Here is a 72089-nt window from a genome sequence, read left to right as displayed (position 1 = left end):
TCTGGCAAAGTAGATTGAGGAATCATACTTCTTGCCATGTCCTTAAATGTGCGGTTTCGTCTTTCAGGTACACCATTCATGCTAGGTGACCCAAGCATTATATACTAAGAGATAATTCCACACTCCTCTAGGTATAAAGCAAATGGTCCTGGACGTTGTTCACCTGAGCCGTCATTTCTATCGTAATATTCCCCTCCACTGTCAGATCTGATGCTTTTTATCCTTTTATTGAGTTGATTTTTAACTTCAGCTTTAAATACTTTGAATACATCCAAAGACTTAGATTTTTCATGCATTAGATATAAGTATCAATATCTAGAGTAATTGTCTATGAATGATATGAAGAATTGTTGACTATTCCATATAGATGTAGGAAATGACCCACAAATATCTGTATGTATCAATTCTAAGACGTTCGTAGCTCTATATGCACCTGATCTCTTATGTTTGGTTTGTTTACCTTTAATGCATTCAACACAAACATCTAAACCTAATAAGTCAATAGGATCAAGAATCCCTTTGGTCATAAGTCTTTCAACTCTATTTCTAGATATGTGACCCAAACGTTTATGCCATAATACACCAGAATTTTTAATTTTATGTTTAGTACCTTGCAATTCTGTATTCAGGGATTCATGATAGGATGCTATAGTATCAAGTAAATATAGATTATCATAAGTCATAAGTGAACCAGTTCTAATTATATTTGAATTTAAAGACAAAGTAAACTAATTATTTCCAAATGAACAAGAATACTCATATTTGTCCGAATAAGAAACAAAAATTAAGTTATGTCTAAATAACAGTATAACAAAAGTGTCTTTTAAATTCAAATAATATCCGGTACACAATAACAATCTAAATGTGCCTATAGCTTCCAGATCTATCGATTTTTCATCCCCCACATAAATGCTTCTCTCAGCATTATTGGGCCTTCGATAGCTCAAGCAACCCTACTTTGAAACACTGATGTTAGTAGTTGCACCGGAGTCTAACCACTAAGTGTTTCTAGGTACTGAAGTTAAATTGACTTCAGAACAAACCAAAGTAAGAAACGTACCTTTTTTAGCACGCCAAGCATGATATTTGGCATAGTCATTCTTCAAATGCCCAGATTTTTTACAGAAGAAACAAGTATTATTCTTATTTTGTTTCTTTTGTACTAGACCCTTATCAGCCTTATTCTGTCCATATTTATATTTTTTTTTCTTGCCCTTGTCCTTAGAGGTGTTGGCCAAGTTGGCACTTTCAATATTTTCTTGCTTTAACCTTTCTTCTTCTTGAACACAATATGAAATGAGCTCATTAAGAGACCATTTATTCCTTTGGTAGTTATAACTGACCCTAAACTGACTGAATTATGTAGGGAGAGATATCAGAACCAAATGGACAAATAAGTCCTCTGATAGGCTAAGCTTTAATGCTTTAAGCTTAGAAGCAAGATTAGATATTTTCATGATATATTCCCTTATATTTCCTTTGCCGTTGCATCTTATGGTAAACAAGTTTTGAAGTAGAGTGCTTGTTTTCGCCTTATCGTTTTTAGGAAATTGCTTTTCTATTTCGGTAAGAAAATCTTTGGCCTTGGTAATCCCTTCGGATACCGCACCCCTAAAGGCTTCTGTAATGTCACGCTTAATGATCATAAGACTCATGCGATTAAACCTATCCCACTTCTCATATAGTCTCCTATCATCATGAGTACTATTTTCTACAAGAGAAGCGGGTTGGTCTTCTCTTAGTGCAAGGTCCAGATCCATGCAGCCTAAAACGATCAGAATGTTTTCTTTCCAATCCTTAAAGTTGGTTCCGTTTAGAACTAGTGCAAAACTGAGGTTAGCAGATATTGTTGCAAGAGAACCTAAATAAGATAACAATAGACAACCGTAAATTATACTCATATTTATTATCATAAACTTAATTAAAATCAAATAATGATATTACCCATCTCAAGATACTAAGTGCAACATTAATATCTTGTCTTTGGACTTCAATATTAATTGCTAATGATAGTCTTGTTGTAATGATCAAACACTGATAATAAGGCATGTCAAATGAGAAACCCATCTTTGGATTGATTTATTATTTACATGTATAACTTTATAATTGTCATATGTTTATCATTACATGTATGTATAAAATCCTGCCAGTGATTAATCTTCCTTTGGGTCGGGTAATTACTGCATGGATGTAAATACATAATACATTTAATAATTTCATGACTAAAATATTTATTAGTCATAAAATTATTTATTTGTTGACTGAAATATTTAAAGCATGTAAATCATTCAATTTATGTTAACAAACAACTTTATAGAACCAATATTATGTTTAAACCAACATAATATTGTAACAATATAATTAAATCAACATAATATTTCAAAAATATCTAATTAATTAAATTCATATTAATTAGATAAAATCTAAAAAATAATTTAAAAAATTTATGCCTTGTAGTACAAAAAAAAATGAATTTGTATACTAGACGATAGTATAATTACATAAAACCATTATCTTTTCCAATAATGATAGAACCAAATCACTTCAAAATAGCATGATTACATAAAATCATCATCTTTCCATGATAGAATCAAATCACTTTAAAATACGGATGAAAACATCATTAAAATACATGAAAAACAAGCCTATATGTTCATCAATTGTTGTAGGATGGCTCTGATACCAATTGTTGGGTTCTTTAATATATCAAATATGGATCAAACAATTATTTTATAGAATCAAAACTAAATTTTGGTCCAAAAACAAACTTAATAGATCCAAAGCAATGGATTAAGAATGTTTCCATAAAACTTATTAAATCCATTATAATATGCATAAAATCCTACATCAATTAAGAAACATATTAACACGGAAGCGTACTCGATGAATCCATTAGAATATTTTCTAAATTAATTGGTGATTTGTTCTTCCAATTGCAAGTATCCTTAAAAACTTTAGATTTCTCCTTGACGGGTGAAAAAAAGCTTCATTCGATACTACAACCGACAACCATAACCTTATTTATAGTCATAATTGATGAATCTACAATTATAATTATATTCATAATTGATGAATCTGTAATTATGCTTCAAGAGTTTCATATTCCTAACTTATCTCGTCATTAAGTTAGAAATATGATTGATGGTATCCACACAATTAATTTTCATAATAATAATTATGTCCCTTAGCCAAATAACTTTATTTTAATTGGATCATTTTAATTTTTGGCTAATAAAAATAAGGACTTAACATATTTAATTATACATATGTGACCCTTAAAATTCTAACATCAAAAACTAACTAGCTTTATTTTCTCATTTTATAAACCAAGAATAATTAAATAGAAAGTTAGAAAATAAGATTTCATATATAATACGAGAAAGCGAAGCAAAGGAGGAGTGGCCGACAATGAAGGAAGAGTTGCGCAGATGAGAGAACGAGCGGCGAACTCATCGACGCCAAGTTTATGTAACGTGGCACCGACGCATAAGAGAGAGAGAGCCACATTTTGAACCTATTTGATTTTAGGAATTTTAGAATTTTTGGGACCTTTGAGCCTGTTTGATTAATCAATTTTAATCGATTATAGGCATAAATGAACTCGAACAAATTAATTGTAGTGCCCAAGTTTCTTACACATACAAGACACCTAACTTATTAATGAAAGTACAAATAACATACATATATTATCATCACTTAAAGATATGTTTTGTGACATACATGCTTTAAATTAGATGCATATTTGAAGTATGTTTTGCAGCAAGGTACGATCCTTTGACCCAATAAGTCTAAATACACTAGCGAATTGAAGTATGAGATTAAGTCATACCAATAAACATGCATAAAGTGAAGGTTAAGAGACCTTCATGACCATAATACTTCTCTAGATTTAAATAAATTTGATTATATTTAAGGTAAGTGAGTTTGAGATTTAAACATCATATGAGTGGAGGATAATAAATTGATTTACTTATATTTAAATGTTATAATGGATAATTAAGTCGAGATGAGAAGAAAAAAAGAATGCTACATAAAAATATTAAAATACATAGGTAAAATTGAAGGATAAATTTAGACCAAAATCATTATTATCAATCCAAATTAAGCTCAATTTAGGTTATAATAATCCTAAAATTATATTTAAAAAACCTAAAATAAGACTTAATGGGATTAAACCCAAGACCTTATGGCAACCTCTTAAGTACCTTATCTCTATGTTAATTTTATCCTCCTCATCAACCTAAAGGCATGGCCTCTTTCTCTTCACCATCCATTCTCCCAATTATTTATCTTATCTTCTTAGGACAAGAACCCTACTCTCAAGAAGAACAAGGCAACCCTTCCCTACATATAAGCTAGGTTTTGATTTACTATATTATACATAAAAAAAATTTTAATGCCTTTGAATAATTTAGAATTCAATTTGATCTATATTTTTTTTATATGTTTTGTATGAATTATTATAATTCTAAGGTTTTTAATATTGCTTTAATATGATATGATTAATGTGAATAGAGTTATGGGTTCTCTAAGCTAAAGTACTTAAAAATCCCCTATATACTATAAAAGTATTTTATTAAAGCTGATTTATCATCCTTAGTTATATATTAGCTCTAATTTTTTTAAATATCTTTAAAGGATTCCTTAAGAGTTATGTAGACTTTAGAATTATGTAAATACAATCTTTATGCACTAAAATATAAGCCTTCAAAATTCAAGCGACTTCAACCTAATCTTAACATAACATAATAGATGATGATAGCTAAATTGAGTGGGTAGTCGGGCTTCTAAATAATTCTATTTCATTTTATGTATATTTAGCTAATATGTCTCTTAAGTTCCTATAAAATTTTATGATATTAGTGAAGTATGATTAGTTTGTAGAATCATTCAATTATTTGATTATAGGTTGAATTATTGATAAATTGGTATGAGACTTTAGGTGAATTTATAAGTTGGTTATAGTATAATTCAAAGAAGATTCCACCAAAACTTTTTGCTATAAATTAATGATTACATTGAGAGTTATAAATGATTTAAGATATAAGGTTTTTAATTTACATATAACATAACCTTATGTTTTAAATTTGATATATTTATAATTCTTTTGCATATTTAAACTCATGGCCCTTCATTGATACTTTCATTTTAAGACAAATTAGGTATGCATAAGCTTAAATTACTATAAAGTAGTGGTCATACAATATACACATTTAAAATATATGTTTGAAAGTATATTTTAAATTAGATGATCATCGTGAACTAGCTATAAGCATGATATTAATGTATACATTGCATAAGAAGAAAGATATATAAATTATAATAAAAATATATTATATGAATGTATATGTGATGATGTGTGATACACGTATTTATTATGACATATAGTATGAGAGTGTACATATATGTTATGATATATAATTTATGTTTATATTATAATATGCAGCGTGAGAGTATATGTATATATTATGATGTGCGATGTGAAAGAACGTACATATGTTATAATACGCGATGTAAAAGTATACATATATATTACGACGTGCGGTGTGAGAGTATATGTATATGTTATGACGTACGGTATGAAAGTGCATGCATATATCATAACATATGGTGTGAGAGTAGATGCACATATTTTGATGTATAATATAAGAGTGCATGTATATGTTATGAAATATGTTGTGAAAGTTCATGAAAGTATTATGATTTTCTATTGCATGTATGATGAATTATTCTTGCACATGTGTTTTCTGATTTATTTTAAATCAAAATTTTATTTCCTTATTAGATATTTGTTATGCTATGATATATTTGTTATGAAATATTTTATACATTTATATATATGACGTATGGTGTGAGAGTGCACGTATATATTATGATATATGATGTGGGACTTCATAGTTGTATTGTAATTATCTATTGCATATACAATGACTTACTCTTGCACATGGATATTTTATTTTACTTTGAATCAGAAATTTACCTCCTTATTATACATTTGTTATATGTTACCAATAAGATCATAAGAAGTTATAATTATCATGAAATATATTATATATTTATATATACAATGTGCGGTATAGATATGCACACATATGTGATGATATATGGTATGAGAGCTTAGAGATAATTTATGATTTTTAGTTATATGTACTATAACTTACTCATGCACAAATATATTATGATTTCCTTTGAATCAAAGTTTTACCTATTTATTATGTATTTATCATATTATAAGATTATACGTTGTTAAAACGATCATAAGAACATTGATGTATCATAAAATATTTTATGCATATGATTTGAAATATTATATATGACACGACGATATCTGTTTACCTAAATGAAATTATAAATATTTATAGTCACTGAGTTATCACTCATTATAGATTCTAAGGTAATAACACTATTAATCTATTCATAGGAATATGCTCATACCAAAGAAGATATAGGTGATGACCTGTGAACACATTTTTTATGTACATAAGTTTGGGATAGTATATGAATGTGTGATTTAAGATTATGCGTTTATAACATATGCATAACTATCAAATACCATTGTATATAGGAGATTTTTCTATGATATTATTATTGATAGCATAAGTGAATTGATATCTCATAATCGAATCAAAGAGTATTCCCTAATCAAAAGTGTCTATAGTCTTTAAAACAAAAATATTATTGTGCTGAATTGGTTCGGATCATTTTGAACACCTCTGGTAGAAATATATTGAAGGTTATATAATAAGTATAGAGCTAAGCAAATATATTACATCTTTTAAAATATTTGATTGGACAAAGTCGGAGGGCCTAATTGTGGCCTCACAGAGACCTCGTAGATTTTTTTTTTTTTTTTTTTTTAGGATTAAGTTCGGAAGATTGGATTGGAGCCCAAAATTTTTAGCAGATAAATTAAGTCAGTACCCTTTATATCGTTGAATTCGAACTGCAAAATAAATAGCTGCATTGACTTGTGAATGGGAGTCTTGCAGACGACAGAAGAAGCAGAAGAAGAAGAAGAAGCTGCTGCACTACGCCATGTAAAGGTGTACAGTATTGAGCTTTAAATGCAGCCATTAATTACCAGAGAATATAAATAGCCATACAGACCAGCAGTAAAGAATATAAATAGTTAAACCAGCATAGGAAACACACATATTTGGACCCAACACGGCAACATGAACACAGCAAACAAAGACAATTGGACCCCCAAAAAATCAACAAAGGCACGCCAACAGAAGCAGCAGACGAGAAAGTTTAGACCCAGCCAGCCACGCATATCAATCAAGATCACGCAACATCTTCTCGCTCGTGTTCCTTGGCCATCTCCTCCAGCGACACGCCCTTCGACTCCGGCACCAACAGCGAGAACAGCAGCCCCAGGAAGTTTGTGACGACGAGCACGAAAAGCGCGTTGCGGACGCCGATGCCGGCCGGGTAGCCCTTTTCCCTCTTCGCTGGGTCCCTGCTCTGCGCCGCGTACAGGAACCCGAAGGCGCCCACGATAGCCCCGGCCTTGCCTGCGGCAGCCGAGATGCCGTGGCACGTGGACCGCAGCCGCGCGGGGTAGATCTCCGCCGGCACGATGAAGGTAGTGCTGTTGGGCCCGAAGTTGGCGAAGAAGAAGGTGAATCCGTACATGATGACGAAGCCGATGTGATGAGTGGTCCAGTGGTGGTAGGGGATGGCGAGGCCGAGCATGAAGACGGTCATCATGAAGAATCCCATGACCTGGATCCGGAACCGCCCCATGATTTCGATGAAGGCCACGGTGAACCAGTAGCCTGGCACGGTGCCGCAGAGCGCGATGAGGGTCTGAGCCCGGGCGATCCGGAACACCTCCTCGATTGCGTTCATGGTGGCCGCCTTCGGAATCCACCCGATGGCGGTAAAGATGTCCTTCTGGAACAGGTTCTGGCTGTAGAAGGCGATGTCCAGGAAGAACCAGGTGGTGGTGGTGGCTACGAGGTGGAGACCGTGGCGGCGAGCGAACTCCCGGGAGAAGAGGCCGAAGCTGTTGGCCCGGTCTGCGACCAGCCTCTGTGCATTTTCCGCGTCCTCCTCGAGTTCCATGTTGAGCACCTTCGACATGTCGGCCGCCGCCTGCTTCGTGTTCTTGGCCACAAGCGCGGTGTAGCGGGCCGTCTCCGGCATCTTCATCCGCCAGTAGTAGGTGAGCGCCGCGGGGACGGCGCCGAACATGAGGATGATGCGCCACACGTAGTCGGCCTGCCGCACGGTGGAGCCAATCGGGTCGACGCTGAACGGCGGGACGTCATACCTGTTCTTGAACCCCGCAGACACGGCGATGGCGACGATCCCGCCTGCGAGGATGCCGAAGCCCTGCATGGCGAAGACGGCCGCGATGAAAGCCCCGCGGGTCTTTTTGTTGGCGTACTCCGACATGATGGTGGCGGAGAGCGGGTAGTCGCCGCCGATGCCGAAGCCGAGCCAGAAACGGAAGAAACAGAGGGTGGTCACGACGGCCTTGGGGGAGGAGCTGAAGGAGAGGCCGGAGGCCACGGAACATATGACCATGAGGACGAGGGTGAACCCGTAGACCGTCTTGCGGCCGAGCTTGTCGCCAAGCCACCCGAAGAAGAGCTGGCCTGAGAGGGTGCCGCAGAAGGCGACGCCGTTGACGGCAGCGGACACATTGGGCGGGAGCGTCCCGGGGGACGTCGAGTTGGGGTCGTAGTAGTAGATGCGGCCGAGGAGCTTGGTGATGAGTGAGATGCAGAAGAGGTCGTAGGCGTCAGTGAAGAAGCCCATCCCGGCGATGACGATCGCCGTGAAGTGGTACAATTGTGTCCGAGCGACGTCGAGCGCGCCCAACACCTTAAGCTGTTCTCCCGCCATCCCTGCACTCCTCCTCCTTGGACGTACAATTCTTTACCCTGCAACATACACACATGCGAGAGAGAAGGTTCATATCTCAAAAGAATTTTACATATGAAGTGCAAAGCAATACATGTACATATGTATATAGCAAACTGTATACAGTGCGTCTCTAAGTATATGTAATGAGTAGGACAAAGAAAAGAAGAAGAGCAAACATAAGCCCAATGCAAAGATGTGAGGTTTCATCCGACCTCTGTGAGAGGAGAGAAAGGGAACGCTGGGCCAACAGGAGAGGCGAGCAAGTGATGGTGGTTGTTCTCGACATGTTAGGGCTTATATATTACGTGAGATAACGTCGAGAAGATAAGCTAAATCACTTAATTAAAAGCCAGGAAATAGAATATTTAGGTCAACTATCTCCTAACCAAGTCATGCACTCAACCCAATGTATTTCTATTGGTGTAGTCAAAAGGGTTGCTGTAGGGTAACTGAGAGAATATTCTCTACTTAGTAGTCGGAGAATGAATAAAGTAGAGAGAAAATTTGATTGTCGAATTATTTTACGTATTTTAGGAGAGATATGTGCATGCATGTCTACTTTGCCAGTAGCTGTCGGATTCGATAGCTGACCACTATCAATTATTCTCGTTTAATTCCGGATATCGGTTACCATAGAATTAAAGATGAGTCATTCAATTAAATAAAAATTCCCCTTTCTGATATGAATTTAAGCAAGCTAAGATCACTCTCAATTCCTCGTTGCAGACTGCACATAAATGGATTGACTAAGCAAACATGTTCTACTTGATTAATCAGTGAATAAAGTTTTATACGTGTATGTATGACATGTTCTCCTTTCGAGGAATTGACTTTTGTTTCTTTCTTTTAAAGCGGATAGATTGCTACTTGGATTTTTGCTGATCGTGTTCATGTTGGGTATGACTAATTTGATAATGACTGGTATTATTTCTTTTAGATAAATTATTGTTTGACCTTTTTTGTTATTATTATTTATAATATTTTATAATTATGTTCGATTTGACTTATCTCGATGCTTAAATGTCAAATCTTCTCCGAGCTTTTATGTACCGGAAAATTATGGGAATAGTGATAAGGGACCATTTGGTCGGGGATGCACTTCGAATACTCAACTTTCTCTCGTTTCATCAAAAGCTAACTTAAGTTTTATAGGGATCGAGTTGGGAAATCCTCCTCCCGACCTTGATCTGTGTGTAGGAGCTCAGCGACGGAGAAGCATACCACTCATCAAGAGAGAAGATCGTGCTCGGGAGACAAGGCTCGAACCCGACCCGACTCGACTCGATGCTCACTCTCACCACCCGAGCATCTGCATTGGTGACCTTACGCATACGAAATCGAACCAAACCGTGCTAACACCTCAATCACGACGTAAAGGTTCACTGACAAAAGGGACTCGCTAAGTTTATATAATCAATGAGAGATAATTATGAAATGGAGGTCATTCATTGCATATCAAAAATATATGTTTCTTTTTCGTCCTCCGCTTTCATTCCGTAACGCATAATATATTCTCCCTTTCTTTGTCTTTATTTATTACTTCTTTTTGCTGCTTTATCTTTCTTTCGTATAGGAGGTGATCGAAGATGGATGGCTGACCCTAAAAGCTCGAAACAAAAGCAACATGCAGCGGACGTCAACGGAGCACGAAGAGAGGATAAGTACGGAAACTACTCCTTCGTTGAATGATTGATGAAGATAATAATTAAGACAAAATCATCGGCCCATTTACAAACAACTATTTGTCTTTTTCTGAAATTAGAAAGAATGGTCAACGAGTTCTCTTTTGGTGATCTCTGAGGTTGTGTTTAGATTCCAGAATTATGCTTGTGGTACGTACGATCCAGTTGGATGGGTTTAGGTTGAAGGATTCATCCGAGGACTATAATAATTCCTCATAAATTGATTTTGAAAACTCTATCGCTATAAAATATTTACGTATTAAAAAAAAAAAATTTAAAGAGAGTTGGATATGTTTTTGAGTTAATTATGCACGCAAACAGTTTGATTCAGACTCGGATACTGAAGAAAACAACAATATATAGCTTTCGTCTGGCTGGATTCACTTTTCTTGACAATTGCGGCCATTAGAGTAATGCTTCGTCGGAACATTATTCTCCTTAATGGTGATTTAAAGAAATGATAAAGCAGCTGTTGCGGTTTAGGCTCCGGTAATCGTAGCAAATAAGGACCCCTCGATTCAAGTAGGGTGGCCAAGCGCGTGGGCTTGCAAGCGATGGGCCTGGCCTCGCCTGCATGGGGGCAATTACGTAAACAATCAATTTTTATTTTTGTTTTTGTTTTTTTGTCTCAATTAACTACTTTATTTATAATACGTCCAGGAAAACGAAATAGCAAAATATGATAAGAGGAAACGAAATCTCCTCCGTAGGTCATTAAATATCGGATTTTGATGATTAAACTAATTGATTATGTTTAGATGTTTAACTGTATTTTGAGTGATGCAGGTCTACTTGATTAGGATTAGACAGTTGACGTAGGAGGAATTGACGTTGCGTCGGAGGAGATCACGTCAGGATATTGGACGGCAGAAGGCTTCGAACATCGGGCATTGGGCCAAGGAGAGAGGAATTACGCCAAAGATAGCGAGGTTGCGGAGGTCAACCGCCGATTGGGCAACAAGCCGCAAGAGAGGACGATGCGCTAAAGAATCGGACGAAGCGCCAACCAATGACGTGCCGGGCAACAGAATGTCAATTCGCGTTGTAATAACTGTCTAGATCGGAGTAGAGTTTTGGTTTGCATGTGTAGGATTAACTACGATAACGATGAAGACATAAAGCGAAACAAAGTATGGAGTCAAGCACGAAGGATTCGTTGGGAGTTCAAGAGTTCGACGGAAGTCCGAAGGTTCGTCGGGAACGCTGTCGGAACTAGCCGAGAATGAGTAGGGAGCTTGCCAAAGGGTTTTTCGGAAGCCCGCCGGAAGGTTCATTGGAAGTTCGTGGAGTTTGCCGAGAAAGATCGTAGCTTGCCGAAGAAGCTCGTTGGAACTCGCCAAGATCAAATCGTGAAGTCTAGGAGCTTGCCGAAGGGTTTTTCGGAAGCCCGCCGGAAGGTTCATTGGAAGTTCGCGGAGTTTGCCGAGAAAGATCGTAGCTTGCCAAAGAAGCTCGTTGGAACTCGCCAAGATCAAATCGTGAAGTCTAGGAGCTTGCCGGGAGTCCGCAGAATGGTTTCCGAGAGTTTATCGGAAGACCGTCAGAAGTTCGCCGGAAGAAGTCTTGACTTACGGACTTTGTAATAGCTTAGGAAATGTCTTTAAATTTGTAGTTAGCATGTTAATTAGGGTTAGGATTAGGTGTTAATCCTATAACCCAAGTAGGGGCCAATTGGGCCCGAGTTCGGGCTAGTTTGGAGCCCAACTAGTGAGCTGTAATAGTGTAGGCGGTGGCACCGCCCAGAACCCGAGAGCTGAGCGGTGGCACCGCCCAGCACCCGAGAGGTCCGGCGGTGGCACCGCCAGCCTCGGAAACCCAAGAGAATTCAAATTTTTGGAGCCCAAATTTGAATCCTTTTGGGGCCTATAAATACCCCTCTATTCTCAGCTGAGAATACAACCTTTGAGAAGCAAGAGATTGAGAAAAGAGCCTTAAAAAAGTCTTAGCAAGTATAGTTTTTCAAATTATTTTAGTGTTCACCTCCTCCTATCTTGTTGAAAAGAATTGTAAGAGTGTGAACCACTTGTAAAGGTTGTAAGAGGGGTATTAGTCCTTCCCCTACAAAGAGATTTGCTAGTGGAAGTTGGGAGCCTCTTCGAAGAAGGCTTCGCAAGTGGATGTAGGTCATTTTGACCGAACCACTTTAAAACTGCTGTGTTATCTGATTTGCGTCTGACTCTTGTCATTTACATACTGCAAACTTCTTTACTTAGCCACTACGCTTCCATACACTTCTAAGTTATCAAGCTTCAAAATAGGTTTTAATCGATATTGGTTTTTATCGTACGGAGGATTTTTCTAAAACCGAAGTTTTAATCCGCTACACTAATTCACCCCCCCCCCTCTTAGTGCCGCTCTGATCCTAACAATTGGTATCAGAGCCACGGTTTTCTACTTTGGTTTAACACCCAAATAGAAATGACTCTTTACGGCTTTCAAGAGAGTTACTCTCTCATTTGTCCTCCATTTTTCAATGGGACGGACTATACTTATTGGAAAACTCGAATGAGAGTTTTCTTACTTTCTTTGGATTTGAATTTATGTCACATAGTCGAAAATGATTTTGAAATATCTTCTCTTCCAATGAACCATTGGAATGATTTGGAGAAGAAGATGTTTTCTTTAAACGCAAAGGCTATGAATGCCTTATTTTGCGCTTTGGACAAAAATGAGTTTAATCGGATTTCTACGTACGAAACGACTTTTGATATTTGGCAAACACTTGAAATCATACACGAGGGAACTAGTAGAGTCAAAGACTCGAAAGTTAACATTTTATTGCATAATTTTGAGTTTTTTCGAATGCAACCAAACGAGACTATAGGCGACATGTACACCCGTTTCACGGATGTCGTCAATAATCTAAGAGTTCTTGGTAAATCTTTTTCGAACTTTGATCTCGTAAGCAAGATCTTAAGATCCCTTCCAAAAAGTTGGGATCCTAAAATAATCGCAATACAAGAAACAAAAGATTTAAATATTTTTCCACTTGAAGAACTAATTGGTTCGTTGATAACATATGAAATGGTGCACAATGCACATGATGAACATGATGAACATGATGAACAAAATCACCTTCCAAAGAACAGGAAGGATTTGGAACTCCGGACAAATGAATACCACTTGAGCGATGACTCAAGTGATGAGGACAATGATGAACTTGAACTTCAAACACTAAATCTTAATAAGTTTATTAAATAAAAATATAAAATAAATAATGAACTTGAATGAAGGAAGAGGCCAAAGAAGAAGAAGGCAACCAAGGATGAATAAAAAACTTTCAAAAACTTCCAAAGATGAAACGATGAATTGGGCTTTGATGGGCTTCGACTACAAGGTAAGTAACTCAACTCTCTTGAATTATTTTGAAATTACTTGAAGTTTTTCATGAGTGCTTAATTTAGATAATAGGAATAGAAAATAAAAAAATATTTTTCAAAAACTATATCATGTTTTTCTTTTTAGCATCTTTTGAAAAATTAAAAAATTTGATCATGAAAAGTATATTGTAAGGTTTAATGCATGTTATGAAATATTGAATGATGTATGCAACATTAGGGATGATAATTATATGATATGTGATAATACTTAGGATTAATCCATGCATGTGTATCTTGATGATTTTATGTCATGCATAATGATCATGCTTAATAAATTTTGAAATTATGCATGATGAATCTTGTGATTTATGGATTATTTATTTTTACCATAATGAAAGTGCCTTATTAATCTTTGTTATAACAAATCTTACACTTGGTTTTAAACATGATATATGTTTTTATTTGACATAAATAAAACAAAATCATATGTTTTGAAACAATCGAAAAGAGGAAAACATTCTTGAAAATTATTTTGCTCAATCTTATTGATTTTGATGAATCCATTTGTATCATCTTTGTGAATCTCTTGGATTTTGATAATGATTTTGATGATTTAAATTTGAATAAATTTTTATCGAAATCATAATCTTGATTTCTTGAAACTTATAACATGAAATCCTTTATGAATCAAGATTTCTCACTCTTTATTCTCTTATATTTTGAGAAAATTTTCAATATGAATCATAAGTGTTCTTATGCATAAATTGAAATCTTTTTCTCCTACATTTCCTTTTATGATTTATTAAAGAGAATATCCTTTTTGAAAATTCTTGACTTAAAATTTTATTTAAAAATCTCTTATTATTTGATCTCCTAAGATTTTCCTTTGATTATTTATGAAGAGGCTTTTCAGAAAGAAATCATGTCTTTTGGCATTCACATATTCTAATATTTTATGGTATGATTTTTATGTAATTCCTTGTATTTATGAAATATTCATTAATTTATTTTGATGAAAAGTTATGATCATGAATGGTAGGATAAAATTTGACAAGTTAATACCATCATGATTTGAAACATTTATGATTTGAAATTATGCATGCGATTGTTTTTTATTATGATGATATATGCATATAATGTGTATCATGAATACTTTATTATCATACATGAAAATAGTGATAAATATTTTAAAAATAAATATTTGTATCATGTTAGATGATTTTACATTTTGTGCATGATGAGTTATAGTAATGATTGTACATCAATTTGCTTTATTATGAATTATATGAATCTTGATCGTGAACTTGTTAAGAAGAATTTTAATGAACCATGAATCATATCTTTGGTATTCATGAATTGATCCTTATTGATATATTTCATGAATTCTTTGCATATTTAGCTTGTTGAATGATTGAAATTTTTAGCCATTGAGTCCTCCCTTTTTGACTTTGATAAAGGGGGAGAAGGTTTCGCTAGCTTGTGTATTGAAAATGAAAGTAAACTTCCTAGCATGCTAGGGAAGTAAAACATGCAAGCTTGCACTTCTCAAAAGGAGAAGAAAGATATTGCCTATCGAAAGAAGCAAAGAGTGCAAAACTTAGAAAACTTGCAACAAAATTGCTCTTGCCATGCTTTGAAAATAGATTGATATCCTTAAAAGCATCGCATTAAATTTTTTAGTGTATCGCAATGTATCACATGTATCACAAATTAAAATTTTTGAGACTATTATCATATCATGTTTAACAATTGATATCTTTCATTTATATGATAAATTATCATCTCATGATGTATCACATAATGATATCATGATTTGCGATTGTATCATGTGATCCTTGGTGAATTTTTATATTAATATCTTTCATGAAATGATTTCTTTGCATTAGTATCTTGTATGCATCCTATGATGATTGAAATATTGATTGATGCAAAGTTGATGTAAATGTCTAAATCATTAGTTCCTCTCCTTCTTTTTTGACATTGGCAAAGGGGCAGAAAGTTATTGCTAGCTTGCACACTTGAATGAAGAATTTGCTAACTCGATCATTGTAATAAAGAAATTTGCTATATCAAACATCATAAATATTGTTACTTGCGAAGAAAAGCAAAGTGCAATCTTGCATAAAAATTCAAGTGTTGAATTGTCATGATTGAACTTAAGAATCTTGCTATGCTTTTGTGTTTATATGTTGTGATGAAAATCTAGCTTCATATGCAAAAACTTGCATATCTTTTAAAATAGCTAGAGCTACTTCCTCTTTTTGTTGATGACATAGGGGGAGAAGTATATTGATGACTTTATGCATTGAATTGAATATTTTATATATTTGCATGATGGTTTAAATGTTTTTCATAAGATGTGATGAATGTTACTTGGATTTGGGATAATCCAAGTGCTCTATCAATGACATATTGATTGTGGGAGTTTGGTTAAACTCTGGGGAGTTAAGGTTAACTCCGTTAGTCATCAATTATTTGTCATCATAAAAAAGGGGGAGATTGTTGAATCTCGGATTTTGATGATGAAACTAATTGATTGTGTTTAGATGTTTAACTGCATTTTGAGTGATGCAGGTCTACTCGATCAGGATTAGACAGTTGACGCAGGAGGAATTGACGTTGCGCCGGAGGAGATCACGTCAGGATATTGGATGACAGAAGGCTTCGGATATCGGGCATCGGGCCAAGGAGAGCGGAATTGCGCTAAGGATATCAGGGTTGCGGAGGTCAACCGCCGATTGGGCAACAAGCCGCAAGAGAGGACGATGCGCTAAAGAATCGGACGAAGCGCCAACCAATGACGTGCCGGGCAACAGAATGTCAATTCGCGTTGTAATAACTGTCTAGATCGGAGTAGAGTTTTGGTTTGCATGTGTAGGATTAACTACGATAACGATGAAGACATAAAGCGAAACAAAGTGCGGAGTCAAGCACGAAGGATTCGTTGGGAGTTCAAGAGTTCGATGGAAGTCCGAAGGTTCGTCGGGAACGCTATCGGAACTAGCCGAGAATGAGTAGGGAGCTTGCCGAAGGGTTTTTCGGAAGCTCGCCGGAAAGTTCATTGGAAGTTCGTAGAGCTTGCCGAAGAAGCTCGTTGGAACTCGCTAAGATCAAATCGTGAAGTCTAGGAGCTTGCCGGGAGTCCGTAGAATGGTTTCCGAGAGTTTATCGGAAGACCGCCGGAAGTTCGCCGGAATCTCGTCGGAAGAAGTCTTGACTTACGGACTTTGTAATAGCTTAGAAGATGTCTTTAAATTCATAGTTAGTATGTTAATTAGGGTTAGAATTAGGTGTTAATCTTATAACCCAAGTAGGGGCCAATTGGGCCCGAGTTCGGACTAGTTTGGGCCAAGTTTGGAGCCCAACTAGTGAGTTGTAATAGTGTATGCGATGGCACCGCCCAGAACCCGAGAGCTGAGCGATGGCACCGCTGGACTGAGCGGTGGCACCGCCCAGCACCTGAGAGGTCCGACGGTGGCACCGCCAGCCTCAAAAACCCAAGAGAATTCAAATTTTTGAAGCCCAAATTTGAATCCTCTTGGGGCCTATAAATACCTCTCTATTCTCAGCTGAGAATACAACCTTTGAGAAGCAAGAGATTGAGAAAAGAGCCTTAGCAAAATCTTAGCAAGTCTAGTTTTTCAAATTGCTCGAGTCTTCACCTCCTCCCATCTTATTGAAAAGAATTGTAAGAGTATGAACCACTTGTAAAGGTTGTAAGAGGGGTATTAGTCCTTCCCCTACAAAGAGATTTACTAGTGGAAGTTGAGAGCCTCTTCGAAGAAAGCTTCGCAAGTGGATGTAGGTCATTTTGACCGAACCACTTTAAAACTGTTGTGTTATCTAATATGATTAAAAAAATAATTTTATAGAATTAAAAATTAAGAAAGAGCTATATTTCATTAAAGTAATCGGTTAAACATAAAGATCTCATTCTAATTATACCATTGTAATATATAATTAACCCTCTCAAAACACCATTGTAATCAACATTATAAAATATAACAGAATAAATTTTAAATTAAAAATAAATAATTTTAAATTTTACTAAAATCATAATTTTATCTTTTTAAAATTAATTTAAAATACTTTTCAATTTTAACTCTACCTCATATCATTATACCATTTAGCCTAACTCTCGAATTAGGAATCTAACTTAAACTCAAATTAATTCATTTTTATGCAAATCAAGAATTAGTATTCTAATCAAGAATCTGTATGTAACAAACAGTCTTGTGTTTTCAATCAATCCAAATTTTATTGGGTGAAAATTGGGTTACATAGAACTGAGAAATATAATATAGAACTTGTTATTTAGAGCCCATTTTTTACTTTTTGACAACCTCTTTACTATTCAAAATCTATTAAGAAATTAATAAAATAATATTTTATTATTTATAACCCCCTCTAATTTTGATTTTTTTTTTTCTTTCTTACATCCGATCATTGCCTATATGATGCTCTCCAATGCTCATTATCGTTGCTCTCTAATCCATATTCTTGTTGATTATCCTCGGTTCCAATTCGTGTTCTTTCACCTAGATTGTGCATCTTTAGTCGATACTAAGATACTAAGATGAAGAGAAAAAAAAAGAGAGAAGAAAAGAAAAGAAGATGAGGAAATTCATTTAGAAAAGAATAATTTTAAAATATTAAAAATTTTAAAATAAGATTTTAAATAGTAAATAAAAGGTTATAAATAGTGATATCTATATAATATTTGTATTTTACACGACGACCTAAATCGATCCTTTTATAGATCCTCGAGGTTTTAATAAATTATTTTTTATAAAAAAAATATAATTTTAAGATTATTGACTCGTATGGACTCGATGGTTTGTACTAAAAAAATTTATCTTTATTAATAATCAGAAAAAAAAATTAAAATTGAGAGAAAAATCTAGTCTATTGAACAATCAAGTTCCAACCACTTAAATTCCAAATAAGAAGAAGCCAAGTTAAACATCCAAAGGAGACCTGAGAAAAGCACAAAGAAAAGAAAATATGCAATTCTTCAAATATCGTGCAATCAAACTTTGAAAAGTAGTAGCTCTACCTACCTACCTTGTTTGTAATTTTCAATCGCTGAAAACAATTATTTTGTTATTTCCTACAATATATATTTTCTTAGAACCATATGAAAATTCAAACTAGCATTATTAGTTTTGTCTTCTTTTCTAGGTGAACCCTCACCAACAACAAGTCATAGTCGATGTCTTCTTCTCTCATTGCCGGAGAAGTCGTCGTCACGACACAATATAGCAGGGCTACTTTTGGCCAGACGGTGCAGCAGAAGCTTCTGGGACAATTGATCAGGTCTTCTTCACATGGTATGCGCATCCATCGATGCTCTCCTTTCTGTTCTGTTCTGTTCTGTGCGTGAAGAAAGCAATGATGTCAACAACAGTTGTGCTAGCCTTCAACTCTTGCGTCCATCATTTGAGCAGTCCAAAGAGAAACGGATGACCCGTACGACGAACACCTGACTCCGTTTGCCGCATTGAAACGTTTCCCCCGTTCTTCACCTTCTCCCCGCGTGACGACGCTGTGTTGACTTGCGGACCTCGGGTTTTAGATCTTTAAAAGGTTCCGCGGACTCTGTTTCCCTTCACCCCAAGAAAGCTAGGAATTGGCTCTGCAAAATGACGATGAAGATCGAGGGGTTGTTCTCTGCCATCGGCCTCCTCGTCCTCCTCCTCCTGTCTCGGAGCCATTTAGCTACATCCCAAGAAGTTGGTACGACTTGATGCTCCGTCGACCAAGTGTTCGATGTTGGAACAGGTTTGCATCTGCTATATGTAACGAGCTCTGATGGGTTTGGTTTCTGGTTCCTGAGTGCAGAGGACGAGAGCGAGTTCAGCTACGAGGAAGGGAGTCCTAATGGCCCCCAACGCTGGGGAGAGATTCGCGAGGAATGGGCGATCTGCAACAACGGCGACATGCAGTCTCCTATCGATCTGCTGCATGAGAGGGTCAAGGTTTTGCCCGGGTTAGGGAGACTAAGAAGGAGCTACAGGGCTGCCAATGCGACGCTCAAGAACCGCGGCCATGACATAATGGTAGCTCCTGAACATTCTTTGAGCAAACAGCTTCTTGCATCCTCTTTACTTCATCATCCCTCATTTTGCTGTGCTACACTGATGCAGTTGGAATGGACGGAAGAAGCAGGAAGGATTCACATCGATGGAACGGACTATGAGCTCAAACAATCCCACTGGCACTCTCCCTCCGAGCACAGTATCAATGGCAAGAGGTCCTCTCCTACTCAAACAACATCACTGTTCTTCTCTTCCCTTCTTTTTTCTGCATGATACACGACGAGAAAACCCAATTCGGACCTTAGCATAGAGTTTTGAGTCTATTTCCTGGTATCTTTCCGCAGGTTTGCTCTTGAGCTCCACATGGTACACCAATCGGCCGACGAACGCGTAGCTGTAGTTGGCATCATGTACAAGATTGGCCGACCGGATTCATTTCTAACAGAGGTGATCTTTCTTTCTCTGCACGATTACTGATGTACTCAGGAAGTCAATCACAAACACTGCTATGTTTCCTTTGCAGCTGATGGAATACATCGAAGAGATAGCTGGGAACAAAGAAGAAGAGAGAGTTGTGGGGTTTGTGGACCCAAGACACATAAAGATAGGAAGTAGGAAGTACTACAGATACATGGGCTCTCTTACTACACCACCTTGTACCCAAGGAGTGGTGTGGACCATCAGTGAAAAGGTAAAGTCTGCACCTTAAGCCACTAGTGCAGTTGCAAGAATCTCCTCTCTCCAGTCTCATAATTGTCTTTGCTGAAACATATATTTGAATCCACTGTTGATCACAGATCAGAACCGTGTCAAAAGATCAAGTCAGTTTGCTGAGAGAGGCTGTGCATGATGTAAGTTTTTACTCCTCTGCAAGAAAGCAATTCTTCTGTATGTTTCGATAGAAGAGAGGACAATATCCTGACATCATCACATTACATCGTCGTTTCCAGGATGCAGAGAAAAATGCCAGGCCGCTTCAACCACTTAACGGACGCGAGATCCAATTCTACACACCTCGGCTTCGTAAAAACGATGAGATCTTCCACCCATAAATTTGCAGCTGATGATAATTCCCGATAGAATCGCAGCTATAGTACAGAGTTATATTGCTTCACGTCTGTCTTATTTGGAGGCACTGTATTATGGGTTGGGTGGGTTTTCAGCGTATTATGTATGTATTTATGAGGTAGGTTATCACTATGAGATTTCCCGGTGAGCCATGAATATTATATTTTGAGTGTGGGGTTATGGTTGGAGACTTTATGCTTATTTCCTTTTACTCATTATATGGAACACACTTATTACAAGGTTAATGGTTGTAAAGAGCTGATGCAATTGTGTGCTTTGCCTCATTTTCTACATTGATTCACGCTGATTCAAGAACAGTATACAATCAGCTTGAAATCACTGAATTGGAGTCAGAACCAGTAGATCACTCACTATATACAGTCCACTTGATGCTCATCGATTCCAATCTAAGTTAACCCAACCCAGAAACGTGAGATCGGAGGGGCTGAGTTGGGCTCGGACTATCCAATTTGTCCACCCTGGCTCGCAGCATGGGGGACCTGCTTGGGTTCGTTTGGCCCTCCTCGTTGATACGTAGTCAGTGGATACGGGGCACGGTCTATTATGTTGTGATACCCCACCAAGCATGGCTTTGCCGTTTTAGACCCCGAAACAACGTTCCGTTTTCTTCAAGCACGACGCTTATCGGATCGGATCCGGCCATTTCTTTGTTCGCCTTATTCCGTCCTTTGCACCGTTCATGCCCTAATCGAAGGGGGAGAAAGGGAAGAAGAACAAGGGAGGAACAGGTGGTCTACCGAGGAAATCGCCGGACACCGGAGCCCTTACCACCGGCAGAGACAGAGGATCTGACGTCATCGCCCACCGACTGAGACGCAGCGCTGGTACTTCTTCTTCTTCTTCTTCTTCCGATCGACCGTTTCCCTTGTTACCTCTGCCCTCCTTTCCTTTTTGAAGTCGCTTTCCTCTTCGATGCTACACCGTCGTCTCTCCAGATCGTGGGCAGATTTCCATGGCGAATGGAGAGTGGAGCTGTTGCGTCCTGGCGTTGAGATTGTTCATGTGGCTTTCAAATTGTTTTCGCTCATACTATTCTTGTTCGATTGCTTTCTTTTCAGTTGTTTCTTTTTTATGTGGGAGTTTCTGCTTTCTGATTTGTGATAGAAAATTTTGACGTTGCATGCGTAGTTATTCAAGCAGAGATTTCGCTTTCCATGGTTCCTTTTTTATTTTCTATCTATATTGTACGTAGTTTAGAAAAGGCACTACCAAAACAAATAGTTTATAGACATGTAGTTACTGCTATCTATATCCTTTTTTTTTAATAGTTGCTTAGTTCATAAACGACAACTGAATTGTTCCTGTTGGAGACAGCCTTCTCTATTTTGTTATTGAACTTGCTTTACTTGTGTAGCTATCTCTTAATCTTCTTTTAGTTTGTGTAACACAGTGCAGCAATATCCTCTTTTAGTTTGTTTAACATTATGCAGCAATTTCCCTTTGTTTTATATTTAACTGTTGAAATCCCATATGGTTGTCATTGATGTAAAATCTTTCTTAGTGCTTGTTTAAATTGGACAATCTTCACTGGCCTGTGAAAGATTCAGTGTACCTAGGAGATCTCAGACTATTCTCGTGTAGATGTTTTTGTTATTGTCGTTTTGATTGTTCAAATGGTTTTTATGGTGTTTATTTCATGGTAACTGTTGTGCAGTTGGTTAATTGGTACTTTACTGTGAATGTTGAGCCATGACATTTTGCTTTCATCTTAATATCTCAAATTTCAAACTAGCCATATTTATTAACCACACTTTTTCACTAATTATTTTTATTGAATCATGTTCTTCTTGTCTTGTGTACATTTTCCTTTATCCTTTTAGACCTATGAGATGAAATATGAATTTTCTTTTTCAACCATTTGCTATAATGGAAAACCTCACAATTGTTCAAGTAGGCAGTGTTTAGGGAGTGAGAGTATTGACCTCAGCTTGGGCACTAAATACACACCTGTATCATGATGGCATAATGTTGTAAATATGGTCAGCACGAGGCATTGGCTTGCGTTTCATGGTAGCACCTTGTTATTACTGTAAGTGGTGCAAGTGGTGGTTGTCATGTATGGTATGAAGTGAGGTGTGCTTTGGAGTTTGCACCTTGAACAATCCTTGATATGTTGGATGCATGCAAATACAGTAAGAAGTTGACCGTGAAAGAATGTTCTTGTGCTCAACAATTTATACAAAAACATAAAAAAAGAATTATTGTCATAGTGTAAATGTATGGAACATGATAAGAACATACATAAAATCATGCATGTAGATTCTTATGTATGGTTTGGAGAACAAGGGCATGGATTAAAAAATGCTTAATTACATGGGAGTCATTATTAGTGGAGTGAAATGAATGTTATATAAACCAAGGTTCACTGTACTATGGTGTACCGCTCGATACGAGCAGTATGTATTGGTCCAATAGAAGATCGGTATGGGCGGTACATACCAATCTATCAGTACACCCCATCATACCGTGTGTCGGTGCATTGGTACATACTGTACCATTGGTTGGTCGGTACAGTGGTACGAACTGATAAGGCGAACTATGATATAAGGATAGGGAAAGTTAACTGGAACTACCTACAAGGAAGTCAGAATTAGGTTATCAAAATAAAAATGTTGAAAATGTAAAATGGAGTATGAGGAGCAAATTCTCTCCTATGATAACCTTGGAAAATATTTTGGAGCAGAATATGTGTAACAAGGATGCTCTCTGTAGCTTTCTATATCTGTACCAGGTATATGCAAGTTATGATGTTTCTGGGATCCTTCTTGAATACGTATCTACTGCTTCTTCAAAATTATTTTTTTGTAAGTATTTATCACAATCTTTTAAGATATCTAGAAGATACTTTGTAATCATTTCTTGCATGATGACTTATAAAAAGATCTTTCAATCTTTTCTGCTCTCTTGGATTGCTATGTTGTCTTCTCTTTTTTCTTTTTTTTTTCTAAATTTATTTTCGGACAGTTAATATGTAAGAATTCCTAGGGGTAATGTAATTCCCACTGCACTGGATCTAACAGTATTTTGATTCATGTTGTGGGATTGTATATCCTGTCCTCTCTCTTGCATGCATCGTATGTGGGTGGTGGGCAAGTGGAGGCAGGCCAGACATGCACCTCTTTTTCTTTGATTATTGAGCGTCAATGACAGACAGCAGTGTTCACTTACTGCCATTGCTCTTTTCTTTTCCCCTTTTCCAGCAAAGCAAATAGGTTGGAATCGACGACAGGCTCCTGGTCTGGTTTTGGATGAATTCAATTAATATACCACTTACTAACGTAGCATCCTGTTGTTTTGATACTAAGTGCAGCAGGTTCAAGCATCATAGTTCAATGTTAATAATTTATGAAAAGGGTTCAGCCTAGTTGCTATGTTTGACTCTTCCCAAACCCACCATTGGCTATGGTCTCTTGCCTCTTGCACTCTGTTACCCTTTTGACTGTAGTATGATAGACAATGATAAGTTCTTTAGCTACCAAGGATTAGAAGGCAACATACATGATTTTTTTTATTTAGATAAATCTTTTTCTTTTCTGATTGCACTTTATAATAAGTGGTTTCTTTCTTTCTTTTTTTTGTTTATATTCAACATTAAATTGTTCTGTTGAGGCTTATGCATACAAACAGTCCTTATAGGCAGTTCAATAGAATAGTCTCTCTGTTACTGGTTCTCACACCTTGGAACCTGTAGGAGCCATTGTCTATGACTACTATGGATATGATTATTTCACAAATGAACATACAAGTTTCTTAAGACTAGGCTGAATTTTCCAAATTGCTCTCATGGTCATACAATCATGTCTATATGCATGTAGCTTGTTACGATGACAAATTGGTTGATGAATTGAGGCTGCGACTTTATGGATCATGCCTGATGCATGAATTTTTAGGCATCCTCTAGTACAAAAGGAAAATGGTCATTACTGGAAATTCCTTATTATTACAGTGGATTATGGAAATGATATGTAGTTCTTTTATCTGGTATATAAGAGATATAATCTCCCCATTTATATACATAAAATGCTTTGAAATATTTAGTTATTTCTTTGAGACAGTTTAGAAAATCAACTATTTCTTCATGAGGGAAGTAATCCACAAGAGCTTCAAGGATAAGAGCCATGAAGTATCCACCTGATTTAGAAATACAAAAGCAAATTTGTTAACCAAAGCAGCAGAAAAGCATGAGCTATTTTTGTGGACTCTGTTAGTAACTTCATTTACGGTGGTAAGGTTGCAAAGATTGACCATCCCAAGAGCATTTGTGGGAGCCTTGTGCATTTAGTACATATTTTTTAGTAACTTCATTTTGTAGGAACATTTAGTAATGACTAGTTGTGGAAGATTATTTACCTAACTAACTTCAGTAGCATTTTATTTTGTGAAAACAACTCATGAGACAATTTAAATAAGTGTAGAACCCAATCTTTCCTGATCAGAAGCAAACAAGTCACACTTTGTATGTGAAACAAAATTTTTTATTTGTTTCTTTAGAGCAGCCTTCTTGGACTATACAGCTTATACAATAGCTTTACTTTGGTGGTTCTGATGTCAAAAAGACGTGTTGGTTTCTCTTCTTGTTTTTGCCTGGTTCTTGTGTCAATCTCTCTCGATCTTGGATTTCTATAGAAAATGTTTATATCATTTAAAAGCTGAACATCTTGATTTGATCTAGTAACGCTTTGCATCAGACTGGTATCAAATTACACTTATTTGGTCACAACCAGATGAAAGCTTATCTTATCAGATATTGTCATTAAATTTGTGGTGTAAATTGGATGCTTGTTTTCATTTTTCCACCTTATAGTTTATCAGTACTTATTATTTACCTCAATAAGCATATTGTTTTGGTTTCGTTACAGGCATATCACTGTTGCTGTCACTCGGCTTTCCCGAATCATGGATCGCACCGATGGAGATGATCATGTAAGTGCTATCTCTTAGCTCAGTCAATCTTCGACCAGCTTAATTTGCCTTGTAAAAAAGAACACTCATAGTGCAGGAAGGAGGCAGTGTCGTAGGCTTCGAAGTACCAAGGTCGCCCGATTCAAGCTACAACAACCCGATACCGGGAAATGAAGATGAAGCTCGAGAGCCTCCACTTGTTCCTCCTCATCTGCACCATACCTTGCTGAACTACCCCCACGGCCAAGACGATCCAAGCAGTCTTTCCATGCCTCAAAATGTGATCCTGAATCACCTCTACATAGGGAACCAAGATGGCCCGAGATCTGTTGTAGCTCTAGGGATCACCCACCGTGTCCGGTCAAAGTACGTTACAGTTGTGCTCTACAAGCCAGTCCAGAGAAGGTGAACTCCATTTTCTTTTGTCGATTGGGTTAATATTCATGAGAGCCTGACTGCTGTGGCTGTGACCAAACTGACAAAGTGGAAACCCATTCTACAATTACTCATCTGCATAAATGGATCTGATTCTCCTTATCATTTCGCCAGGTTTTTGATGGTCACTCTGCATTCTTCTTACTCAAGTCAGTATTTTGGTTTATGGGAGTTTAGTTGTGTGATTTATTATGTAATCTAAAATTTCCCATCTATGATATTTATAGGAGGCCGGTAAAACTCCACAGGGAGGACAGAGAGATCATATATGATTTTGGTTCATATTATTTCCATATAGTCTGATAAAAATACTCTTCTCAAACAACATTACTTGTACTAATTGAAATTAGATTAGGTGTGTAGTTGTTGTTTCTCGATCGCCCAAAATGACTGTGTCCATAGCCCTTCTTCTGAGGTTATTCTGGTCCCAACCCAAATCAAAACCTGCGGTCTGTACTCTTTATCGGTTTTGTGGACATCGAGACCGGAATCCAAGTGAGACAAATTTTCAACCTTAACATGCTATGAACTGAATCATTCCACAGTCTTCCACTATTATGTTGACCTTCTGCACCACATCTGATAGTAACCCGTCCTGCTCTCTCATGTCCTCCCAATTTGAGCTTCTCTCCTTGTGTGTCAGACCCCAGCAAGACGTAGGAATTTAATTGCTGTTATCAGTCAAGACTCTTTTTTTTTTTTATGTATATATATATATATATATATATATATATATATATATATATATATATATATATATATATATATACGGTAAAATTATGATAAAAAAGACTCAAAGTGCATTCATTACATTCTCCTTTTTCGTCTTCCAAGATGTTGGCCTTATCATTAATCATTTCTTCTATTCAGTTTAACGATTAGTCTCATTTGAATCGAAAGAAAATCCAAATATGTCTTTTGACTATCGGAAGTCCATAAGATTTGCTCAATAAGAAAGATTGTGGTCGACTACTTTTGTTATCGGTCTGAGTTCATTTTCTGTCCAAAAACAAAAGAAGCAAGTCCATATCTTGTCTTAGATCAACAGCAACGTGATGCGTGATGGCAGCCACAACAGCCAATTTAATCATCTAGACCCACACCCGTGTGTCTGGGACCCCACGCATTGTCAGCTACTATCACCGCGCGTGGAAGACTGCCACCATCGCTGACATGGTGGAAACACAGCTCTCAAGTCATTTGCTGTGTGATGAGAGACCTCTCATGTTCCAAAAGCAGCAGCCACAAGCACAAGTTATAAAGAAGCACCACCGTCTCTTTTCCTTTTCAGCTCCTTTCCTCTTCCCTACTAGTTTCATCGCACCATCTCAGAAGCGAAGGAGATGGCGACGGCAAAGAGATCAGAGGAGGGCTTGCCGTGCCCCTCGTTTAGCCGCCGGTGCCGGCTGCTGGTGAGGGAGCAGAAGGCTCGGTTCTACATACTCCGGCGGTGCATCATGATGCTGGTTTGCTGGAGTGATCGCGGCGATCTCTGATAGTTGTTTATGAGGAGGACATGGAAGAGATGTACACGTTGTAGTACTTACTACATTCCGCGTGATATGTGGAGGAGCTTTAGTTCTGGGAAATGTAGCTCACGAGGCCATACAACTCATGTATATCTCGTTGAACATAAATCATGGAACTTAATTCTAATGGCTATGCGGTGCACATCGATATCGCAAGTTGCTTTTGTTCTTTATGTTGTTATTTACTTGTGCAGAGGTGTGCTTGACTGACTCTGGCAATTTGGATCCACATCTGGTACATCTGGACACCAAGTAAGAGAAGTTACATGTGATGTGAAGCAGGTACTCCAAAGACGAGCTTCTTCCAACTTAGTTTACTTTCTTTCTTATCATTTGTTTTTCCTGCCTACCCTTTGGAATTCTTTGCTCTCTCTCTCTCTCTCTCTCTCTCTCCTGCTTTCTCTTCGTAGAAACAATGGATCCTATCGTCCAGAGAAGATATCTTGTACTATCATTGTTTTAAGAATATTTAACTAGTAGGGAGCGTTAGGTACCGAGCAATCATACCGAATATGATGTTAAAACCCGAACTAACTCGTTCTTCTTGAGATGATCGAAGAAAGAAAGGCACCACATCAAAGTTACAGTTTGATGTTAGAACGAGTCTTAACGATATCCGATCGCAGAAGCGGTTTCATGTCATCTTCTTCATCAGGAAAATGAATGCCGAGTTTGTCTTGGCGCCTACTGTTCATGTCTCCATTCTGGTTTCAGATTTGCAGCCACCGCTCCAACAGTTCACCATCGAAAAATAACCTGGATTTGGTACTCACTAAGCTTGGTGTGCATGAGAGCTTCTAAGCTGCCATCTCTCCATGCCCAATTCCATGCATCCATGCGACCGAGCTTAGCTTGGATGAGATAGCAAGAACGAAAGAGGCATACATACCGCTATGAGTGATCTGACGCGTTTCTTTACCCTCTGACGGTGAGAGGATGAGGAGAACTCAAACGACCACGATGCAGGTGCTGTCATATCAGTATGCCTTGGCTTTCATCCCGCAGCCGTGTGAAGCTCATGCTCAAGCTGGACGTCTGATTCCAGTACAATCGGCTCATCCATCACTTGATACCGTCGCACGAACAGAAACTGCGAGATCGAACATCCTGGTAATTAAGTCGATAATTTCTGACAGCCAAATGATCATTACAGAGCTGGCGATGGCAACATGACAGAGAGAAGTACGTGATGGTCGTTTACATGCATCTAATATGGACTTGTGGAGTCCAAGAGAAGATTACTGATCGGTCAAATGTGTATATCCTTTTTGTCGTCGGCAGTAGGCTTTTCTTCTTTACCTTTTCCTTTACTTTCTTGGTCATGGTGACTGGGTGGGTGGGTTGGGTTGCTGTGGCTCTTTTGCCACTGTGGGTGATTCCTACTGGAAATGTAGATCTTGTACTTCCTGTTGCTCTGCAAATTCAAGTTCTACTCATCTGATGGATGTGGATCATAGTGCAGGACTTTGGCGGAAAGTGAAAGCTAAAGAAAGATTAATTCGGTATGATAATGCTGTACTTAATCACACTGATAAACAAATGCTTTCATCATGTGACAATCATTTTCAGATTCCTTAATTACATGTTGTCATCATAAATTATTGGTTACATAATCTCATCAAAAACTTCATCGCGAGTACAATTTAGTACAGAAGTAACAGCTACACTTGTCAGGACAACTGGACCGGAATGAATATTGACCGATAGTCGGTAAAATGGCAATGATGGACTTGAGGATGTGTTTCTGGCTGTTTTCTGAAGCAATTAATTCTAAGTGTTTATGATTAGCCAGATGTTGTCAGTAATCCAGTGTTGTCAATGTACCGAGTTAGGGTTCCACCAACCAAGCCAATATTGGATTTGCATGTTACTACTGTAAATGATCGTTCACAAAAGTGGAGTAGATATGAGGATAAACCGTGGAGTTGCTCTTCTTGGTTGAAGTACTCCATTAACCATTGGAATATGAATCTCTCAAGAAGTTGAAGTACTCCACCATTAAACATTGTTTGTTTTCTTGTCTGGACCGGACCTTTCATTATTTTCCAATCCACTTCGATTAAAAAACATGAAATCAACAAGTAGATCCTAATAATTAATGACAGAAGTGAGCATACGACAATACTTTAAGAGGTATTTCTCCCGACAAATGATCTGTTCACATGTGCAGAAGCAATTTTACAAGTGAACAGACTATGATTGAACTAAATAAACTGTTGTTACTATGGAATTGTTTTTTTTTGGGGGGGGGGTTCCAATTCAAAACTAGTATTTTTGGGAATTCTGAATGCTTTAACCTTGTTGAAGAAGCATTGCAAAACACCAAGTCATGACCATGCAACGACACTAGCTATAGGAAGGGTGCTGTCAGATGCAGTGCAAAGGAAGAAAAGCCCATGTACGTGAAACGATTGTAGGGCCACATACATGCATGGTAAAAGGAAAAAATGTGGTAACTCTTTCTAGTTGAAGCTATCAATTCCTTCCACAGGATGAGTGTTGTCCGAAATGAAGAAATGGTCGATGCGTGACATCTCCATTATGGTCCGAAATCTTTTTTGTAAGCACCATCTCATTTCACCCTTTCATACATATATATATATATATATATATATATATATATATATATATATATATATATATAAAAGGTGAGTGGTATCATAAATGGTAAGAGAGAGGGAGGTAAGTTCGAGCCATGGCATCTGCATTTATGATGAGAACACAAGTTGGGAGTATCAGAAGATTGAAGAAGAAAAGGGAAGGGATGCAGGAGGAGTTGTGCAGTAGGGTTTTGTCTGATAGCAGTGGGAGGAGGGGACACCGACAGCGGGAATCCATGGAAGGGAGCGCCCAAACTACTACGGCCTCTCACAGCTCACCGAGTGTTTCGGCCACCCGTGCGTGTGGTCCATCCATCCATCCTCCTCTTCTTTCTCTTTCCTTCCATTCCATTCCTCCTTTGGCTCGTCAAATAAATGATGAGAGTTAAGAGAGAAGATGGAGTGTTTCTTAGCTGCCAACCTTATCTTTAGATTTTGTTCTATTCTCGCTCTATGATTGGGATCACATTTTCTTATGTGTTGAGGTATGATGTGAATCAAATTTGTTGGAAGAACTACAAATATTCAAACATGAAAAGAATACTCGATCGATTAAGATCTAGTTTTTCTATAAACATCATATGTATCTTAAGATGTCGGTAAAATTAAGGCATGAGAAAATATACGCAAGGGGATTGTGAAAACAATTTCTCAGCGGTTAAATATGGAAATGAGTTTAGATTTAGGTTTAACTTAATTCAAGTGAATATTTCATTTCTTTTATGTGTTTATTCTCGTGTCGTAAAAAAAAAATAGTTTTCTCTCTCTACTCTACTCTACTCTACTACATAAGCAAGAAGTAGAAAGCCACATAAATCTTGCATCAGCCTTTGTGGGTTATGGCTTGTTGTTGATATTTGGATTTCGAGGTTTTCTCCCCCGACATGTTGTTGTTGTCTTTCATTTTTTTTTTACTTTCAAGAAAAATAATTCATCAAAAAAAAAACTTAATTCAAATTGTAAAATTTAGGAAGAAAAACTATATGACAGATTTGTAGTACTTGAAGATATTTTCTGGAAGACCGCATAAATAGTGGGACACTTAATAATTTGGATGCGTAAGTAATGATTTCAGAAATCAAAGAAAAAAAAAGATAGATAGATAGATTAACACGAAAGGATCACCAGCTTGGTTGACACTGTTGATATTATTTGATGGAGTAAACACATCATGTGGAAGCAATTAAGCGAAGAATATTTTGCTCATTGAGGTGTCGCTAAACCTCGTACTGGGGGGGGAGGGACATCTTTACCCTTCCTATGAAACGCCATCACAACATGAGAGAGACAACCGGAATCATCTATAGTGAAACAGCGGTCTCATGTCCGTGATCCGCATCAAGCTTGGAGCAAAGTGGATACTGGATACCAGCTGTGAGCTAGCTTGAGAAGAAGAGGCAACAACAAGCAACTCCTATTTGTCCCATGTAATTTAATTTACTAGATCAGGCAGGATATATAACAAAACCACACTTGACGTGCATTGTGTATATCGATGATGAATCAATAACTCGAAGGAACACCGAGGATCAGTATTAACTCTGATTTAATGTATAAGTAGCAAAATTATGGTAAGAAGCTTGGATCATGTACACAGTGGATCGGGCGTAACTAAAACGTGAGCTATTAAAAAGTACCCTTTGATGCATTAAATGGCGGCTAAGAGTCCCAAGCAGCAGGGACAAGGGAGAGTGATGATAGCTGCAGTAGTGCGACCACTGTTTTTCTCATAGCTTGTCAATGGATGCTGAGACACATCACATGTACTAGGCGTACCCATAGCTTGGAAAAGGTCGAATAGGCAGCCATGTAATGTCATCGCTAAGGCAGCGTGAAGCCATAAGCGGGGGAGGCCATGGGGGGTGGGAGGCAGCGCTGTAAAAAGTGGACGGCAAGCTTTTGCTCCCAAGTCAAAGATGGAGGTGGGACGTGGGACCCTCTCTTCAATTCAATGGGAGGGCACATCATATAAATAGGCAGCAGTGCACGTGTGGGTGTGGGACCTGCATGGCTCCCAAATAATGGTGTTGAGCCCTCTCTCTCTCTCTCTCTCTCTCTCTCTCTCTCAGGTTCAAAGTTAGCGAGGCGACGACTGGGCGTCTCAGCGGGACCCATGCGGATCCGCAACGCTCACATCACTTGTGGATTCGCTGCCCCCTTTGGAATCAAAGTTCGACGCTTGCACGAATAAGGTAGCCATCATTAATTTAGAGAAACAAGTGTAAGTGGGCAACGATCCAATCCACTGCGTTAGAAAATATATTTATATTTTTAATATGTAGTCGATGGAAAAGATTTGATCCAATGCGTAGTTAGTTATGAAATGCTTCGATAAATAATAATTCTAAATTATTTTTTAAAAATATATTGAGATAAATATTGTTTGATAAAATTATATTTCAAAGTTCATTCAATATTTTTAATATTTTATGATCATATATATATATATATATATATATATATATATATATATATATATATATATATATATAATCTTATATAAACCTTTCATATGGATCAAATATATAATAAATAAAATATAATCATATAAATAAATATAAAATAATTTTTTAAAAAAAAAAATAAATAAAATTGTATCTTATAAAAATATAAATCATATTAATTTTTCACTAAATCATTTTTACAATCTTATAGTACTTCATAAAATTATAGGATAATTTCGAACTTAAAAAAATTATATTAATATCCTGTAAATATTAAAATATTAATACTATATTAACTATCAGTATTTTCAATAAAACATCAAAATGAGATACAATTAAAAAAAAAAAAAAAAAAACCAAACGCATGCAACCTCATGCCAGAAGACCGGGGGATATGCACCAACAACGTTGCTGCAACTCAGAAGGTTGCTATCTGTTCATATCGGAAAGACGAGTACAGCCCATCGAAGCCCAGGACACAGAATGGATAACTCAGAAGAGATCATAGAGGAGCACGCCCCCCTGTAGATAACAGAATGGCGCACACAACTTTCACAAGTTATAAACCCTAAAGCAATATAATAATACTTTCAAAAAGTTTTACTTGGATATTAAGAAAATCAATTGCAACCATGGCTGGGGGATGTGGCCCACGACCAACCATGCCCTGGTCCTGGTATTCTTCAGGATGATGATAAATATCCTAAGGCCATTTTGATGAGTCCCACGTGGGATCGAATAAACTAAAACAGGATGATCGCCCTACTTGTACCAGAGTCCATGTTTTACAAAGAGCGACAAAAGATTTGTCATAAATTAACTGTATAAATCATCATCGTCGGCAGCACCAGCTGATGTTGCAAAAGGATCTGCTCCTGCACCTCCAGCAGCGGACTCAGATCGCTCTGAAAAGCGGAACTCGCTGCCGAACCCCCTTGACTGCTGCAAAGTCTGTGCAAAAGCTTGGTACTTCCGAATATCTGCATCACTGACACTCCTACGAGCAAACTTCATCGATTCTTCAAAGTGAGCAGCTTTGATCTCTGCTACTTCATCAGTCTCATCTTCTTCCATTGCTTCAGGATTCTCACTCTTCCTCTTCTCTCTTTCAATATCCTGCATGATGTGAACCAAGATTAACTTAAGTTTGCTTGTTTGACCAAATTCTAGTAGAAAAATTGTACCATTGGCAATTACTTATATTATCTGCAAAATGATTGTAAGACAAGTCACCAAAAGTGCTCGAAATGCAATCAATTCTAAGTCTTTTTAAGATGGGGTAAAAGCAATATACTGACAACCATTACAGAATTACGCGAACAAGCAACGAACAAGTTATAACAAGTACTGAATCTCCAAAATACTGATACTAACAAGAGGGCATGCAAGATCTATTGTAATTCTTAATCTCCTTGTGTAAGGACATACCGAATTTGCATTTTGACTACGAGAATCATGTATATATTTCTCAGCACAAAAGAAGAAATAAGATGGAAATGTTACTATTTCTCACATATGTGACTTAGTGAACTCGATTTCTAAAATGGATGACTTGGTGAACTGAATACTACAAAGTAGAAGCCCACTATTTTGTCAAAGATGCCAATACATTCAGGCTGCATATTCATATTTTCCAAGATCATACTGAAACAAACAAACTATTGTTGCAGCTAACCTCATTAGTACACAATATCAGAAATTAACTATAATGACAAAAAAAAGCATCCTACTGTATTAACAGAAAAGAAGAGAAATAATGAAACAAAGACATACCTTTTCAATGTTCTCTCTAATGGCATACTTGCATGCACGCTGGCAAATTTCTGTAATATCAGCCCCACTAAATCCTTGAGTGTACTTGGCAAGAGCCCTCAGGTCAACATCTTTTGATACTGGAGATTTTCTCAGGCAAGCTTTAAAAATTTGAAAACGAGAGGCCTCATCTGGTAAAGGAATATAAATCAATTGGTCCAGACGGCCTGGCCTAAGTAAAGCAGGATCAATAATGTCAGGCCTATTGGTTGCCCCAATAATAAACACAGTTTTCTTGGCATTCATGCCATCCATCTCTGTAAGTAACTGATTGAGAACCCTGTCAGCAGCACCTCCTGCATCACCAACACTGCTACCTCTCTGCATTGGGAGTGGAAAACCATGATCAGCATAGGACATACAGTAAAGAAATGGCATGCATTTGACAGAAATTGTAACTAACCTGGGTTGCAATGGAGTCAAGCTCATCAAAAAAGAGAACACATGGTGCAGATTGACGAGCCTTATCAAAGATCTCCCGTACGTTTGCTTCACTCTCACCGAACCACATAGTTAGTAGTTCAGGGCCCTTAACACTAATGAAGTTTGCTTGACATTCATTAGCAATGGCCTTAGCTAATAAGGTCTTTCCACAACCAGGTGGCCCATAAAACAATACTCCCTTTGAGGGGGACATCCCAAACTTCTCAAACTTCTCAGGATGCTCAACTGGATATTGCACAGTCTAAGAGAAAGAGAAAAAAAATTAGCCAACCACATCAAACATTTTGTGGAAGTAACATACTACATCTATCACCAAACTACCTCTTGCAGTTCTCTCTTGACGTTGTCCAATCCACCAATATCTTCCCAGGAGACATTTGGCACTTCAACGACCTGACAAAAAACCATCATTTTACAAGTTAAATATATCTCAAGAACAAATACAAAACCCATCACTAAGTATGAAACACTTGGAAGATGAAATGAAACATTTCAGGTTTTAGATGCACAGCCAATTCACATTTTTTTAATGGCAAATTATGAGTTATAAGTTCAGATGTTTTGGTGTATAGAAGTTCTTGAGTTAAAAATTCCTACCCTTGATTAATATTTTCCAACTTTAAGATATCTTATTCTAAACATTTCTAACAACCAAATGCTTAAAAAAATTAACAAACAAGGCTGACATATTTGTAAAGCGAAGGAAAGAGAACCATAACGGTTTTGAGACTTGAGAAGATCATTGCACAGCCTTACAGTTTCACGGAGTGCAGATGGATTGCTTGATCCAAGAGCAGTCTTAAAATGTTCATTTGTGACAGCCATAGAGTTGAGAATCTCCGCATCAATTGATTCATCCTCTAAATCAATTATGTCCATCTTTTCACGTATACACTGGAGGGCCGCTTCAGTGCATAGAGCAGCAAGGTCAGCGCCTACATATCCATGAGTGTCCTTAGCAATCCTTTCTAAATCAACCTGCATGACATGAATCAGTGTCATTTATTACCAATCAATATAAAACATTTAGAACAATGGCTAAAGAAATGATGGGCAACAGTCATTTACATCTTCAGCCAGCTTCATGTTCTTTGTATGGATCCGAAGAACTTCCAAACGCCCAACTTCATCTGGGACACCAATGTCAATTTCCCTGTCAAACCTACCAAATCTTCTAAGAGCTGGATCAATACTGTTTGGCCTGTTTGTAGCCCCAATAACAATTACATGAGAACGAGATTTCAGCCCATCCATCAGCGTCAGAAGTTGAGACACTATACGCCTCTCAACTTCCCCATGAGTTTTTTCTCTCTTAGGAGCAATAGAATCAATCTCATCAATAAATATAATTGATGGTGCATTCTTCTCTGCCTCTTCAAAAGCCTTCCTCAGATTGCTCTCGCTTTCACCAGCTAGTTTTGACATAATTTCTGGGCCATTAATGCAGAAGAAAAAGGCTCCTGTCTCATTTGCGACTGCTCTAGCTATCAGTGTCTTCCCAGAACCAGGTGGCCCATACAACAAAATACCTTTTGGTGGCTTGACACCAATTGACTTAAACAATTGAGGGTGTCTAAGAGGTAGTTCCACTAGCTCTCTTATCTGAGCCATCTGTTTTCTAACTCCTCCAACATCATCATAGCCCACCTCATCAAGTCTATCCTCATCCTCCCTTTTTATAGGCTCCCCCTCACAGAAAATCTCTGTGTCAGGAGCAACAACACAATACTCTGCAGGATCAGTTTCTATAACCTTAAATTCAACACTCCTCATACCTCCCCTGACAAGGAAAAGATCCCCTTTTCTCACAGGACGATATGCCTCCAGAAAATATGCTGCAAAGAAGTCAACACTTTAGTTACAGAAACCACAAATCAGAAAATAAGTTATAAACCACATGGGGACCTAGCAAACTTCACAGCAAAACACTTGTTTTGACAGGTCAGCACAAAATGAACATTGACATGGTTGGATTAATTATATCCAAACAGAACCGACAAATCATATAAAACTTAACATGTACCAGCAAACGCATAATATCACAAACATCTATTACATACAGAACCAATAGTCATCCAATTAAATATACAAGATATTTACCGTGCAAAATACAAAGGCCATGAATTACATAAAACACTTAAATATGGAAATCATGCAAGAACGAAAGTCAACTGATAACCATCCAGAAATTGCTTTGAGAAATGCATCAACAATGATATTGTACAGAAGACTCCTATTTGCATACAATTGGCAAGCTTGAAATATCATCCCATTTTGAAAACAACAATAGATACAAAAGTAACTTAATCCAGAAGAACATCAAATCAGATTATTACACATGATCCAATTGTTTCAATAGAACATTCAACCATCGATGGAATTATTTATACATGACAGAGTAAAATAATCCTGTAAATTTATGCAAGATATAACTGACTGGCCACAAAGACCCCAGTCAGTTATATAAGTACTGACTGGAAATTAAAAAATGAATATAAGGACACACTTCCTGATAATGGAAATGAATATTCCAATAAAAAGAGCCAAAGGGTAGATTCAAAAAGGTCAATAAGACTCGATCACAAAAAAATATTTGATTTATTCTCCTTATCCCCCCAGACTAGGCTTACCACAGGACATATTCAGTACATGTTGGATATTATCATATACATGTATTTGATGTACCTCAAACACTTATCCAATTGTCCAATTTTCTCAAGTACTAACCAAAAGCATCAAATGTATATACTTCTTGCGTGTGTGTTTCTATTTTCATTAAGATGTATAACTGATGCAACCTTTTAGATATATTGTTCGATGCCAACTGTATCAAGCATCAGTCTAACCTGAAATCATCACTCATAAATAAGCTCTAAACCTTTTCTAAATTTTTTATAATATTTGTGAAATTACTTCTTTCCTAAGGAATAAATTCAAAATGCTCATTAACTACTTACTGTCAATTATTGTGATCTAATCTGAAAAAGAAAACATTTCACAACCAAGATAAGGAGAAAACTTAGCTGTAAGTCACTTTGTTGACTAAGTCAATGGAAGAAGGGATGTGCTTTAAGCAACCACACCAAAGCAAATGAAGGGAAGCATGGGCAATATGTTATGTTATGGGCAACCAAGCAACCTATTGCTGCACTGACCACGTCTTTCCTAGGAAACTCTTGGCCCAATTCCATTTCCATATTAACAAAATTAAAACATGTTTTAATCAGCTCCCAGATAGCAGAACCACCCAGCTTCGGATAATATAAAGCAGACATGAGGGAAGGAACAGGGACGCATACATGAAGACACAAGAGGCACACCAAGAAATCCAATGAAATTCTATGAGCATAAACCAGATTAATACCAAACAAAATCCTTGAATCAAATAAAACACAAAACAGTTCTGATTTACACTGATTAGGACATGTTCGTGGTAGTAATACCAATCAAAATTACCACCAAGTATCTGAACATTGAGAATTAGAAGCAACGATGAGTTATCAAGTGCAGCTGAAAGTGTACTATCTTTGTGTCTAGAAGATAATGAATGCTCTGTATAGAAAGGAATAAGATTTTCAACTGATAAATATTTTTTGTCAAGGAAGTCACATGTGGAATTCCTCAGGTCTGGAAGCATTTCAGAAATCCCAAGGTAGTTTGTTTAGTTAGCTTATTTTAAAATGTTTAAAAAATAAGAAAATGACTGGAAATCAAAGGGTAAACTATACAAATACAAAAGATCAACATAATTTATCAAGTTATCAAAAAATTGAACTAGTGAAACCAAAATGAGAAAGAGGGTTAATGATTTATTATTAAGTCTAGAGTGTTCTTGGAAATCTTGCTTCTATACTACAAAATCAGCAATAAAAGCTATTTCTCAAGTAAATTTAGTTGAGTTGGAAAAATAAGGTTCGAAAACATATACTGCAGTGATTTTAGAAAAACATGATCAATTTAAATTGACATGATCAGTGACATGTATGATGGAGTTGTTCTCAATTTTAGATAACAATAGTGTCTTAACATGATTCTTATCACACCACATGATTGCATAAAAAATATCTTTTGAACTCTATCTCCTTTTTTTATCATAATAAATGAACTTAATGGGAACATTGGGATGAACTTCCAATAAGTCTGTTAGCTTGTATGTTATTCGCCATTGGCATTTTAGTTGACAAGTCAAAACCGGATAGGTTAAAGTTTTATAAGGATAAGATTTAGAAGCCAAAGGTTTTAGACTAAGCATCATGGCTTAGAATATATCTGGTACTGGGCAATATGCAACAGTCCATTATAAAACATGTGGTATGCTACATATTTTATTGGTATACTAAGATCTTGCCTTTTACACTTGTACAACACTAAGGAACCATACCAATACAACAAGGTCGATAAGTACATGAGCTGCAACAATTGACTACATGAATACATGAGCTGCAACTTTACCAATAAAAGGAAAAAAAACACAAGATACAATCAAAATGACATACAAGAAAAATATAGACTCATCTAACAGATAGAAAACTAGTTTTTTCATAAAAAGCTCATTGGAGTTTGCACAAGATAAAACATTTTTCCTTCAGCAGAAGATTAATACGAGTCAGATAAAAAACCTAATAGTTGACTATGAAATCATTCCTGCAATGCCATATTATTTCAAACCATGCTGTCTCACTAAGCCAAATTGACAAACAAAACGTAGCCCAGTAAACAAACAGCAACAGTGTAAGAAAAACTACATTAAAGATAAAGGAAATGAGACATGGCTTTCAAGAAAAAACATCATCAAAATATGATTAATATCTTGATCTTTTAAGTCATACACTACAACAGGGAGGCATTGAATTACAGGTTTAAAAACGGAAGATGGTACTGAGCTTTGTTTACATGACAATAAAGACCATGCCATGAATAATCATACGAGCAATCTAATTATGAAAAGCAGTCAGCAAAAGTTATCAAATGATTAAAACAGAAAACTCACGCTTCAAATAAGCATCAAACAGATTCCCCGTGACTCCTTCGATTGTGTCATCGATAGGCAAGATGTGAACCCTCTTCCCATACTTGACGTCTTGGCATTGATGGACTGAAACAACATCCCCAAGCCTCACTCTGAGGTTAGATCTAACAACCTTGTTCATCCTGATCTTTGGTTCATCACAAGTATCATCGGCTAGAGCAATACAAATAGTGTCCCTCCTTTTCTTTCCCTATAGATGAAAGATGTTAAACATTTAGGATAGCAATCACAAATCACACAATTTAGAGACAGAAACTTCAGTTTAACGCACCAATTGTCAAAACCAGATGTAAAATAGACCAAATGAAACCGTATATTAAGCCAGATTGAGCTATAACGAGACGATTAAATAACTAATTGATTAGATAGAGAGACGACCCTTGACAGAAGCCCTAAGTTCAGAATTGGCCACAAACCTTTAAGTTGAATAGCTTATGTAGAAACTATATATCGATCAAAGAGAGCAAATAAGAAATCGGTACCTTCAAGAGTATAGTATCGCCTCGAAAGAGCTGTAGTTTCTCCATCGTCTCGGGATTCATCGAGACCACCGAATTATCATCATTAACCGCCTCATCCACGATCAAACGGTTAGGGGCCTTCTTCTTCTCGAGGATCGCCGTGCTATAATCTTTCTTACCCTTACTGCAAAAATTTCCAGACCCACATGATCCAAATCAAAACCCTAAGAATCGAGACCAAGAACATTCGAGAAGGAAGGCAAGAAGCACACAGAAACCAGCGGAAACAAAAAGAAGTCTCACGGATCGGAAGAGGAGGCATCGCCCTTGTTCGCCATCAGATCGAGATCCACAAACGACCGAGCGCGGAAAGCAAAGGGCAGACGCAATATCCAAAGAAACGGGGCAAAGACGAAGGCAGAGAGGGATTATTTATAGCGCCCGAAGATAGTCGAGCACCGAATCCGTGCTCGCTAAGGAATGAGCTAGTCCTTTCCGACGCTCACGATACTTATTATGCGGTCGTGTAAATCGACCGTCCGTGGTACGCATCTGCGGTGGATCTGTCATCTCACTGGAAATTAGTATGCGGACTATTTCAGATGGGCCGCGTTCCGAGAAAGTGGGCCGATAGATGTTGACATCGACGATGACCGCTGTGTCATCGTTGGAACGAGCAAATCAGGGCCGTTGATTGGGCCGGTGGGAGAGGTGGCCCAGGCGGGTCGGGATACGGAGGAGAGGTAGGTAGGTCAGCGAAGGCCTGTAGGTAGGTGAGTGCAGTTATATCTATCTACGTATGCTTGACATATTGAAAGCCCAAGTTAAATTCATACGTGTGTCATAAACCAATTCGATAAGCTTTCACAATCATCACAAATGAAAGAGACATCATTGGTTAAACTAATAAATATGCAGTAAAAAATATATATTAAGGAGTCCCTAATCATCTTTTGTTGACATGTTGTCACGAACGGTCATCGCGCACCCATAACAACTCCATTCAATAAACCGTTCGTCGCTCTCATATACATGTACAGCTACTTGGCAACCTGTTTTACCTTGGTTTTGAGTCATTTTGCTTGTAATAATGTAAGTTCGAACAAACTGCAGCGTTACAAAGCGATCGCTCATCGAACCGAGCAAAATAGTCCCAAAACAACCCAAAACAGCTCCGTTTTCGTGTGCCACGGGCTGATTTCTGGAATCTGCCTCCACTCACCAAAACGTCAGCCATCTCAGCCCCTTGGAACCCCCCGGGTGGCACAGGGTTGGATGGGGCTTCGGTATAGTATCGGGCGTTGAACACTCATTCGCAAGTTCGCACGTTGCCTTGACGGGAACTTGTTGTCGCGCCCGGGACTCGATGAGCAGCTATTTATGAGCTTGCAATTATTCGTTCAACCTTCTGAAGCCCTTGTTTTCCCTCTCTCCCTCTTTTCTCTTGTGCACGCAAGGTGCTCGCTGAATTGCTTGTAAAGCTTCCCCTCTTTTCGCGAGACGTCGGGATTTGTCCGTCGCTCGTTCTTTCAAACTAATCAACTTTCTTTTTTACAGGTCCTTCGGGACTTGCGAGAGGTTACAAGTGGGCTAATCTTTATGGAGCAATATCGCAAGGGTGAAGCGCGACTTAGGCAACGTAAGCTGAGTTCGTATCTTAGCCGCAAGGGTGCCTCACGCCTTAGGCAATTCCAACTAAGGCCGTGACATTGTGGTATCAGAGTGGGCAAGCACTTCGAGCGAGCAGTGAAGGAACTTCGCAACTTCGCCATAGCAAAGCATCATGGCGAATCAAGCAAGATGGGGCAAGCTAGACCCTTGCCCCAAGCAGTCGCAAGTGGGCTGCATGTGCACACTCGCTCTCAGGTTGTTGGAGCCGCTCAAGAGGAGCACGGCAGTGAACATGATGAGCGAGAAGTTGGCTACTCTCTGCAAGCAGAGGAGGCGCAATCTGGAGCACCAATTGGGAAAAAGAGTCACAAGGAGAAACTCACAACAGCGGAAACCCATTTGGATGTTCTTGAAGCGAGCATGGAGGAACTCTACCATGGCCAACAAAGGCTTGTTGGGGTAGAGAGCTCGCAAGAGGAAGCAGAGTCAAGGATCGATAAGGTCGATGCCCTAGTCGACCGACTATCTAATGACACCAAAGACTCCGTGCAACACTTACAGGATGTTGTGGCGGAACTCACTTCAAAGGTGGCTATGCTCACAAGAGCACTAAATGCGAGAGGAAGCAACACCTACGTTGCACCATCACAAAACTTGAGAGCACTCGAGCCTCATGGTTATGGAGGGGCCAGAGATGCCAAAGAGCTCGAGGATTTTTTGTTCGACATGGAACAATACTTTCGAGCTACGAGGCCCGATTCTGAAGATACCAAAGTTTCTATAGCAATAATGTATCTGAACGGAGATGCGAAACTTTGGTGGTGAACCCGTTGGGAGGAGATCCAACAAGGTCGATGTTGGGTTGACACATGGGAGGACTTGAAGCGAGAGTTGAGAACTCAGTTCCTACCGGAGAACACAGAGTTCGTCGCAAGAAGGAAGTTGAGACAGCTCCGCCAGAGTACCACCATTCGAGACTATGTGAAACAATTTTCTGCATTAATGCTAGACATATAGAACATGTCCGAGAAGGACAAGTTGTTCAGCTTCCTTGATGGTTTAAAGCCATGGGCTCAACAGGAACTAAATCGAAGGAATGTCACCGATGTGGTCGGGGCAATTGCTGTTGCAGAAAGGCTCACTGACTTTGTTTCCTCCGAAGACCCAGGGAGAAGGAAACAATCTTCAGGCAATCGACCTTTAAAACATTCTCGAGGGAAAGAACTCGGAGGCGAATAAAAGAAGAAGAGTTCCCACAAAGGGCCAAGCCCAAAAGGCAAGGCCCCGAGACCTGGCGGATGCTTCTTGTGTGGAGGGCCACACATAGTGAGGGAGTACCCACAAAAACAGGCACTCAATGCATTAACAACATCCATCCACCCTCCCAAATCAGACAAGGGCAAGACTGTCGCTCTTAGTACGAGTAGTTCTGAAGCCAGCAGCGACGATGAGGAGTCGCAAGGACCCCGGATGGGAGCCATGCGTTTGTTGAACGCCATACGGGGTCAAGTGGGGGAGAACCCGAAGACAAGGCAACAAAAAGAAGGAAGTGGCGAGCTAATGTATGTTAACATCAAGCTCAATGGCCAAACAACTCGTGCAATGGTGGACTCGGGCGCTACCCACAACTTTATAGCCGATCGAGAAGCAAAGCGACTTGGGTTGATCTTGGAGAAGAGCCCAAGTCGAATGAAGGCGGTGAACTCAGAGGACAGGTGAATCTCCGGATTAGCAAAGGGAGTTCCCATCAAGATCGGAACATGGAGCGAGAACACCAACATGATGGCGGTGCCACTGGACGACTTCCAAGTAATTATTGGAATGAAGTTTATGCACGCGGCGAAGTTGGTGCCTATGTCGTTCCTAAACTCCTTGTGTATGATGGAAGGCGACGACCCCTGCGTGGTTCCTATCTCTCGGAGAGGAACCAAGGAACCGCAACATGTATCGGCATTGCAACTAAAGAAAGGGGTGCGAAAAGGTGAATTAACCTTCGTGGCTGTGATGAAGCTAGAGCCACTTGACGAGAAGGCCATTTAAGAACCTGTTGTGGTGGCGAACGTCCTGAAAGAGTTCAATGACGTTATGCCACCCGAGTTGCCGAAGACTCTTCCACCACGCAGGGGCGTGGATCACAACATCGAGCTGGAGCCAGGAGTGAAGCCTCCAGCGAGATCACCCTACCGCATGCCCCCGCTAGAGTTGGTAGAACTCCGAAAGCAGTTAGGCGAACTGCTAAGTGGTGGTCTCATCTGCAGCTCTAAAGCACCTTTCGGGGTTCCAGTTCTCTTCCAAAAGAAACAAGATGGGAGCCTCCGACTATGCGTCGATTACCGAGCCCTTAACAAAGTGACAATGAAGAACAAGTATCACATCCTGCTCATTGCGGACTTGTTCGACCAATTGGGCAAAGCCAAGTATTTCTCAAAACTCGACCTTCGGTCGAGGTATTGGCTGGTGCGCATTGCTGAATGCGACTAAGCGAAGACTACTTGTGTGACCAGGTATGGAGTGTTTGAGTTCTTGGTGATGCCCTTCGGCTTAACCAACGCTCCAGCCATGTTCTGCACTCTCATGAACCAGCTATTCAAGGAGTATTTGGATAAGTTCGTAGTCGTCTACTTGGACGATATCGTCGTCTACAGTCAAACGCTCGAGGAGCACGTCAAACACCTTCGGACAATTTTCAAGGTTCTCAGGGAGAACACTTTGTTCGTGAAAAGGGAGAAATGCTACTTTGCTCAAACCGAGATCTTATTCTTGGGACATCGAATCGGTGATGGCTCTATTCGGATGGATAAGTCGAAGGTGCAAGCGGTTGCGGAATGGCGAACTCCAAAGAAGGTGCTAGAGTTGAGATCCTTCCTTGGTTTCGTCAACTACTATCGACGCTTCATAGCGTGATATTCGAAGCGTGCAACTCCACTGACGGAGTTGCTGAAGAAGGAGCAGCCTTGGAAGTGGTTTGACAAATGTGAAATAACATTCCAAGATCTGAAGGCTGCTGTTTTGGAAGAACCGGTGCTCAAATTGCCAGACTATGGAGAGTCCTTTGAAGTCCATACAAACGCTTCAAACTTCACTATTGGGGGAGTACTCATGTAGGAGGGTCATCCAGTGGCTTATGAGAGCCGCAAACTCAACGAGACCGAGCGGCGGTATCCAGTACATGAGAAAGAGATGACAGCAGTGATCCACTGTCTATGAGTTTGGCGACACTACCTCCTCGAGTCGTGATTTGTGCTGAGGATGAACAACATCGCCCTGAGCTATTTCCAAACTCAAAAGAAGCTCTCCCCAAAATAGGCGCAATGACAGGACTTTCTGGCTGAATTTGATATGGCAATGGAGTATAAGCCTGGGAAGGAAAATGTCATGGCCAATGCATTGAGTCGGAAAGTGGAGCGTGTGAATGCCACACAATTGGAGGGTAGAGGCCAAGCAAGTCAATTGCACTCCAACTTCCTTTCCAGGATCAGGGATGGACTGTATAGTGACCCCCATGCAGTTATCTTGATGCAGCTCATCAAAGAAGATAAGGCACGACGATTTTGGGTCCAGGAGGGACTCATTTACACAAAAGGGAATAGGGTTTATGTTCCCCGAGTGGATAATTTGAGGCGTGAACTCTTAAAAGAGTATCACGATTCCCTTTGGGTCGGACACCCAAGTATTCATAGAACGTTGGCTCTCATGGAGAGGGCCTTCTACTAGCCGAAGATGGGGACTGATGTGGAGGAATATGTTCGAACATGCCTTACTTGCCAACAAGACAAGGTGGAGCAGCGGAAGCCGATGGGACTTTTGGAGCCGTTGCCCGTACTAGAAAGGCCGTGGGAGAGCATTTCCTTGGACTTCATATCGAGCTTACCACTTGTAGGGAGACTCGGATCGATACTCGTGGTGGTCAATCGGTTTTCAAAGTATGCAACTTTCATTACTGCTCCCCTACACTGTTCAGCAGAAGAGGCGGCCAAGCTGATGATGAAGGATGTGGTGAAGTATTAGGGAGTCCCGCACAATATCATTAGTGATCGAGATGCTCGGTTCCTGGGACGATTCTGGACCGAGCTATTCAAATTGTTGGGGTCAAAGTTATACGTCTCTACAAGCCTCCACCCCCAGACGGATGGCTAGACTGAAAGGATAAACTCGCTCTTGGAGCAATATCTTCAGCACTATGTGAGTGTCAACCAAAGAGATTGGGTGAAGCTATTGGACATTGCCCAATTCTCCTACAACTTGCAGTGGAGCTCTGCATCCAACAAGAGCCCCTTCGAGATCATCACAGGACAACAACCGTTGACTCCGCACACCATGACAATTGGATATACTGGGAGTAGTCCGTCAGCCTACCATTTCGCAAAGGAGTGGCATCGAAATGCAGATATTGCGTGGGCTTACTTGGAGAAGGCGGCAAAAAGGATGAAGAAGTGGGCAGACTTGGGAAGGCGACAACAAGAGTTTAAAGTTGGCGATTTGGTGTTGGTAAAGCTCCAACCAACATCACTCTAATTCTTTAGGAACAAAGTCCACAAAGGATTGATGCGTAAGTATGAGAGGCCCTTCCCAATTATCAGCAGGGTAGGCAACGTCTCTTTCAAGTTGCAACTGCCGGCGTGGTTCAAAATTCACAACGTTCTTCACGCCAACAACCTAAAAGCCTACCACTCGGATCCGCAAGATGCTTCCCGAAGTGTTCCAACTCGGTTACCTCCTATCACAGCCTCCTACGAGAAGCGAGTTGAAACCATTCTGGCGGACCGCAAGATAAAGCTACCCAACGGGGCTGAGCAAACAGAGTACTTGGTGAAGTGGCGAAAGCTTCCCCGAACTGAAGCTAGTTGGGAGCCTGAAGACGCCCTACGACATGAAGAAGAAATCATCAACAACTACCAACAAGCGTCGACAGTTTAAGTGGGGGAGAATGTCACGAACGGTCATCGCGCACCCACAACAACTCCGTTCAACGAACCGTTCGTCGCTCTCATCTACATGTACAACTACTTGGCAGCCTGTTTTGCCTTGGTTTTGAGTCATTTTGCTTGTAAAAGTGTAAGTTCGAACAAGCTGCAACGTTATAAAGCGACCGCTCACCGAACCGAGCAAAACAGCCCCAAAACAGTTTCGTTTTCGTGTGCCGCGGGCTGATTTACGGAATCTGCCTCCACTCACCAAAACATCAGCCATCTCAGCCCCTTGGAACCCCCCGGGTGGCACAGGGCTGGATGGGGCTTCGGTATAGTACCGGGCGTTGAACACTTATTCGCAAGTTCACACGTTGCCTTGACGAGAACTTGTTGTCATGCTCGGGACTCGGTGAACAGTTGTTTGTGGGCTTGCAGCTTTTCGTTCAACCTTCTAAAGCCCTTGTTTTCCCCCTCTCCCTCTTTTCTCTTGTGCACGCAAGGTGCTCGCTGAATTGCTTGTAAAGCTTCCCCTCTTTTCGCGAGACGTCGGGACTTGTCCGTTGCTCGTTCTTTCGAACTAATCAACTTTCTCTTTTACAGGTCCTTCGAGACCTGCGAGAGATTACAAGTGGGCTGATCTTTGCGGAGCAATATCGCAAGGGCAAAGCGCAACTTAGGCAACGCAAGTTGAGTTCGCGCCTTGGCCGCAAGGGTGCCTCATGTCTTAGACAATTCCAGCTAAATCCGTGACAATATGTCGTTACAGCCTGTGAAAGCCAAGAATTTGAAGACAAAAAACTATAAATAAAAAAATAATCGATATTTTATTGTTAATCAAGCTAGGATTACAACATCATGTTCCTTCCTGATGCAACATTCAACAACATATGAATACAAGCAAGCATTCGCATTCAAAGAAGAAAGTGATCAATGATGTGTCGTATGACGTCTTCGCCATCCGAGTGCATGAAGGAAAACTTGGCCTGTCAGACAACAATTGTTGGTACATTGTAAGTAGGGTTGGTGGATATATGATACGCATGGCTTGGAAGGCAGTGCTGACCTGAATGACACTGTGAGCAGCATACCGAAGTCTGCTGCCGTGGAAGCTGACATCCACTCTTTCCCATGACACGCGTGTGAGGCCTCTCACTAGCTTCTCTGCAAATATGAGAATCCATCCATCCATCGTTAACCACATGCAGTTTCTTAAAATGTCAACCAGATATTAGTGGTTATTATGGCCCTGATGTTATAGACAAAAACTTATTTTAAGCATGCATGAATATGACACGTATCTGATAGGTTAAGCAGTTGTCAGCCAACAAGATTATAAAGAAATTTGTAGATTGTTGTCCAACTTAATAAATCAGAAAGTGACAGCCACGTATTGACCGATTTTGTTACTAACAAGATTCCATTCCATGCTGCTATTTGAATTCGACAAGTACATGTGGTGGGCAGAGAAGTGGCCTGCCCCAACCACACAAGAATTTTGAGGCCAGATCGAAATTTTTTGTCAGAATTCATTCATTCATACAACATTAAAGAGAAATATCAGTAAGACTATCTATATAAAAAAAAGTTCATGGGTTTCATCTTAAGAAAGCTCTGATAGAAAAAAATGTGTTTATCGTGACATACATGGCATGCAAATATAGTGTCTGATCCATAAATCATTTAGTGCACTTTGTTTTTTGATAAGTTATTCTTAAACTTTAAAGAAACAGAGATTGCTATTGAAAACCATATATCTTACACACGGATGACCTGTTACAGCAAGGATGTAATTGTTCTTTCATAAGAGCAGGCATGAAAAAATAGGTACACAGAAAATACAAATCCTACCAACACTTTCTGGAACAACATGGAATGAGAATGTTGCTCATAATAAATATCAAACACCTTGAATACGAAGTAACAATGATGTTGCTTACCTTCCAACATGTCAGAGTCACCATCCATAAGTGAGAGATCAGCACACTCGTCAGTGATGCTTCCTTTGGATTGTTCTTCATATACAATATGTGGATAGTTCTCACTCAAGGAACCCTCCCACTACAAAAGAAAAGGTCACGATTAAGTTAATACAAAACAAAACACAGTAGGACCATAGTCATTAGGGAAGAATATGCAAAACTGGAACAATATGAATCTCACAAAATAAATATAAGACATATCTTACTTTAGGCAACTCTGAGTTCCGTCTGATAGATGACGTCCTCCATCCAACTATATCTTGAATTCATCTTGTAAAGGAAACAATTACTTTGTTGCTAATGTAAGTCGTGAACAGTGAACAAAAAACATAGAGAATATGCACCAAAATGTTTCACACAAAGGATACGGTCATAGCCAACATTGGCATACGCCACTCGACGTTTAAATGCTTGCAGACCAGACCTATATTAATGATTTTAACACACACATCACGCAACGCAGAGGATCAAATGTACACCTCGCAACTTTGAATTTAGCTAAAGCAACAAAGACAAGCAAAGATGGAAAGTACATGAAGCAAAGGTCATCATAATCATCCACCATCTGCTGCAACAATGGAGGCTTTCCTTCATCATCATCAGTCAGAAAAAGATGTCTGCCTGTTCTTCCAAATATCCAATGAATAACATGTGAAGCAACTTTCTCAATAGCAGTAACACCAAAAAGAAAAGGAACCTGCCAAACAACAACAACAATCTGTAATGTCCCAGTTAACTTGGTTCCCTGCATGGATCTTCTTCTTCCATTGGTCCAATTTATGGCAACATTACTAGTCAATCTAAGAATCAGTAAATCTTGCGAACCTACAACAAAGTGTTTCACAATTATCATAAGCAAAGCTTACAGAATTGTCATGCGAATGCAACAGTTCAGAGGAAATTTTTTTACTGAAGAAAAACAAAAAATCAGTAAGCATAACGATTCATGCTTTGGAAGTTGCAGCACAATAAATATTACCAGCTGTCAATGAGCAAATATTTAGCAGTATGAGACATGTAAATAGTCAGTTCAAAGAACATTTCAAGGAGGAAAGATAATAGTTGTGCAATATGTACATGAAGCAACCTGGAATTGTTAAACGGTGCATGCCTATTCCGTGTGAATGCTACACAATGTTGGATGCTACATGTTCATAGAATAACAGAAGCAGATTTTGGAGCCTAGTACAAAGTTCAATTCATTGAAAATGAGAGATCCATTGTGCAGGTAAACTTACAAAGTCAAAAACCATGAATTAAACCCAATAATACCTCATGGAAAGATAATCTTGCAGCACAAAAAAAGATTCAACCATACAAACTCCTACTGATGCCATGACAATCTGCATGGCACAGGTACAGGGATGTTCTAATCAAATGCATGCCATCACATTAACGGAACAGCTGCATGGTACTGGCCAGCATGTTGACACAGGCTCCCACCACCCAAATATCATAGAACATGAATCATTATTGTTATCCACCATCACAAATATAATATGTTGATTTTGTACATGAAGAAAACACAGACAAATGCAAACAGTGAACATGTTATTCTTTGATCCAAGACAGTTTATTTGGTGATTTGAGTAGCATGTTTTTACATTAATCAGTAGATAAGATAGTTAAAAGTCAAATTAGAACTTGATGCTCAAACTAATTTCTTTTAATCCCAAGCATATAAAGTGAAGACCCATATAGGCCACATGATGAGGAATACCTGCTTATTTCCCCTGGAACCAAGATGAGGTGTAGCAACAGTTATGAAATTGATTGCTTCCAGGCCACATATGGTTCCACTAGGAGAATCATTATGGATATCAAGTAGAGGGTCCTCAATAGTTTTCCTCCTAGTGGGACTGTATAGTCTCCCAATTGCATATCTTGCAACCAATCCTCCGACCGAGTGTGCAACAAAAGAAATCTTTTGAAGTTCTGGCCTGCTTTTGACTACTTCAGCAACCTGCTCAAGAAGGTTTTCTTAAGACCAAAAATAAAGGCATGAAAAATTTTGTGTTTATTGCTAAGAATTATGGAACAATTTAGGAAATTCAGAAATTATTAAATTGAAATGGTTGCCACAGTTATGGTGATGTTGTCTGAGTGGCAAACTTACCTCTTCTGCTAATCGCTCACCCATAACATCAACACCATCTAGTGATAACCTGTGCATGTTTCTTTCACTGCCTGGAAGAAAACATTGGATAAGTGGCTTGGATGTTAGAAAATAGGGAGGAACTCAATCGCACCATGAACTAAATCTTGTATAAATAGCAAGTAATTTGATACATATACAAATACTAAAATTTATGACAAAGACAGTATAATGCCAATTCTAAAATATTTAGTGCAGATTTTATAAAAGGCTAACTAATCAACCATGACCGATCTTGAACTCTTTTACACAAAACAACAGAGTCTATTTCATAGAACTAATCATCCATAATCATATATGTCAATTGACCATTCTGACTACAAATCAGATTCTCACTGTTCAAAAAACCAAATTCCATTGACATAATAACTATGTAGTAAGGGAGTCCATACTTGAATAGAAACATATAGCAAGCGAAGTATATACAGATACTCTGTCTCCTGGTTGATTCTGCTGCTTTTCCTTATCAGACTTTAACTACCATGGAGAAGTATGCTAGATATGTTTCTACAAAACATTCAGAGATATGAAAAGAAACTAACATACTTAATGATAGCAAATAACAGGAAAATTGCTTTCGGAGGTAACTGAACACATACCTATTCATCATCACCATTTTTAAGCATTCTTGCAATTCCAAGTGAAAAAAAAAAGACAAAATAGTATAATGCCATGTGAATGATACACACACTGATTATGAATTAGATTCACTTACAATGAATTATGACTTTATCTGGAAGCATTCTAACAAACTGGTTTGCTCCAAATTCCCAATCAGCGACACTGCAAAATAAGATAAATTGAATAACAATGATGAAAATGTCTGATTTGGTCAAATATATAATAGCACACATAAGTGAAGAGTCAAATTAATCATGTAGGACACAGTTGGAAGTAACATCTTTTTCCACAGCATTATAGCAGAGAAGAATACTCGGGGAATCCTGTATATAATTAGCTTTCTTTTCCAACTATAGAGAAAAAGAATACCTGAATCAGTCATTAAGACAATGTTTTTCTTTTGCATCATAACAGCATATAATTTACAGCAAGAAGATGAAAGAATATCCTTAATATAGAGCTTATATTTCACAGAAGAAACAAGAACTCTGATATTCACAGAGTTAGGAAGACGGCAACATCTTGAGGTCATTCCCCTATCAATCTCTAACTGGTCTATTTTAAGAGTTTAGAAAAATACAATTCAACACGTCGTTGCTTGCAATAACTAGTTACTCCAGTCTTACCAATCAACTATATATGACACCATCATCAAATTAAACATGAAACCATTAGAAAGGGAAGCTGCATGACTATCTTCCTTATCTAGGGGATCTTCTCCATGGATCTCCAAGAAGAGAGACATAGAGCTTCTCTAACTTGGTGGTTGTATAGAGCCTAGGCATCTAAAAGTTAGGATCTTAACAGGATCATCAACTATAAATGTCATGATACTGTCTAAAACCTATTCCATGTGCGAATTCAAAAGTCCATATTTTTTTAATTAGGTTTTGCTTCTATAATCCTGTTTTCTCTTTTAATTCTCAATGGATATTGATATCACAAGACAGACAATCAAGTCTTCCTGCAGATTTCTTTTCTACTTCAGTTCTATCCAATTTATGACACTCGAATTGGGATAATCAATCATCAACCAAATCAATTTTAATCAGAAAGTGATGAAAGGCTCTTTTTTTAATAAGTAATAAACACTCATGACAAGTTGATAACAGCTGTTGATAGGTAGGATCAAAGCTAAAAGAAGGATTTCAAGTAATGTCAGAAGACTTGAAGATGCTTAACACAAGGAAACAAAAAAGGGAAACCAGTGACTCCAGACACTGCACTTCAGCAGCCGCGAAGAACAGAAAGAAAAAAGAAGCTAATGAAGTTCAGAAATCAACAAAGCTCCAGCACTGTTTGGTAAATTGGTAAGAATAGTTCGTTCACATCTTGATAATCTAGTGTGATTGCAACCCACTCCTTGCCTTACGCTGGCTACAGGCTCTCTACACCTTGAGGAGACGACAAAATACACGATTACTAACCTAAACTTATAGTAGTGATTTTTTTTGGAAAAACCTTAAGAAAAAAAGCATCATAAAATCTAAGATATCTGATAGAACATCAAAATTGAAAAAACGCAGAGCAAAAAGTCAGAATATGCCAGCAATGCTTTCGCCCATATCAAATGAAAGGGCTAAGTGGTCTCTCTTTTTCTTAAGAAAAGGAGTGCCTTCCGTCTCCGGCAATGTTCGAGCATTGGCCTTTCAACTGAGACTCTTCAAAGAGCATAAAATAGACGTCAAGGAACTCAATTCCGTAGGTATTGAGCAGAACCACCGTCAAGGATAACATGACACACCCGATTGACCCAGTGCGCACGCCATTACCCAGACCGATCCCCTCGCACCCAATTTCTCCTCAGAAACTCAACCCAGGGGTTTCAGACAAGTCACATCAAGAAAAGAAGTCCAATACCTTCCAAGGATTCCGTGGACCATCACCACGAGATGATCAGCGGAGGAGGACGGGCAGCTGTAGATGTCGGTTCCGCCATCGACGGGCTCGGAGCAGACTCTTGCCGAGTCTCCCATCGATCGCAGCTCCTCCCTCTCACAAGGGCCTCACTGACCAGCCAGCAACCGCAAGAAAATGACGCGCCCCCGAGGAGAGAGAGAGAGAGAGAGAGAGAGAGATTAGGGAGACGAGCAGCAGAAGAGGAGAGAGAGAGAGAGAGAGAAGAAGGCTAAAAGAAGCTGCAGGAAAAGGGGAAGAAAGAACGGACGAGATTAATTGATATTTGTAGCGAGGGGAAGGTGGGTAGACACGAGGGTCAGCAGATAAGTCGGGGAGCCGCGCGAAGGCTATTTCCCCTAAATATTGGGCCTTTTCTTCTGCCACGTATTATGAGAACCGTCGGATCAGCAGGAGTCTCTCGTATTCACCATCCAAAAATAGGCACGTTTCGATATAAAGCTTGGTTGACATAATAATTCAAGAATCAAAATGGTTAAATTTGATCACTAATAATCTGAGATAATATTTGTGTCCGAAAAGGGAAAATATGTCGAGAATCGAAACTTGGAATGAGAAAAAAAGAAACTATAAATTCAATTATGTCTTTTATTCTTGTCACATAATTATATCAAGGATTATTTATCTGATAAAATCTGTCCGATGAATAAGTCGTTATGTGTTTGTTTGCTTTATCCGTTAAAAGTTTAAAGGACTTTAGTATTTGTTTAGTAAATTTAAAAATGAAGAAAAGGAGTAAATATGTGTATGTCTTTCTCTTTAAATATTATGCTAATATAATATATCTGATAGAGTCTTTGTCAACACATAGCACAGGTAGTAGTAGGTGTTTAACAGACTCCACAAGTCACGTCTAATTTAGGGGAACGTAATAATAACTATATCATATGCTCCTTATTATGTTCTAAGTGAAAAGGTTTGCTCACCTAACAGCACAATCATTCATTGTGTTAGGACCTCCGTGTTGTTATCTATATTTGAAAATGATTAATTTATATTTTGATTGTAGGGCAGACAAATTATGCCAAAAAGGATGCTTTTAGATGTGTTTTTTTTTATCTTGGACTAAAATATCATAAGAAGAAAAGAACGTTTTGAACATGCTCAATTGCATCGAACGGTTTAGAAATTTTTTATTGTGGACCGATACATAACGCACAAGAAAAAAATGATTTTGGATGCGTACCTTTGCTTCCTTAGAAGATGGATTGCACAGAAATGAGATACAAATGTTTTAAATGTTTTTTTTATCATAAATGAATGTGAATTGGATGCTTTAAAATATATATTTTTATTTATTTATTTTGAATGAACTCACTACATGTAAAAAAAAAAGGCGTATAGATAGCATAAAATATTTTATACAACTTTTTTTTTTTAATCTTAAACGAATGTACTATTTGTAAAGAGAATATTTTTAAAATATAACAGATGTTTATAATATTTTATATCTTATACATTCAAGAAATAGTCGACTCATATTATCTACGCATTATGATGATGGGCATACCTTTTATATATTTTCTTTATCAAATTTATTGAAAGTGTATATGTGAGGGTGGTGGTGCTGCTAAATCTCTTGTATATTATATTTTTTAGTTAATTATGATTATTATTTTAATTTTTATATTTTAAAAATAATATTAAAGATTTCTATATTTATAAAAATAAAATATTTAATTGTCATTAATTTCATCGACGAAAAAAATTATACGTGTAAAAAAAAAGTGAATGAAAAAGATAAAAATATAATTTTATTATTTTTTAAATTATTAATTTTATATAAATTTCTCGATCAATTTTCTCTTTCCCTCTTTATTCGAACCCGTTCACCACTCACCTACTCAATCGATGAGCTCCCAAGGAGAAAGTATGTCTCAACATTCTTTTAAGTCATGTCATCGTCTCCTAAATGCTGCAACTGATGGCATTCCAATGAAAGTGGGATTCGAACAAGTCTACAGTCTTCTTGTGTGGGGATGGTGCACTCCTTACAGTGTAGCTATCTTCCATCGTCGTCAGTGTTGTCAACTCGATTCCTCTGGTAGATGCCACATTCGTATTGTTTTGAGCAATTGTGGCAGAAATGTGATGTTATGATGTCTTTCTTGTATTCGATCAGATTGAGACAAAAATGTCAAGTGCTTGCAACTTCCAAAGATCATGAAGTTAGTGGGACTTGGATACACTGGTTGGTTTGTGTATTACAACCTACTCTTCAAGGTAAGGCTTAAGATCTAAATTTTCTCATCGATATTCTTATAAGACTCAAAACTTCCTTCATTAGATTTCTCTGTTTCAGCCAGCATTAGTGAGTTGATGATCACAACTAGAAGAGACTAAGACATACAAGTGGATTCTTACTAAAACAAAATAGTCATAGCTGAAGTTTGAAGTATGCACGTTATCTCAACTTTGGTGCATATCTACTTGTTTATCGTCTTCAGAAGCTTTGCTTGTCATTCACAAGGATAATAGAAAAGAGTTACCCTCTTTTCAATTTGCTCACCCGTCACCTCGTCATTCCTGCCTTGGTCGGTGTTTGCTATCTATATATATCATGTGCATATCCACTTGTGCAAAAATGATAAAGAAGATGAAATCATTTCTATATAGAACTCACTCCACTGTATAACTCAATCTAGAGAAGAGCAATGGTGAGTTGCAGGTACCGACAAGCAGATTGGAAAGAAGAACGACGGACAAGTAGGTGCAGCAGGTGAGCGGGTGCGACGATAAGCAGGATCAACAATAGGTACGATAGGCCTGACATTTTTTTCGTTAACAAAATTGACGACAAAAGGATAATTAAAATTAAATATTTTATATTCATAAGTATAGGAATTTGAATGTTACTTGTTTAAGTATAGTGAACATAGTTAATTACAAGGAATAATATATAATTATCTAAGTTACTCGATTATTGGTTGAGACTTGATTATTTTTAATTATTTTTTTTTTCTTTGACAACAAATTACACCGTTTCTTTCAAATCAAAAACCACCTAATGTCGTTCCAAACATCATCTGGATGGAATCCTTCTACTAAATCACATTTAAAGGAGAGTAAATAACAATACAACATAAAAAAAAAATTAAGAGCACCCATTATTAATACACGTACACATACATCATCAATAATGACTAACAAATGGATGACTAAACTCTCAGGATGAATAGATCTTCTAATAATAACACTCGACAGTATATTTTAATACAAGATCTCAAAATAAGTGAATCCATATTACACTCCCAAATAAAATGACATCATCATAGAGATATATCCCCCACGTCAAGCAAGAGACTATTTAGCTGTCATGTCTCTTAGTTCATTAATCTCCAAACCGAGTACCAGCATTAGTTTCCCTGCCCCTTGGTTCAGATCAATATCTATAATTAACATCATGTCATCAATATTATCATATAACATACATAATATAATATCATAGATAACTCATCATGCAATCTAATGTATCAAAATATCAGTGTATAAAAAATAACATAGGATGCAAGTATACAGACATCACTAAAGGAATATATATATATATATATATATATATATATATAAACACAATGGGTATTCCAACTCAAGAAGATACATACATAAATAGTTCCGTATTCATTTAACAAGTTTATGATAAAAAAATATTTCATAAATTTATTTTATACGGTATGATTGTCAAAAATCAACATAGTATACATATCAAACTTTAATTAACACAAAGTAATGACCATGTGAAAAGGTAATCGCTCCATGATTTATTTTAATTAAAAGAATTCTTATTTTTTTTAAAAAATATTTTTTTTCTTTTTTATTAATCAATATATTAAAAAAACATATTTACTATTACTCCTTTATAAACATGATCATTTGTTATGTATATAAGATACGAGCTATGAGTTATATACGAGCTATGTATATAAGGACATTTTACCTAGAAAAAATATTTAATATTAGACTTTTATCATTTAATGTTGCTAATTAATTTTTACTTAAGGCACTAACAGCAATGGTAGCGGAGAGATGATTGACTCCTCCTTAGTGAAAGTTGTTGTCCATAGACAACGATGCATAGGGGTGATGAGAAAGGACAAGCGACGAGAGTAGAGGGAGGAGGAGGAGAAGAAAAGGAAGGGAGGAGACCAGACGTTGCTCATGATGGGAGCAAGAGGCAACGATGACAACCCCGAAGGCAATGGATGGAATACGGAAAGATGTTTTCATTAAATTGATTAAAAGGATAACACTATGTAAAAATCAATTAGGGGCATCATTTAGTAAAAGCTTAATGCTATGGCTTTTTCTAGATAAAATATACAGAAGATAATGAAACTATCAAATATTAAATATATATAATTTACGTAATTCAAGACCCTTTATCTACTTTCACTTTCTAGAAAATAATAGAAGATAAAAATAATTATTAAAAAAACTTTATTAAAGAAGAGAAGAAGCTTTATTAAAAAAATGAAAATGTTTTAATACATTAACATGCTTCCTCTCCTATTTATACAAATTAGGAGAAATGATTTCCCTCAACAGAATAGAGATTTTTCTCAACAAAATAAAGAGATTGAAGAAATCTTATCTTCTATCACACTTATGCTCGTTATCTTATCTTCTATCACACTTATGCTCGTTAATATTGCCTTATGGAAAGGAGTTTTTCCTGAATCATTAGAATTTTCTTCATCATATACAGTATGAAATATTTACATGTTTCAGCTCAAATTTTCCAATATGAAATATTTACATGTTTCAGCTCAATTTTTCCGTTGCGTATTCCCGCCTTCTTCCTAATTTTCACTATTTGAAAGTTTTTTTTTTGCTTTCAGATGTGTCTCTGTTTTTCGGTGAACATCCCTCTCCTCCTATCCTCCAGACAAGGATCCTTATTCATTGATTCCCCCCTCTTCTTCCTCTCCTCTCAGAGTGAAGGATAGTATGGTGAATTCTATTATCACTTCATCTTTAATCTCTACAAGATCCTCAGTTTATCCAATCGAGGCATAGGGTAAAATGACAGTTTATCCTTCTCTACTTCCAATTACTCAAAGCAGATTCATTCATGGTGCTACAAATGAAAACTTGAGCATAGATTCTAATTATAAATAATTTGAATAAGCACTCTGATATAATTTTTCTCCTTTGTCTATTGAGTTTGAACCTGAAAAACTAATTGAATGTTGAAGTCAACGGTCATTCATTGTTCTTGATCAATTCTTATGGAGGCCTCCACCTTTAGGTGTGATCAAATATATTGTTAATAAACTTTGATCAAAGTTCTCACTAAAGAATTATAGTGTAATATTGCGATTAGTCTAAGATTAAATTTAATTTGTAAAAGTATGATGAGTATACTATTATAAACTTTAGCTTAAGAAATTTAATCATGGTTTAGGTCAAACAAAGTTGATGGACTAGTTAACTTATTAGACTTGAGTCATGACATGTGATATTAGTTAGTCTAGTATTTCAGTATGATAAGGGGATTCCAAAAGGAAAGGATTACCCACGGATAGAGTTAGAGGATTCTGTTAGGATCAAAAGCGGCACTAATAGGGGAGGGGTGAATTAATGCAGCAGTAAAAACTACATCGGTTTGAAAAACTTTCGTACGATAAAATCTAGTTTCGACGAAAGCCATTTCAGAAAGATCTTTAAATTGAAAGCATATGGAAGTGTAGTTGATGTAAAGTAATGAAGGCAGTTTACAGTTAAGATAAATAACAAAACAGAAATACAAGACATATATTCACTTCTCTGATTCCTCTTTCGTCGAGGCCACCAGCATCCACTATCGATCTTCCTTTAATAGGCGAAGATTAACCTCCTTCTTACACCCCTCTTCTCCTTTTACTGGGTTTAGGAGACAACCCTTACAAGCACTCACTCCTCCTAAACATAAGACTTAGAGGAGGGGATTTCTCAAATGATTGCAATAATATTTCTTCACTTTTAAACTCTCTGTGCTCGTGTGTTTTAACCAGGGATGAGAGGGGTATTTATAGGCTTCAAGTTGATTCAAACTTGAAGCATAAAAACATCTCATCCCGGGTTTCCTAGGTTCAGGCGGTACCATCGCTTGTGTTGGGCGGTACCACCGCTAGTGTCAGTCTGACACTAACACTGTATTGGGTGATACCACTGCCTAGTCTGGCGGTATCATCGCTTGGCACTAGGCCACTGGGCGGTACCATCACCCAGACTAACGGTACCATCGCCTGACATAGTCTCGAAGATTGTGCCACGACAATGCCACTTCTTGGGTCACTGTTTGGGCCTCTCATTGGACCCAACACAGTCCTTACATGGGCCAAACTGGCTCCTAATTGGGTTGGCCCAAATCCAACCCCAACTACATGCTAACTACGAATTCTAAGATATTTTCTAAGCTAAACAAGTCCGTAAGTCTAGTTTCTTCCGATGAGCTTCCGGCGATCTTCTAGCGAACTTCCGACGATCTCTCGGCAATATTCCAGCGGATTCCCGGCAACCTCCTGGACTTCATGATTATCTTCTTGGCGAGTTTCGACGAGCTTCTTTAGCAAGCTCCTGGACTTCTCGACTAGTTCCTGTAGAACTTTCGATGAATATCTAGTCTTCCGACGAACTCTCAAACTCCCAACGAAATCGCGTCCTTGACTCCAAGACTTCATTTTTTTTATGCCTTGCTATCATAGTTAATCCTGCATATGTAAAAACACATTTCAATCTAGACAATTAATACTAAGCATTAATCATGTTGTCCGGCATGTCATTGGTCCCTCGACGCTTCATCCGATTCTTCGACGCATCGTCCTCTCTTGCAGCCTATTGCCCAATCGACTAGTTGACTCTGCGACTCTGATATCCTTGGCGTAATATCTGCTCTTCTTGGCTCGATGCCCAAATCCATAGCCTGAAGCCTTCTGTTGATACGTCGATCGATTCTCTAGCTCGATGTCGAATCTTTTGATATGTTTCTCTAGCCCAACATGATTCTTCCTGCTTTAATTGTCTTATCCTGATCGAAGCAACCTACGTCACTAAAAATGCAAATCAAATCATAAATATTTATCAATTGGTTTCATCATCAAAATACGAGATTCAATAGATTCATCATGGCGTGGAGCTACTATTAGGTTGTACCTCACATGTGCTAGTCATAGGTGCCCTACAAGCCAATCACGTGAGTGATGACACATATGACTTGACATTCAGTCTTTTTACTTATTATTATTATTTGATATTTTTTCATTTTATATTGCATGTTGCATGAATATATTGTAATATCCATGGATCTATGCAATGGAAATCGAATTGTGATGAAATCACGATAATGAAATCGATTCGCTATTAAACATAGATCCTAAATAATCCTAGGTTACTCAAGAGGGATATCAAGATAATCGAACAGACTAGTATATTGTATACCCATCCATATGATGGATGCTGCTGGTCTCATAGCTATGCGTGTGGGGACACTAGGGATACAGTATATGTGCTCATTGGAGAATGAGTTCACTGATTGATTCGCTCACGGAATGCTAGATGATTGATGATACCTTATTATCAGACAATGATTTTGACATCCCAATGGTGTATCTAGTCCCTATACTTGAGACACTTAGGATGTCCTGTATAAGTACTCTATTCTTTGATATTAGATTTATATGTCTGGAGGTTCCAGATATAGCATAGCCGGTCATTGAGAGTAGTAGCTAACCTTACGGGGGCTATTGAGTGTCGATCGAGGATCATCTGTTCTCGGTGTCATGAGAGGAATATCTCATGTGTTCTTGCTCAGACAAATCCCTGGCTAGAGTCATTCGAATTGAGAGTAAAAGAGTTCTCCGGAAGAATCCAATTAGAGTAAGACTCGTATAGAAATTGTATGGGCCTAACAACACCATATCTGGTATACGATTTCTGAGACATTAGATGGAAGAGAGACTATATGTACACGATAACCGAGGATAGATAAGTCCAAAGGATTGGATTTCCTTATATCATTTGGAGACTGCGGCGTAGTGGCCTAGTACATTCGTAGTCGATGGGCCTAGGGGGTCACACACATATGGTAGACGTTGGATGAGTAGAGATTCAGATGTGAGATATTCGTTGGAGCCCTTATCTTATTGGATATCTAATAAGCACATAAATTATTGGATCTTATGAATGAGATCTAATAAGAGCTAATAATATATTATTGGATAGAGGCCCACTAATATAAGAGACTTGGGTAGTTGGATGGAGATTCAGGGGTTAAGTTGACATAGTGTCTATATAAATATGAGGGAACCAAAGACCCATAGGCTAGAGGTTCCACACGCAAGGAAGAGTTTTTGACAGTAATTTAAGGAGCATCTTTGTAACCCATGTTGTGTGGATCACTGCCAGGGGAGGAGGAGGACAGTTGACCTCCTTCATCCTCTCCTACAGATATAGGGCTATGTTGGGCCTTGAAGAGGACGTCAAGCTCTTGGAGTAGGAAAAATTATAATATTACAATTAGTCTAACATCGGAAATGGACAATATTAAAATTGGCTTGTAAGGGTCAGATGATTATATTATTATAAAATTTAGTTTAATTATTTTGACTAGTGATTTGGTCCAACAAAGTTGATAGGAATTTCTTATCAGGCTTGGTTTGTGATAGATGGACCATCGAACTCTTAAGCACCCTAATTTTCAAATGCTTAGGCTAATCGAATGCATGGAATTGGTGCTTAAAAACTTGCAACCCATGGAAATGGAGAATGTGATGAGAGGAAGACATCTCACGATCATTTTCTAAGTGGCCTCATCGGCGGTGATCGAGAGATATGACCAATGCAAAGCTCAAAGTTGTCACCTCAATTCTTAAGCGTAAGAAGCAATGGATGTCTCTGCCTTTAGAGGAGATGTTAGATTCCTACGATGATTGTTATTGAAATCTTTATCTTTAGAGAAGATGCTAGATTTTCTATAGTAATTGTTATTAGAAACAACTACCTCCCTCTCTCTCTCTCTCAGTCTTTCCAAGTGATCCTTATTAGTTGAAATTATAGGGGAGCTAAAGCATAGGTTTGTTAGGGATTGCTTAGCTTAGGTTTCCATTTAAATATAGACCTAATTTACTTTGAATACAATAAATACATATAAGAAAATAATAAGGTGAATAAGTTAATTCAATCTTAGAGTCGTCGATCCTATAAGGGGTTCGTTCTTCGAAAGCATCTAGAGGAATTATACATACTAGCTTGGAATCATGAAATAATTGCCATCCATGTGTTTTTTCTTTCTATTTATAATGCATTCATTTGACAATTTAATTTAAGAAATCCCCTCCATGACTTTTTATCGGTGATTTATGTAGATTTGATTCATAATAAACTTGTCTATTGGTAACTTCAATTTGTATTGTCTATTGGTTTCTATTGTCTATTGGTTTTCATGATCTACCTTCGTGTTTGATTGGTAACTTCAATTGTATGCTTCACCTTAAAGACAAATATGATGACACTTTATTTGTGCTTTTTGATAATTTATTTCGATCGAGAAGAAGAGTCTTTTTATTTAGAATTTATTGATCCTAAATTCATTTTGTCGAATAATAAAAAAAGGGTATGCTAAGATTTGGGTTCAGTTAAATTGTATGCTTGGCTTAACTCTTTTGGTAACTTGGTTGTACATCTTCCTCCTCCTTATGTTTTATCTAACCACTATACTTTTTCTTATTTAAGTGAATGATAATCCCAAAAAATTATTTAAATCTTAAAATTTTTGGATTGATCAGGAAGAAACCTTAGCGGTGCTTTCAAAGTGGAATTGAAATTGTTTATGTAACTTGGATGGATAATAACTTAAATCTTGTCAAAAAATTAAAATTAAAATTAAAGTTGGCTTCTCTTTATAACAAATATCAAGCTCTCCTTCGATAGGTTAACATAAAATATTGAGCCATAGATAAAACTAGATGGATTAATGATGAAGATCATAACACTAAATATTATCATAATTCTATCGGTATCTATCTGTAGGAGGCAAAATCAAATTCTCATCAAAGATGATAATTATATTAAAATCCACCCAAGTGAAATTAGAGAACTCTTTGCTTCTTGTTATAGTAAGCTTTGGAATAATAATATTGAACACTACATTGGTCTATAGTTAGTTAGGTGTATTTTTTATAATGCTAATGTTAACCTTATTAAACTCTTTGAGGATGAGAAAATTTATAATGTCATTAAGTCCCTAAGGATAAAAAAAAAGTCTTAGGCCTGATGGGTTCACAAGTGAATTTTATCAAGGGTGTTGGGACTTTATTTGTGATCTATGAGTACAATTTCATCAAAATTGGACACACACACACACACTATATCTAAATTGGACACACACACACACACACTTATAGATTTACATTTATATCTAAATGTAAAGACCATAGCATAGTTTTGACTTTTAAACCCCTTTTTTATGCAAAATTAATTATAAAATTCTTGCTAAAGTATTTGACTAGTAAAAGTATATATATATATATATACGTTAATAGCTTAAGAGATGACACACTTTTACATTTACTTATAGGGGCAAGAATCATTGATTGAGTGATCATTAAGATTAGAAAAAGTTTAAGATCAATATTTTTCGTGGGATGTCGTGGTTAATGCTTTTTTAGTATTTAAGTTTTCTCCCATCTTTATTTGTATATCCACTTCTCACTATGCTTGCTTAATTAATGGGCTCCCCTCCCTATAATTCAAAGATTATAGGGGTATCCATAAAAAAAATCCCTTCTCTCTCCTATTTATATTTTTTTAAAGCTAATTACTTCCCACCTATTAAATAATGCCTATGAGCAAGCTATCACCATTTCATTTCAAGAATAAATATAAGATTTCTCACTTAATATTTATCAATGATATTTTTCTTTATTTTTATGTTAATCATAAATCGTACAATGTTATTTTGGATATCTTTAAGACTAGTGAACTTTTGACCTTCTAAAATATTAATACTAATAAAACTGAAAATATTTTCCTTTGCCACACTACTAGAAACATTAGGAGTAAATTTGTTCTATATTTAATATCAAAGAAGAAATTTTCTATAAGTATTTAGGAGAATTCTTAAGGAGATTAATGAAGGTATTCTATTGTTAGTCGATGTCAAACTATTTCTCTCTCAATAAGGTAGAGTTATTCTTTAAAATGTAGGTGGTTTGGTTGCGACTCCTATTCATTGTTTATTCAGAGACACGAGGGGATGTCAAGCTTGGATATTTATTATATACAAATCTAATTGATCAAAGAGGAAACATAATAATTACTAGAATAGCAATTAGCATTTGGTATATAATAAATATCCAAGCTTGACATCCCCTTGTGCCCATACGAAGATCGATGACCATCAAAAAACCTAGAGGCATCAAAATGGCTTCTTCAATATAACAAATAGAAGAATTTTTGGATTACTCGTGTGTGGAAGATGCTATTTAATATATTATCTATCATTGAAAGATTACATCAACTAGGCAATTTTCTAATGCAGGTGTGTTACCTTAATGAATTTATTTGTTCATGAATTACTCTTTTGCTAAATCTATTTGAGCGATTGAAAAAGAACATAGTGAATATTCGCATGATGGGGAATGACTTAATGAGAGTTCTGAGGTGGATCGACAAGGCTCATTAATTTTGAGCTCTTTAATTTTATATACTTTGTGATTTATATGAAAGTATTTTTTAAAGGGGAAAATACTTCTCCTCCTCCTATTTTCTATAAGATAATTGTATACATTAGGGATGGAATAAAGCTAGAATAATCTTCAGAATCTTTAAACTTGGGTTAAATAACAAATGCATACTGAGGATCAGCTCAAATTAAATAGAGATGACTCCTTTGATTATGTATCAGGGGATGAGGTTGTCGGATTTCTTATTCATACTAATAATGGGGGTGTTCGATTTTTTTGTTAGTACTAATTGTTAAGCAATTAATGCATCGTGACTAATGAGTTAGCACAGCTTGATTCATGGGCCAATGTCGAGAGTCTTCGGTCGGTTGCTGTCTACCGAGGTCGGTCACACCCTCAGGACGGGGCGTCGGCATCGGAATATTGATTGACATCTCTCTCTCGATTGGGATGATCTCATCTCGGGCATAACCGCCTTCCTGGACAGAAGGCCCCCGTCGGGTGGTTATCGACTGTGGCCCCTCGATAAGTAAGTCAGCGTTTGGTCCCTATTTTTCGCCTCCCCTTGGCCAGATGCCGGCCAGGGGTTCTTATACTACTGTACGAGCCACAAGTCAGGAGCCGATCTGTTGTGACTCAGGCAGAGACTGATCCTGTTGGCCGAGTGACTGTTCTCAGGTTTAGGTTTAGGGCCGGCGAGTCACAAGTCGGGAGCCGATTTGGCGCGACTCAGGCAAAGACCAGTCCTGTTGGCCGAGTGATTGTTCTCAAGCTTAGGTTTAGGGCTGGCGAGTCGCAAGTCGGGAACCGATCTGGCGCGACTCGGGCAGAGACTGGACCTGTTGGCCAAGTAATTGTTCTCGAGCTCAGGTTTGAGGATTGATAAGTCGCAAGTCGGGGGACCGATCTGGCGCGATTCGGATGAAGACTGGACCTGTTGGCCAAGTGACTATTCTCGGGCTCAAGTTTAGGGCCAACGAGTTGCAAGTCGGGAGCCAATCTGGTGTGACTCGGGCAGAGACTGGACCTGTTGGCTGAGTGATTATTCTCGGGCTCAGGTTTAGGGCCGACGAGTCGCAAGTCGAGAGCCGGTCTAGCGCAACTCGGGTAGAGACTGGTCCTATTGGCCTAGTGAATGTTCTCGAGCTCAGGTTTAGGGTCAGCGAGTCGCAAGTCGGGAGCTGATCTAGCGTGACTCGGGCAAAGAATGGACCTATTGGCCGAGTGACTATTCTTGTCTCAAGTTTAGGGCCAGCGAGTCACAAGTCGGGGGCCGATCTGGTGCGACTCGGGCAGAGATTGGTCCTGTTGGCCGAGTGACTGTTCTTAGGTTCTGGTTTAGGGCCGGCGAGTCGCAAGTCGAGAGCCGGTCTAGCGCGACTCAGGCAGAGACTGGTCCTGTTGGCTTAGTGATTGTTCTCGGGCTCAAGTTTAGGCCCGGCGAGTCGCAAGTCGGGAGCTGATCTAGCATGACTCGGGCAAAGACTGGACCTGTTGGCCGAGTGATTGTTCTCGGGCTCAGGTTTAGGGCCGGCGAGTCACAATTCGGAGCCGATCTAGTGCGACTTGAGCAAAGACTGGACTTGTTGGTCGAGTGACTATTCTCGGGCTCAGGTTTAGGGTTGGTGAGTCATAAATCGAGAGCCAATCTAGTGTGACTCGGGCAAAGACTAGACCTATTGGCCGAGTGATTGTTCTCGGGCTCAAGTTTAGGGCCGGCGAGTCGCAAGTCGGGAGTCAATCTAGCGTGACTCGGACAAAGACTGGACCTATTAGCCGAGTGACTATTCTCGGGCTTAGGTTTAGGGCCGACGAGTCATAAGTCGGGAGCCGATTTGGCATGACTCGGGCAGAGACTGGTCCTGTTGGCCTAGTGACTGTTCTCAGGCTCAGGTTTAGGGCTAGCGAGTCGCAAGTCAGGAGCCGATCTGACGCGACTCGGGCAAAGATTAGACCTGTTGGTCGAGTGACTGTTCTTGGGCTAAGGTTTGAGGATTGATGAGTCGTAAGTCGGGGGACCGATCTGGCATGACTCAGATGAAGACTGGACCTGTTGGCCGAGTGACTATTCTCGGGCTCAGGTTTAGGGCCGATGAGTCGCAAGTCGGGAGCCGATCTAGCGTGACTCGGGTAGAGACTGGACCTGTTGGCCAAGTGACTATTCTCGAGCTCAAGTTTGAGGATTGACGAGTCGCAAGTGGGGGGACCGATCTGGTGCGACTCGGATGAAGACTAGGCGTCGTTGGGTGGCGCGTCGGGGTTTGCATGGGTGCCATAGTGTCACATGGCATGCTGAGTGGAGCGGCGGAGGGCCTGGGGGGAAATTTCCTATCACGTGTTGCTTCCGGTGGGAGATCTCTCATCACGAGCTGCTTTCGGCGGGAGAGTCCTTGTCACGCGCAGCCTTTTGGTGGGAGATCTTTCGTCATGAGCTTCTTTTGGCGGGAGCTCCAGGGCTAAAGAATCTGGGGGATCTAGGGAGTTATGATGGGTTTTAAATACTGTGACCATCTCTCTCCTCGGAAGCCCAAACGTCGCCTTGCGGTGGATTAGCCTACTCTTTATAAGCTTCTTCCAGAACAGTTGCCATCACTTTCTTAGTCCTTCGTCTTGTGCCTCGGCTCCTTCCTTCCAACCATGAGGTCAGGATGTCTTTGTCTTTCTCTTCATCTTCTTCTTCCTCATCTTCCTCTTCTTCATCTTCTTCTTCTTCATCTTCCTCTTCTAGGGGCCCGGGGGTTGAGGTTGTCAGTTTATCTTTGGGTGGCACGCCTTCGAAGGTCGCAAGGAGTTCTGTCGCACTTGAAAACCTCAAGTTGTAGCATGATGTAGACTAGGTGGTGACCAAGGAACTTTTGGGGGCACTTTGGGATCGCTATTGCATCTCAAAGTGCTATGGTGTTCACGCCCCTCGGCTCGGTCAGTGGCCATATGATCAGTTTCCCAACGGATTTGGGCTGATCGTGGGTGCCCTCGAGGCGGGACTGCGGTTCCTATTGCATCCCGTTATTGAGGAGTGCATTCGTAAGTGGGGAATATCGCCATCCTAGATGGCGCCAAACTCTTAGCGCTATCTGGTGGCTTTTCTCGGGGAGTTTCGGGGAGCAGGGATCGAGTCGACCAGGACCCTCTGCTAGTCATAGGTGCCCAACAAGCCAATCACGTGAGTGATGGCACGTGTGACTTGATACAGAATCTTTTTGCTTATTATATTTTGACGTATATCACTTTATAACTATTGCATATGTGCATATATATATTGTGATGTCCTTGGATTTGTGCAATGGGAATCGGATCGTGATGAGATCATGATAATGAGATCGATTCACCTTTAAACACATATCCTAAATAATCCCGGTCATAGGTTACTCGAGAGGGACATCATGATAATCGGATAGACTGGTGTACTGTATACCCGTCCATATGATGGATGCAGCTGGTCTCATAGCTGCTCGTGTAGGGACACTAGGGATGCAGTACAGGTGCTCATTGGAGAATGAGTTCACTGATTGATCCACTTACGGAATGCTGGATGGTTGATGATGCCTTATTGTCAGACAGCGATTTCGTAGTCCTAGTGGTGTATCTGGTCCTTAGACTTGAGACACCAAGGATGTCCTGTATGAGTGCTCCACTCTTTGATACCAGACTTATAGGTTTGGCTGTCCCCAGATCTAGTACAACTGGTCATTGGGAGTGGTAGTCGACCTTACGAGGGCTATTGAGTGTCGACAGAGGATCATCCACTCTCGGCGTCATGAGAGGAATATCCCATGTGTTCTTGCTCAGACAAATCCCTGGCCAGGGTCATTCGGGTTGAGAGAGAAAGAGTTCTCCGGGAGAATCCGATTAGAGCGAGACTCGAGTAGAAACCGTATGGGTCTGACAACACCATACTCGATATACGGTCTTTGGGATATTAGATGGATGAGGGACTATAGGTACATGGTAACTGAGGACAGACAGGTCCAATGGATTGGATTCCCTTGTATCGTCTGGGGACTACGGCGTAGTGGCCTAGTACGTCCGTAGTCGATGAGTCGAGTGAATTATTACAGAGATAATAATTCACTGAGTTAGAAAGAGTTCTAACAGGTATGACTCACGGCCAGCTCGATATTGGGCCTAGAGGGTCACACACATATGGTAGGCATTGCGATGAGTAGAGGTTCGGATATGAGATATCCGATGGAGCCCTTGTCTAATTGGATGCAGATCCAATACCCACTAGGGAAGGACCCATTAGGGTTTGACACGGGATCTTTATAAATAGGAGGGATTCACAGCCTCATAGGCTAGAGTCTTTGCTTGCCTTTCCTATTCTCCTCTCCCTCTCCACCTTAGAGTAAGCCTGGAGTTTTGAGGAGTGTCGTCGCAACCCTGCTGTGTGGATCACCGCTAGAGAGGAGGACGCTTGACCTCCTTCACCTACTCCTAAGGATCTGTAAGGAAACAAGGATATACGATCTCCCTAGGTAACACAATCTCTATACGCAGTTTTGTGTTTTGCGGATTTTGCGCACCAATCTTCGCACGACGACGAACATCTTTTTGGGAATCGGGGAATTTTGTTTTCTTGATCTTCCGCTACGCATATGATGTCGCCCCCCAATGATTTCCCAACAGTGGTATCAGAGCCAGGTTGTTCGTGCGAATGATTGGTTTTGAACTGCGTGTGTTGTGTTTAGGAAGAATATTGACGTCAAAATCGTTGACGCAAAAGCGAGGAAGGGCAGCAACAGTTGCTGCCCTCGATCTGCATGCCTGCAGCCACCTGCAGCGGTAGCCGCAGCCAGGCAGCACAGCGCCGGCGCATGCGCAAGCGCTGTGCCTGCAGCAGTCGGTCGGCGGTCTGCTTGCAGCAGGCTTGTTGCTGGCGGGGCTGGCAGCCCACGGGCAGAGTCGCCGTAGGGCAGCGGTGCCTGCCGCCGCTGCTCCCGCGGGCGAAACCCCCCCACAGGGGCGGCCGCCCGGCGGTACAGCACCGTCTACGGAGGCAGCGGCGCCCGAAGGGGGCACCCACCCGCAGCGGCATCGCCGCCAGCGGGCGTGCCGCTTGCAGGCAAGGGCAGTGCCCTCGCCCCGCCGCACAGGCCGCCGCCGGCAGGGTGGGGGCGGCGACAGCAGCGAAAAGGGGAAAAGGTATTAGGGTTTTCTGGGCAAAAGACAGTTTTGCCCCTCGGAATTTGAGAAATTCCAGTTTCTGTCTTTTGTCCAAATTACGAAAATACCCTTATGAATTGAGAAATTCCCTGCATGTCCTTGATTTCAGAAAAATATTAATTAATTAAAAGGTTTAGTTGATTATTATTTTTATTATTATCTAGTAGTCCTACATGATAATGATTATTTATACATGTAATGTATGATGTGTGGACGGATGATCATGGACCGTGTGATATGTGTACTTGTGATTATTATTATTGAGGTCTGCGAACCTCCATTATATTTCTCGTTTATTGTCGGGCCTGCGTGCCTATGATTAAGTTGTAATCACATGAGGAGGCGCAGCGGGAGCGTGGATGCGATAGCGGGACCCACGAGACGGACGATCGTGATGCATGAAGATGCATCAAGATGTCGGCGGAACCGATCATATTAGGTTGTGGTCCATGATCATCTGATGTGATTGCTTATACACATACTAGATATGTATATATATTTGCATGCGATGTAGATATATATTAAATATGTATATGTGTGACATGTCATATTAGGAGACCAAATTATAGAAACATCTCTCGATAATATTAAGTCGGTAAACGTGAGACAATTAGATTGACCCACGTGGCCTTCCATCGTTATGAGTAGGAACCGATTCCCGGTGTAGGTTGAGTTGGTCGAGTCCCTCGAGACTCACCTATATCACGATTCGCTATCTTGCTTACGACATAGAGAAGTCGCCGATGACCTGAGGGCATGGTATGTTTGGTCGAGTCCCTCGAGGGTATATCATCAAATCAGACTCATCTTGTAACGAAGGTGTTGACTTAACCGAGCATCATGGTTGGTCGAGTCCCTCGAGGCCATGGTGATTCGGAGGCCGAACAGGACAGGAATCACAAGGAGTTGTGATCGGCAAGAGTTGCCTACCTTTTAGGCTTAGTGTGATTGGTCGAGTCCCTCGAGGTTACACTAAGACGCTGATTGGATCCTGATCCCCACTAGAAGTCTGCCTGAGACTTCCGTTTCGCGTGCTGAGGGTGTCGCGTGACTCGTTAGTAAAATAGTGGGAGCATATTAAGATAGAAGTCCATATCTTGATAGTTTATTTCTTGCAAAATCTGCATGTTATTCATTTTTGCTACATCTTTATTTTCAGAAAATGTCGCTTTCAAATCCCTTATGTGGCATACTTGATGTCAACCACCTAACTGGTCCAAATTATATGGATTGGCTCCGTAACTTGAGAATTGTTCTCACAGCGGAGAAAATCGTTTACGTCCTTGATACAGTGATGCCTACGCCCGAAGAAGGGGCAAGCGAGGATGAGATCGCTCGCTACGTGTAGTACATTGATGACTCCACTCTTGCTCAGTGCTATATGTTGGGCTCTATGACTCCAGAGTTACAG

General features: G+C 38.9%; 5 protein-coding genes across 6 annotated transcripts; 2 read left to right on the top strand and 3 right to left on the bottom strand.

Annotated features, from left to right (window-relative positions):
* Positions 1 to 7135: 7135 nt before the first annotated feature.
* Positions 7136 to 9141, bottom strand: LOC135638522 (probable inorganic phosphate transporter 1-3). The gene is made up of 2 exons (XM_065151662.1): positions 9090 to 9141; positions 7136 to 8894 (listed from the first exon to the last, which is right to left on the bottom strand). The coding sequence occupies exon 2, from the start codon at positions 8854 to 8856 to the stop codon at positions 7288 to 7290; it is 1569 nt and encodes a 522-aa protein (XP_065007734.1). The 5' UTR covers positions 8857 to 8894; positions 9090 to 9141; the 3' UTR covers positions 7136 to 7287.
* A 10036-nt stretch (positions 9142 to 19177) lies between these two features.
* Positions 19178 to 21230, top strand: LOC135639026 (alpha carbonic anhydrase 7-like). Its single transcript, XM_065152729.1, has 7 exons — positions 19178 to 19615; positions 19721 to 19938; positions 20026 to 20132; positions 20262 to 20364; positions 20441 to 20608; positions 20715 to 20768; positions 20868 to 21230. Exons 1-7 carry the CDS (start codon positions 19522 to 19524, stop codon positions 20967 to 20969), a joined length of 846 nt encoding a protein of 281 aa, XP_065008801.1. The 5' UTR covers positions 19178 to 19521; the 3' UTR covers positions 20970 to 21230.
* A 683-nt stretch (positions 21231 to 21913) lies between these two features.
* On the top strand, positions 21914 to 26448 carry LOC135639027 (SNF1-related protein kinase regulatory subunit beta-3-like). Its single transcript, XM_065152731.1, has 3 exons — positions 21914 to 22008; positions 25866 to 25929; positions 26006 to 26448. The coding sequence occupies exons 1-3, from the start codon at positions 21959 to 21961 to the stop codon at positions 26315 to 26317; spliced, it is 426 nt and encodes a 141-aa protein (XP_065008803.1). The 5' UTR covers positions 21914 to 21958; the 3' UTR covers positions 26318 to 26448.
* A 7045-nt stretch (positions 26449 to 33493) lies between these two features.
* On the bottom strand, positions 33494 to 41118 carry LOC103985026 (cell division cycle protein 48 homolog). The gene is made up of 9 exons (XM_009402639.3): positions 40966 to 41118; positions 40684 to 40846; positions 40163 to 40391; positions 36241 to 37007; positions 35929 to 36150; positions 35494 to 35565; positions 35132 to 35413; positions 34690 to 35049; positions 33494 to 34032 (listed from the first exon to the last, which is right to left on the bottom strand). The coding sequence occupies exons 1-9, from the start codon at positions 40998 to 41000 to the stop codon at positions 33733 to 33735; spliced, it is 2430 nt and encodes an 809-aa protein (XP_009400914.2). The 5' UTR covers positions 41001 to 41118; the 3' UTR covers positions 33494 to 33732.
* A 6866-nt stretch (positions 41119 to 47984) lies between these two features.
* On the bottom strand, positions 47985 to 54091 carry LOC135583700 (lipid droplet phospholipase 1-like). Of its 2 annotated transcripts, none has more exons than XM_065150912.1 (10): positions 53799 to 54091; positions 52033 to 52100; positions 51279 to 51349; positions 50883 to 51125; positions 49696 to 49859; positions 49531 to 49586; positions 49369 to 49421; positions 49121 to 49241; positions 48247 to 48344; positions 47985 to 48166 (listed from the first exon to the last, which is right to left on the bottom strand). In XM_065150912.1, exons 1-10 carry the CDS (start codon positions 53912 to 53914, stop codon positions 48095 to 48097), a joined length of 1062 nt encoding a protein of 353 aa, XP_065006984.1. In that variant the 5' UTR covers positions 53915 to 54091; the 3' UTR covers positions 47985 to 48094. The 2 variants fall into 2 exon arrangements, with proteins under 2 accessions (XP_065006984.1, XP_065006985.1); XM_065150913.1 differs by lacking the exon at positions 53799 to 54091 and adding an exon at positions 51710 to 51824 and having other exon boundaries at positions 52033 to 52106.
* Positions 54092 to 72089: the final 17998 nt, after the last annotated feature.

The sequence above is a fragment of the Musa acuminata genome, chromosome BXJ3-5 (assembly GCF_036884655.1).
Source record: "Musa acuminata AAA Group cultivar baxijiao chromosome BXJ3-5, Cavendish_Baxijiao_AAA, whole genome shotgun sequence".
Classification (NCBI taxonomy): domain Eukaryota; kingdom Viridiplantae; phylum Streptophyta; class Magnoliopsida; order Zingiberales; family Musaceae; genus Musa; species Musa acuminata.
This window is presented reverse-complemented; position numbering and strand designations above follow the sequence as displayed.

Coding starts and splice junctions, on each gene's coding strand:
- LOC135639026 (XM_065152729.1), top strand. CDS start 19,522: ATGACGATGAAGATCGAGGGGTTGTTCTCTGCCATCGGCCTCCTCGTC. Junction 19,616..19,720: donor AGCTACATCCCAAGAAGTTG/GTACGACTTGAT, acceptor TCCTGAGTGCAG/AGGACGAGAGCGAGTTCAGC. Junction 20,769..20,867: donor TGAGAGAGGCTGTGCATGAT/GTAAGTTTTTAC, acceptor CGTCGTTTCCAG/GATGCAGAGAAAAATGCCAG.
- LOC135638522 (XM_065151662.1), bottom strand. CDS start 8,856: ATGGCGGGAGAACAGCTTAAGGTGTTGGGCGCGCTCGACGTCGCTCGG.
- LOC135639027 (XM_065152731.1), top strand. CDS start 21,959: ATGGCGAATGGAGAGTGGAGCTGTTGCGTCCTGGCGTTGAGATTGTTC. Junction 22,009..25,865: donor CTGGCGTTGAGATTGTTCAT/GTGGCTTTCAAA, acceptor GTTTCGTTACAG/GCATATCACTGTTGCTGTCA. Junction 25,930..26,005: donor GCACCGATGGAGATGATCAT/GTAAGTGCTATC, acceptor CTCATAGTGCAG/GAAGGAGGCAGTGTCGTAGG.
- LOC135583700 (XM_065150912.1), bottom strand. CDS start 53,914: ATGGGAGACTCGGCAAGAGTCTGCTCCGAGCCCGTCGATGGCGGAACC. Junction 49,422..49,530: donor TGCCAATGTTGGCTATGACC/GTATCCTTTGTG, acceptor GATGAATTCAAG/ATATAGTTGGATGGAGGACG. Junction 49,242..49,368: donor GGAACTCAGAGTTGCCTAAA/GTAAGATATGTC, acceptor TTTCTTTTGTAG/TGGGAGGGTTCCTTGAGTGA.
- LOC103985026 (XM_009402639.3), bottom strand. CDS start 41,000: ATGGCGAACAAGGGCGATGCCTCCTCTTCCGATCC. Junction 40,847..40,965: donor GATGCCTCCTCTTCCGATCC/GTGAGACTTCTT, acceptor AAATTTTTGCAG/TAAGGGTAAGAAAGATTATA. Junction 36,151..36,240: donor ACATGAAGCTGGCTGAAGAT/GTAAATGACTGT, acceptor CATGTCATGCAG/GTTGATTTAGAAAGGATTGC.